The sequence below is a fragment of the Nelumbo nucifera genome, chromosome 1 (assembly GCF_055504915.1).
Source record: "Nelumbo nucifera cultivar China Antique chromosome 1, China Antique-T2T, whole genome shotgun sequence".
Taxonomy (NCBI): Eukaryota; Viridiplantae; Streptophyta; class Magnoliopsida; order Proteales; family Nelumbonaceae; genus Nelumbo; species Nelumbo nucifera.
Genome location: NC_142649.1, coordinates 106,564,495 through 106,636,583, shown reverse-complemented (window position 1 = coordinate 106,636,583; position 72,089 = coordinate 106,564,495). Strand labels below are relative to the sequence as shown.

General features: G+C 38.8%; 2 protein-coding genes and 1 long non-coding RNA gene across 3 annotated transcripts; 2 read left to right on the top strand and 1 right to left on the bottom strand.

The window, feature by feature from the left end:
* Nucleotides 1-13,415: 13,415 nt before the first annotated feature.
* On the bottom strand, nucleotides 13,416-17,855 carry LOC148803676 (cell wall integrity protein scw1-like). Its single transcript, XM_088896601.1, has 5 exons — nucleotides 17,572-17,855; nucleotides 17,343-17,434; nucleotides 16,326-16,435; nucleotides 16,079-16,148; nucleotides 13,416-15,148 (listed from the first exon to the last, which is right to left on the bottom strand). Exons 2-5 carry the CDS (start codon nucleotides 17,364-17,366, stop codon nucleotides 15,125-15,127), a joined length of 228 nt encoding a protein of 75 aa, XP_088752727.1. The 5' UTR covers nucleotides 17,367-17,434; nucleotides 17,572-17,855; the 3' UTR covers nucleotides 13,416-15,124.
* A 12,126-nt stretch (nucleotides 17,856-29,981) lies between these two features.
* Nucleotides 29,982-33,545, top strand: LOC104606009 (uncharacterized). Its single transcript, XM_010271012.3, has 5 exons — nucleotides 29,982-30,271; nucleotides 30,533-31,009; nucleotides 31,114-32,449; nucleotides 32,572-32,718; nucleotides 32,830-33,545. Exons 2-5 carry the CDS (start codon nucleotides 30,953-30,955, stop codon nucleotides 33,327-33,329), a joined length of 2,040 nt encoding a protein of 679 aa, XP_010269314.1. The 5' UTR covers nucleotides 29,982-30,271; nucleotides 30,533-30,952; the 3' UTR covers nucleotides 33,330-33,545.
* A 28,731-nt stretch (nucleotides 33,546-62,276) lies between these two features.
* On the top strand, nucleotides 62,277-68,166 carry LOC148803675 (uncharacterized). Its single transcript, XR_016081389.1, has 8 exons — nucleotides 62,277-62,394; nucleotides 62,470-62,531; nucleotides 63,186-63,262; nucleotides 63,360-65,235; nucleotides 65,348-65,419; nucleotides 65,505-65,585; nucleotides 67,457-67,584; nucleotides 67,659-68,166. It is a non-coding gene; the product is annotated as an uncharacterized LOC148803675 (long non-coding RNA).
* The last annotated feature ends 3,923 nt before the right edge of the window (nucleotides 68,167-72,089 follow it).

Below are 72,089 nucleotides of genomic sequence, written 5' to 3'. Positions count from 1 at the left end.
ATGCTAACGATGCAATTTTTTGATAAATATTGACTCCTGGTGTCATCCATGTTGTTTCCATGCAGATTTAGAATGGAGCTTGTGTGACTTCCCAAAAAGTAAAAAGTTTTCCCTCTTGGACCTTGGTGTTGGTGGTGAGACGGATTATCATCAATTTGACTCCGTCCAATCCTAACAGTCTTAAGTTTTTATAAATATAATTGACTTAAATGTGCCTTAAGAAAGAGAGGTATATTTTGACTTAAATGTGCCTTATAAATTGACTCACATTGGTGGTGGTGAGATGGCATATTTAAGTCTAATTCAAAAACTCTTTTGTTTTTCACAAATTCAGTCATCTCGGTTTAAATCTCTGTGCAATAGATAGATTGACCATGTGCAAGGTCTATATATCAAAAGATACGGCATGTTAAGCTAAACAATAAACAATTTTATTAGTTAATCTCCGTTCTAACAGAGGCTGTGATAAGGTGAATTGTGCAAGTTGCTCTCTTCCTGTCAGGAGGGGTCTCCCTCTTGCATCGCCGAACCATGTAAGGTGGTTGGGCAAAATTTCAAAAATTTCTTTTTTCCATATGAGAATCCTATTCCTTGATTTAGAAAAGCTGCACTTTTCAAGGATCGTTCTTGAAATAAACCGGATTAAATCTGAAACCAAGATTAGGGAGAGGAATACCTGATACGAAATCCACGCAAAAAGCCCTCCCAACGTAAGTGTTCACACCCAAAGAGAGTACCAAATCCTCCCTCCACTGAAGATGACACAACCTAGGATGAGGCAAGATCAACAAGTGGTTCTTCACCAAGAACCTCAAATTCTTCAGCAAGAATCAAATGGGGTAGTGAGCATATTTTCAGAATTGTTTCTTCCACCAAAAAACAATATCAATATCGAATCTTGATCACTCTAAGAAGTGGAGATTGAATAGGATAAAGCGGCAAGAGTAGAGAGAGAGAGAACTAGAAGAAGAAAGCAATCAAACTGTGCAACATTTTTAGTTCGCCCTCCTCTTTATATATAACCCTTAAAGAGTTAATCTCCTAATCTGATTAGGAGTTTCTTGATCCAAATATTTGTTTAGATCTAAACTCTTCAAGTGATAAGGATAATCCCTTATCTTATCTGCAAATCAAGATCAACTACTCCTAATCAAATTAGAAGCTTCCTGATCCAAATCTCTATTTGGATCTGGACTCTTTAAGTGGATAAGAGTTATCGTCTTATCCTTATCTACTGATCCTTACCTAGATTCACCCCTATTTAATTAATCCAGTTAACCCAGTTCGAAATGGGCTTTAGGCCCATTAAGCTTTCAGGCTTGCTTCCTTTTAATGCTGGCTAGCTTGACTCTCTTTGTATAGCGTGGGACCCTATCATTGATCTCCACATTAGCCACATGGGTTCAACCTATCCTCTGTTACAAGACCTGGCCGAATTCACTGCTGAATACAGTGAACCCTTGAGTCCATCACTATGGGCTATATATATATATATATATATATATATATATATATATATATATATAAATATATTTTGCAAAACAGATTTCAACACTTTGAAATCAACTGCCGACAGTTTAGGTTTCCGTCAGAGAGAGTGCATTCCCCGATCATTCACTTTGTCCGGCAAAGGGGCTGATCCTGTCACTATGATCACCCACTCAGGTGAATTCTCGGGTTGCCCCAACATACCTGGTTTTGACCCCCTCTAAGGATCTCACTGATTGGCATATCAAAGATAGCCCAATCCGACACTTAGTGCAGTACCATAATCGAGTCTAGGGTCAGGTGTAACATTCAAGTTTTGCCCATCTGTCTCCAAAATCCATGACAATATTGGAATTTGGTCTGGTTCAGGGTTTCAATCAAACCCACACTACATGTACCTCAGGTCTCACCTTGGCAGCTGAGACAAGCCACCCCAACAAACTTGGCAGCACATCAGTGTCAACTTTGGCAGGATAAATCTCCCCAGATCTATACAACAATTGTGAAGATTAAGGGTATTACATAAGTGTCCAATTTAAGGGTATTACATAGAAACACACCAATATAACATGAATCAAATATGTATTTTATTCATTTACAATAAATGTCATAATGTACATCAAACTGATTGGAGCTAAAGGCATACACTGTTTAACAGCTCCCACTTGCACTTAAGTCCAATCGGGTACAAACCAAAGTCTCATACTTTCCACATGTTTCTTAAACACTTTCTGTGTCAGTTGCTTAGTTAATGGGTTTGCTACATTTTCCGCTGATGCTACATTCTGAATCTAGATGTCCCCTTTACCAACAATCTCCCCCAATACATGGTACTTCCTCTCAATGTGCTTTAACTTCGAGTGGGCTCGTGGCTCCTTAGCTTGAGCAATGGCTCCAGTGTTGTCACACAACAGTCGAATGAACTTCTTCATCCAAACGGCTTCCTTGGCAGCTTTACTTATGGTAATGTACTCGGCTTCGGTTGTGGAATTTGCTGCCAACCCTTGTTTGCTACTCTTCCAGCTAATTGCACAGGACCCCATCGTAAAGATGTAACCAGATGTAGATTTTCTATCATATGGATCTGACTGGAAATCGACATCAGTATACCCTATGATCTGTAGTGAACTACCTTCGAATACCAGACAAAACTCTTTTGTCCTTCAAAGGTATTTGATCATGTTCTTTACAACAGTTTAGTGCTATTGTCCTGGGTTAGACTGGTATCTGCTTACCACACTCATGGCCTGAGCAATGTCTGGCCAAGTGCACAACATGGCATACATGATGCTTTCTACGACTGAGGCATAGGGAACCTCTCTCATGCCCTCATTCTCCTCGGGAATCTTGTGAGACATGCCCTTGTAGAGAGTGACTTCATGCCTGAAATGAACATTTATTTTCTTCGAATTCTCCATGCTGTATCTCTTGACAATCTTATCAATGTAAACAGATTGGGATAATCCTATTATCCTCTTCGATCTATCTCTATAGAGTCGAAGACCCAAGATATAAGAGGCTTCTCCAAGATCTTTCATGGAGAATTGCTGTGAAATCCGTACCTTCACCATAGTTAACATTCCTACATCATTCATAATAAGTAGAATGTCATCTACATACAGAACCAAGAAAGTAACCTTATCTCCCACTGTCTTCCTATAAACACAAGGCTCATCCGGATTTTGCTCAATGTCAAACTGTTTAACAGTAGAGTCAAACCGGATGTTCCAGCTCCTAGAAGCTTGCTTAAGTCCATATATGGATCGATTAAGTTTACATTCCATGTATTCTTGACCTGTAGCAATGAATCCTTGTGGTAGCTACATGCGGATATCTTCAGTAAGATCTCCGTTCAGGAACGCAGTTTTGATATCCATTTGCCAAATCTTGTAGCCATGGTATGTTGCTACAACTATCAAGATCTCAATGGATTTAAGCATGGCCACGGGTGGAAAAGTTTTCCCATAGTTGATTCCCTCTTTCTGAGTGTACTCTTTCGCCACAAGACTAACCTCTTTCTGAGTGTACCATTTGTAACCAATTGCTTTCACCCCAGGGGGTGAATCTATGAGAGTTTAGATTCCATTAATCTTCATTGATTCCATCTCGACTCTCATGGCGTCTACTAACTTTAAGGAATCTATGTCCGATGTAGCTTTTGCATAAGTCATGGAATCCTCCTCACTGATTGTGGCTTACACTAAGTAACTTTCTTGATTATAGCTGTAACGAACTGGAAGCCTGAATACCTGGGTAGACCTTTTAGGTTGGTTATTATCTGGAGCTTGTGGGACATCTCCCATTATCCCTAAACTTTCCTCATCAAGAACAACTTCCTAACCTTGATTGTTCAGGATGTATTATTCCTCCAAGAAATGGGCATTTCGATTGCAGAACACTTTCTGCTCTCTTGTGTCATAGAATAAATATCTTACAGAGCCTTTGGGGTAGCCTACAAATAGGTAATGGCTGATCTTAGATTCCAATTTGTCAGCACTTATTCTTTTAACATGTGCTGGACAACCCCAAATCTTCAAGTGTCTTACACTTGGTTTCTTATTGGTCCATAGCTCACATGGAGTCTTAGGAATGGATTTGGTTGGAACCCGGTTCAACATGTATATCGTAGTTTCTAATGCGTACTCCCAAAAGGATGTAGGTAATTCCGAGTGTACGAGAAATGATTAAACCATATCCAATAAAGTCTGATTCCTCTTCTCTGACACACCATTTAATTGTGGTGTAGTAGGAGGAGCTAACTGCGAAACAATCCCATTGTCCTTGAATTCGTTGGAGAGATATTCACCTCATCAATCTAATCAAAGGGCTTTGATCCGTCTCCCCAATTGTTTCTTGACCTCTTGCCTAAACTCTTTGAACATTTCAAAGGATTCCGACTTATGTCTCATTAGGTACACGTAACCATACCGTGAGTGATCATCGATAAAAGTTATGAAATAAACGTGCTGGTTGTGTCCTAACATTCGAGGGACCACATACATTAGTATGTATTAGGTCAAGCGTGCTTGTAGATCTTTCAGACTTACCTATAAATGGTCGTTTCGTCATCTTACACTGAAGGCAAGGTTGACAGGTTGAAAGATCTTCTACAGTTAGAAAATCGAAAAGACCATCCTTTACCAACCTTGTGATACGATCTATGTTAATGTGGCCAAGTCGGTAATGCCACAGGCACGTGGGATTAACTGTTTCACATGCTCTTCTTAGGGATTATTTTTGACGTAGTTTTGGTGAAGTTTGTTTCCAGAGAAGGATGGAGAACATAGAGACTATTCTTGAGTTTTCCGTAAGTGAAGAATTTGTTATTCTGTTTGATTGTAATCACATTACTGAATAAAATAGAATAACCATTCAAACACAACTTCGAGATAGAAATCAAATTTCTTCTTAAGTTTAGTACATAAAGACAATCTTTAAGTACAATAATGCCTTCTCTGAAAACTAACTCTACTCAGCCTTCTGCTTGTCTTGAACCCCTGTAATGTGTTACATGCATGAGTTGAAGCCCTGAAGTCAATACATCAGGAAGCAAAAGTGACTAATAAGTTGGTATCTATGACAAAAGATTTGAAATTACCTTGTTTCTTAGTCTCCATGCACTGAGGACAATTCCTCTTTTAATGGTCGATCTGTTTGTAGAAGTGGCAGGCATCTGATGTTTTGTCATTCTTCTTCTTTTTAGACTTGTTACCCTTCTTCTGAGGCTTTTTCTTTGCCTTCCTCTTTTTTCTTGCCCGACTTGCCACCTTCAATAAGCATGGTTAGGGGTTATCCTTCTTTATTAGTTCTTCAGCCCTTTGCAACATATTGCTGAGTTCCTGAAGGCTAACCTTTAGTTTATTCATGTTATAACTCATGATAAACTGATTGAAGGATGGAGGCAAAGAGTTTAGGATGGCATCAACTTTAGTGACATGATCAAGCCCTGACCCAAGTTCCTCTATTTCATTAATGTAACACATCATCTTAAAACAATGGTCATGAACCATTTGGCTCTCAATCATTTTAACAGTCATAAATAATTTTAAGACCTTTCGCTGAGTAGAACGATTCTACTCTTCGTACATTGTCCTCAGACAATCCAGGATATCCTTGGACACTTCGATCTAATCGGATTGTCTCTATATCGGAATGTCGAGGGAAGCTATGATGTAGCACCGAACAAGAGAGTTCTTTCTTCCAATTCTTGATACTCTTTCCTACGTGCCTCAGAAACCCTATCACTCAGACAATCCGGAGCAGTGTTCTTAACAACTTTGTCCAATTTCTCGAACGTTAATACCATCATAAGGTTACGAAACCAATCAGGATAGTTTGAGCCCTTAAGCTTATTATCGTCCAACAACTTAGCGAATTGTCTGTTTGCCATTTTTGATAAAAGGCAAGGCAAATTATTAGTCCACAAACTGATTTGATTCATGTTATCTACATAGAAATGACTTTTAATTTATATTCAATTTCCATTTATTCATCTCTGAGATTTCCCTCCCATCTCAGTGACAGAAACTACAGTTATGTTTCTGGAAATGTAGGAAACCACAGACAGTGCATGAAACCAATTGTTTCAGTTGCATAACCTCACCACCTTCTATGAAGGATCATATCCATGAAGGGGAGAGAGATCCATTGTATGGACACCCAAATCTTGCGGAATAAAGTGGGCGAATTTCAAAAAATTTTTCTCTCCCTTTCAACTATGAATCGCATTCTCTATTTAGAAAACCATATTTTCAAGGATCAATCTTGAACCATAAACTGAACCAGATCTGAACCAAAAAGAGTAGGAGAGATGTATACCTGATATAGAGAAATATTATCTCTCAATGGAGGTGTTCACGCCCAAGGAAGGATCCAAAGACTGCTCCCACTGAAGATGGTGCAGTGTAGGATGGAGCAGAATCAACAGCGTTCTCCAAGAACCTGATCCTTCGTAAGAATAGCTGGATGGCACGTGAGCACTGCTTCCAATCAGTCATTTCACAAAGGGCTGCTATCAAGATCGAATCTTGATTTCTCCTACAAAGTTGGAGATCGAACTAGAGGTCTGGCGGCGGCAGGAAGGAGGCGGCAAGAAAGAATTTTGCAGAGAATACAAAAATCTTTCTTCTGTGATTTCAGCTCTGAAGACTAGAGAACTTGGTGATGTGTTTTCTGTTGTTGTTGTCTAAAGGTTGCTACCCCCTCTTTTTCTTGTAACCCTAAAGGATCAGCTCTTAATCCAATTAGGAGTTGCTGATCCAAATCACTTTTGGATCAGACATCTCTTTAGGTGAAAAGGATAAACCCTTATCTTATCTATGGATTAGATCAGTCCTCTCCTAATCCTATTAGGAGGCTCCTAGATCTAAATCTTATTTAGGTCTTGGACTCTTTGAGTGGATAGGGTCAAGGCCCAATCCTATTAACTGATTTAATCCCAGATCCACCCCTTATTTAAACTAATCAAATCAGCCCAGTTTGAAATTGGCTTCAGGCCCATTAAGGTTGTGTGGTCACTAAGCCTTCCAAATTGCTGCCCAGTTGGGCTTCCTTGTATGGCGTGGGACCCAAACATTGATCTACACATCAGCCACATGGGTTCGGCCCAGCCTTTGTTACAAGGCCTGGCCGAATACACTGCTATGGATAGTGCACCCCTTGAAACCCATCAGATGGGCTCTATGGGCCCAACACTTACCCTAAGTGGTCCCTGGGCCAAACCACCTTATAACACCTAGGGACTGTAGGCAGATGCAAGATTAGCCCATCAGGTATTACCCTCAATGGTCTTACACTCAACCTCTCAGTCCATAATGGTTAAACACTGCCCGACAAGAGATGATCTCTCCCTCGGCTACAAGGAACAATGCTGCACTCTCTACTTATATGGATCCCGGGAATTAAAACCTTTTACAAACATTTTAGAAACCATAATATATATACTTTTATATCTCATATAAAATATATTTTGCAAGGCAAATCTCAACGATTGAAATCGGATGCCGACAGTCTTGGTTTCCATCAGAGAGAGTGCATCTCCGATCATTACCTTTGTGCGACAAAGGGGCTGATCATGTCACTTTGATCACCCACTTAGATGAATTCTCAGACTGTCCCAACATACCTAAGTTTTGACCCCCGCTAAGGATCTCACTGATCGGTACATCAAAGACAGGCCAATCCGACACCTAGTGCAGTATCATAATCGAGTCTAGGGGTCGGGTGTAACTTTCCAGTTTTGCCCATTAATCTCCAAGGTACAGGGCAATACTGGAAATCTGGTCCGGTTCAAAGATTCAATTGATCCTACACTGCATGTGCCTAGGGTCTCACCCTGGCAGCTGAGACAGGCCACCCCAACCAACTTGGTGGCACATCAGTGTCAGCCTTATCAGGATAGGTCTCCCCAGACCGAGCCACTGGCTGTAAACATTCTAAAATAACACAAGTCTCATTATGTGTCCAATTTAAGGGTATTACAAAGAAACATACCAAGGGAACATGAATCAGATATGCAGTTTTATTCATTTACAATAAACTCATAATGTACATCATTCTGATTGAAACTAAGGGCATACAAAACTGTCCAACAGTTCCCACTTGCACTTAGGTCCAATCAGGTACAAGCCGAAGTCCCATGCTTTCTACGTGTTTTTCAAACACTTTCTGTGATAGTGGCTTTGTCAATGGGTCTGCTACATTTTCTGCTGACGCTACCTTCTGAATTAGGACGTCCCCTCTACCAACAATCTCCCGCAGTACGTGGTATTTCCTCTCGATGTGCTTCAACTTCGAGTGGACTCGTGGCTCCTTAGCCTGAGCAATGGCTCCATTGTTGTCACACAACAACGGGATGAGTGATGTGTTGGACGAAACTACTCCCAACTCGTGAACAAAATTCTTCATCCACACGACTTCTTTGGCAGCCTCGCTTACGGCAATGTACTCGGCCTCGGTCGTGGAGTCTGTAGTGGACCATTGTTTGCTGCTTTTCCAGCAAACAGCACACGATCCTATCGTGAAAACATATCCAGATGTAGACTTTCTATCATCTGGATCTGACTGGAAATCAACATCAGTATACCCTTGGATCTGTAGTGAACTACAATCAAATACTAGACAAAACTCTTTTGTCCTTCGAAGGTACTTAAGTATATTTTTCACAGCAGTCCAGTTTTCCTGCCCTGGGTTGGCCTGGAATCTGCTTACCACACTCACTGCCTGAGCAATGTCAGGGCGAGTTCACAGCATGGCATACATGATGCTCCCTATGGCAGAGGCATATGGAACGTCCTTCATGCCTTCAATCTCCTCAGAGGTCTTGGGAGACATCTTCTTGGAGAGAGTGACTCCATGCCTGAAAGAAACATTTCCTTTCTTGGAGTTCTCCATGTTGTATCTTTTGACTATTTTGTCAATGTAAGTAGATTAGGATAATCCTATTATCCGCTTCGATCTATCTCTATAGAGTCGAAGACCCAGTATATAGGAGGCTTCTCCAAGATCTTTCATGGAGGATTGCTGTGAAAAATAAAAAAATAAAAAAAATATATTTTACAGAATGGAAGGATCCAAAGACTGCTCCCACTGAAGATGGTGCAGTGCAGGATGGAGCAGAATCATCAGCGTTCTCCAAGAACCTGATCCTTCGTAAGAATAGCTGGGTGGCACATGAGCACTGCTTCCAATCAGTTCTTTCACAAAGGGTTGCTATCAAGATCGAATCTTGATTTCTCCTACAAAGTTGGAGATCGAACTAGAGGTCTGGCGGCGGCAGGAAGGAGGCGGCAAGAAAGAATTTTGCAGAGAATACAAAAATCTTTCTTTTGTGATTTCAGCTCTGAAGACTAGAGAACTTGGTGATGTGTTTTCTATTGTTGTTGTCTAATGGCTGTCGCCCCCTCTTTTTTTTATTTTTTAAATTAAATGTATAATTTTCCAGTTTTGCCCATTAAATTCCAAGGTCCAGGGCAATACTGGAAATTTGGTCCGGTTCAAAGATTCAATTGATCATACACTGCATGTGCCTAGGGTCTCACCTTGGCAGTTGAGACAGGCCACCCCAACCGACTTGGTGGTACATCAGTGTCAGCCTTATCAAGATAGGTCTCCCCAGACTGACCCACTGGCTGTAAACATTCTAAAATAACACGAGTCTCATTATGTGTCCAGTTTAAGGATATTACACAAAAACATATCAAGAGAACATGAACCAGATAAGGTTTATTGCCATTTTAGGTTAAACATTTCTGTCTAGTAAGTGTTTATCCATCATATTCGTGAAAGCCAATGTACAATGACAGAGTTTTACATTTTAAGATAGGCCCCTCCCACATCGGTCTATGACGTCCCTATCATCTTATGAAACAATCCAACAGACCCAACAGCAAATGGATAGCCCAATTTTGTGGTGCATCATTTCATTATTAAAGGACCCATCTTTATGCTATAAATGGAAGGCCTTTAGAGAATTCATCATATGAATCTCACTATTACATGTACTTATATTTTGTTAGAGGGAACGAGTAATTATGCTCTATTTCTTATTTAGGTCAAACCAAAGTGACTCCCACTGAACTCAGATTCAGATGAGCCCTAAACGAGCTAAGGTTCCACATGGTTCATCTTGGGGAGGAAGCTGATGTGGGGCCCATCAAGAAGGGAGATCATCCAATGATCTTAAGGACACCATGGCAATGATGTGCATTTAGCCATGGTCTACGAAAGAGCCACTATCGAATTAACATGGTCCAAGTGCTTATGGTCCATGTACGTAGCACATCACACATCATACATCGCATGTATGAAACAATTGATCCAATCAATTAAATCAGCTATAAAACCCTAAATTAATTAGGTTAAATCAGGATCAACCTATTAAAGCCCATAACATTATCATATAACATTATTTAGGTATATGGGCTAAACTGCAAAAAACAATTCGGCCCGTATAGCTCTTATGCTAAATTAGGGCTAATGCAGTTTCAACTAATCAAAACTGGGTTTTACAAGTGGGCTGAATTCTATCTTGTAATAGGCCATCAAACCCCTAGCCCAAATCAATATTTGGGGCTGTGAACAAACTCCTATTGAACCACATGTCCAGTCCAAACAGTTTGGACCAACCTTGGGTCAAACTAGCCTAGGGTTTAGTGTCCATTGCAAGATCTAATTAAAAAATGTGATCTTAAATTAATTTCAGCTGACTAAAGATAATCAAGAATCAGCAAGAAGAAATATTAGTGGGTTGTACGTGTGATTTCACACCTGCAAAACAAAGGGTTAATCGCAGATAATGAAATCGTCATCTGCAAATCGTAGATTGCAGTTTCTCAAATTGCAAAATATCTTCTCTTCCTCCACGTGATCCGACAAGTCTTCAGACGTAAAAAAAAAAAATAGAAAAACCTAATTTTTTATTAATTACTTCACATCAAATCCTATACATTTTGTCTAAAAAATAAAAAAAAAATATTTACAGACCAAAATGAATAGAATAAAAATTGTAGGGTGCACCAATCTTGCCACCTTTAAAAAATTCGATCTCCATCACACGACAACCCAAGAATTCAAGAAATAATCACAGAACCAATCTATAATTATTAAAGAATAATAAAGAACTAATTTTAGATCTACACACCCATTACTGAGAACCGATTTCTCAGAAAAAGAAACTTGCGCAAATCGGGTAGAACAATTTCTACCCATTTTGCGTACATTCAGATCTAGTCCAGATTTGATTCAAGCTTGAACCTGGTTCTGATACCACTGGAAGATAGGAGATATAAATGGCCGAACCATGCAGAGTGGCATGGCGAAATTTCAAAAATTTTTTTCTCCCATCCGGGAATCCTATCCCTTGATTTAGAAAAATTATATTTTTCAAAGATCATTTTTGAAACAAACTGGATCAAATCTACAACCAAGATTAGGGAGAAGAATACCTAATAAGGAATTCACGCAAAAAGCACCTCCCAACGTAGGTGTTCACGCCGAAATATAGTACCAAATCCTCCCTCTACTGAAGATGACATAACTTAGGATAAGGCATGATCAACAAGTGGTTCTTCACTAAGAACCTCAAGTTCTTCAGCAAGAATCTAATGTGGTAGTGAGCATAATTTTAGAATTGTTTCTTCCACCAAGAAACAATATCAAGATCGAATCTTGATCACTCCAAGAGGTGGAGATCAAATAGGGTAGGGCGGCAAGAGTAGAGAGAGAGAACTGGAAGCAAAATACAATCAAACTGTGTAACCATTTTAGTTCGCCCACCTCTTTATATATAACCCTTAAAGAGTTAATCTCCTAATCTGATTAGGAGTTTCTTGATCCAAATCTTTATTTGGATCTGAACTCTTTAAATGATAAGGATAATCCCTTATCTTATATGTAGATTAAGATCAGCTACTCCTAATCAAATTAGAAGTTTCCTAATCCAAATCTCTATTTGAATCTACACTCTTTAAGTGGATAAGAGTTAGTATCTTATCATTATCTGTTGATCCTTACCCAAATTCACCCATATTGAATTAATCCAGTTCAAAATGGGCTTTAGGCCCATTAAGCTTTCAGGTTCGCTTTCTTTTAATGTTGGCTAACTTGGCTCTTTTTGTATGGTGTGGGACCCTATCATTGATCTCCACATCAACCACATGGGTTCAGCTTAGCCTCTGTTACAAGGTCTGGCCAAATTCACTGTTGAATACAATGAACTCCTGAATCTATCACCCACTCAGGTGATGAACTACCCCAACATACCCAAGTGAATTCTCGGACTACCCCAACATACCCACTTAGGTGAATTTTTAGACTACACCAACATACCCATTTAAGTGAATTCTTGAACTACCCCAACATACCTACTCAGGTAAATTCTCGAACTACCCCAACATACCTAGGTTTTGACCCCTCTAAGGATCTCACTGATTGGCATATCAAAGACAACCCAATCTGACAACTAGTGTAATACCATAATCGAGTCTAGGGGTCAGATGTAACATTCCAGTTTTGCCCATCTGTCTCTAAGGTCCAGGGCAATACTGAAATTTAGTCTAGTTCAGGGTTTCAAACAAACCCACACAACATGTACCTCAGGTCTCACCCTAGCAGGTAAGACAAACCACCCCAACCAACTTGGCAGCACATAAGTGTCAATCTTGACAGGATAAATCTCCCTAGATCTATCCAACAACTGTGAAGATTCTAAACTAACACGAGTCTTATAAATGTCCAGTTTAAGGGTATTACACAAAAACACACCAATATAACATTAATCAAATATGTATTTTATTCATTTACAGTAAATGTCAGTGTACATCAAACTAATTGAAACTAAGGGCATACACTATCTAACCTAAGGTGGGCAGTCTTCAGTCCGCCCCCTAAACCTCTACATCTTAGGTCAAGATTGCCAGTTTAAACATAAAAGACTATCGCACTTAAAGGCTAGTCCAACACGGTTCAATTGTCCCCAAAGTGGCGATATATTAGAACCATCGACTCAGAGTTGATAAAGGTGGCGGTGATCCTAACCGTCGGCTTAGATTTGTTTGGACCACCACCTTAGGTCCATCGAAATGTTATTTTTGTCTTTAGGTGGCGGTCTGAACCGCTGGCTTAGATCTGTTTGGACCGCCGCCTTAGGTCTATTAAAATGTTGCTTCCATTTTCAGGTGGCAGTCTTGATCGCCGGCTTAGATCTATTTGGACCATCGCCTTAGGTCTTGTCTAACAGTCTAAGATGACAGTTGTATGACCCCCGACTTTGTTTTTTTAATTTTTATATTATTTATATTAATTTGATTTCAACATTTTTGGTATCTATTTAATACGAATCTCGTGGCTAATAATGCATAAAAATCAATTTAAATAACAAAAATGCAAAATAAAAATAAAAAACTTTTTATTAAATTATTAATTATTATAATATCCAAAACAAATTGCTTAAATACAATATCCAATTAACATAAAAAAAGTACAAGGCATTTATAAAAATCTTCTTGAATAATATAACGCATCTTTCAATGCAAATCCACTTCTTAACATAATGGTTTAACCTTCTCCGACTTTGCCTGGCTGGCTATTGAAATGTTCCACTTTAGCATCCAATGAAGAAGTTGTGCAGGAGAACTCATCCATGGGTTCAGTAGAGATGTAAGGCATGTGGGCCTCCCCATCTCCTGATAAGTGCTTTGATAAAATTAGGGTAAAACTAACAACTACATGCTTGTTTTCTTTTTTGAAAATTAACAATGACATGCTTCTCTATATTAATGGAGATTATTTCTAGATGTCACCCTGAACTTTGAGACAAAATGCACGGTGAATTTTCAGTTTCTAGAATTCACCCTAGAAAGGACAAACAAATACTGATGGAAATCAGTTATCAATTCTCAACTGAGAAAGTATGCATAGATAGGTAAATAGAATGTTCAAGGATCAAAGAGTTGGAACGCAAAGGTTTATGTTTGTCTCTATCCCTACCAATCAAAAATAATATATCCAAATTTGATTTCTTTAGTTATACCCAGAATTTCATACTAGTGCAAAAGGTGAAGGAACCAGTATAGCCAATGAGAAAATAAGTAAAAATCTAAGAATAGAGAAGTACCTTCTTATATAGTATATTATTATTATTATATATGATCCTTGAAGCTGATTATCTCTAGTAATCCTTTTGCCTGTGTCTAACAAAAAGAAAAAAGGAAAATGTAACAGAAATCACCTTAGCTTTACCACTGAGAATCACCGAGTTTTCCCTGGGCAAACCCCTAGGTTATAAAAAAAGCCTATTGGCCTCAACTTTGCTGTCAATACAAACCTCTGACAACCCATATATATCGATAATTTGAAGCCCCGAGTCAATGAGTAAAGCTCCTCTCTTACCAAGTCTCAAAATCTTAACAATCTTGATTCTTGAATATGCTAGTCTAACTACCATGGTACTGTCTATAAAGGCATCTTTATCGACAGATTAAGCAAGCCCCGAATTATCATGAAAGATTCTAGTAAAGTCTCAAATACCAATGGCTTTTATACCAATTTTTGTCCTAGAACTAATGGCTTTTATACCAATTTTTAGAAGATCATAGACATAGACATAGACATAGGCATATCCTGAACTGAAGAGCTTGGTACCAGATATCACAGACCAGGTAAGTTCCTCCAAATAATATAATGGATAAATGCGTGGCTTACTGATGGTTAAAAATTCTATTCACAAGTCAACTTCGATATGTAGCTGGGGGCATATTAGGGTGCGTTACCCATGACTATGATAACGGAAAATCATCCTAGATATTTTCTTCCCTGGTCAAACAGTCGAAGCATCTTGGCTGGCCCAGGTTTTAGAATGTTCACAAAAATCTAATACTGTTTTTTAGTCTTAAATGCAAATGACTCTAAAGTAAGTTCGTATATATATGTTTTTGAAAAGGCTGATTAATCAAGAAGGGTTGGATGATAAAGAATTTGAGGCATTGCTGACATATTAAAAGAATTTGATCTCGTCACTCTGAAATGTACCACTGCTAAGCACTTCAACAAACCTTGATAACAGAAGTGACTCCTTTATCAACACAGAAATATGTTCCTGATTTGCGAGCATACTGCTCTAAGAACTTCCTCATTATTTCTACAGATTTCTCAGAGGGATCCACTGCAAAAATAAACAGAATATCACGTTGCAACATACATATTTACACAATAACTAAGATTTGATTTCAGATTAAAAAAAGGAAAAAGCTGCAATGTGGCAAAAAGCTTAGACAGTCTTCCATGTGTCAAAGCTATAGCTTATTGTTTATCTTATGTACTGCATACGTACATGATGACTCCCCTGCTATACTCTGAATCGGTTATCAAATTTATGTGGAATGTTCTAGAATTTAGCAACAGACTTTAGAAACTTGACATGCTTACAAATTCTATACTTGAATGCCTGATAACATTCTTGTTTTTATTTTTTAACGTACGACAATAGATGATTTATTAAAATAAAAATAGATTACAAAGAGAGTGTTGAGGAAACACTCAACAATCTGAACCCAACTATCTAGCTTTATCCATTTCTGGTTGCAGCCTTGCAGGGTTTGAGATTGTACTATTATCATTTGAAAACATAAAAACATGTGTATATTTTCCTTTTCCTCCTCCAATTCATTCCACTCATCAACCCCTCCCTCAAAGGAAAAGGAAAAGGAAAAAGGTGTTTTCCCTTGCATCAGATAAGTTGTAGTTACTCTCATGTCCAGATGCACCTTGCACGTATTGAAATTAATCATAAACCCCAAAACAACATCAACAAATGAGGTTGTGTTAACTGAGAAACATAGATTCGCAGAAGAAGCCCCTTGTCAAAAACAATTGTGAACTCTACATGGGAAAGTTCAGTGCAAACTATTTAGCTAATCCTCAACATCATGGGATATATAATTCAGTTCTTCCAGGTAAGTAGGTTTCCCATAAAAGATATCATAATTTACAATTTAGGTCTTAACTAGGCTTCAAAGAGCTTATTCCCCTTAAAACAAACAGTCAATTATATAAAATCCAAACTAACAGTTGCTGAAACAGAAAGCATGTATACCTCAAAATCAGCAAAAGCAACTAGCATGCCACCCTTGGCTCTCATCTTAAGTACATAGAATCCAGGAAATCTACCATGACAAAGATAAGTTATCATAGTCTGTGCTACTAAAATCTAAGATGTGCAAAACGGAAAAAATAAACATGTAAAAAGTTTGGCTTGCTAGAATAAAGCATTTGATGAGACCAAAATGCATGCAATCATAGCAGAAATGAAGGTGTGGAGTGTGGACATGTCTGAAACTTACTGAGACAATGCTTGCTTCAGTTCTTCTTCAGTGCAATTTGGACCCAGATTTGCAATTAACAAAGTAGAACATGATTGTACTTCCCCTGCTGGAGAATTTTCTGTTAGCTCCTGCAATAGTCAAATCACAACAATTAGCCTGAACCAAGGAATATAAGTGGAGTATCCAATCAATAGAAATACATATCTTTTATCTAACTCTTTTAGAGAAGCTTCGAATCCTACTAAATGCAAGACTAGATCATTTTTAGAATAATCCATACAATAGAATAGGTAACCATTATATAGTTCAACAAAGCACTAAAGGAACAAGCAAAATTGGTAGTTTAATTTTATTTTGAATTAAAGTTCAAATAAATGATTAAGATTCATAATTATAATCGTCTAGTTCAGCAAAGAACTAAAGCAGGTCTAATCATTTTTGAACTTCAACACTAAATTCACAACTAAAAAAAAAACAAATAAGAAGCAATCACCAAATATATATATTTTGTCTATTGCATTTTGTGGAATATGTCATTCACAAAATGTAAATATTTATTTTAATCAACTATTTTTATCTCTTAGGTTATGATGCATATTGGTGTTATTGATGTGATTGGCTTCTGAGAAAATTTTGGATAGGAAAAGAAGATAGTATTCTATAGAACAAATTCTCAAGCCAGCGCAGGAATACGAGGGACATCTACATATAACATAACATAGATATCCTAGTGAATGAAAACATGAAGCATGATGGTAGACTTATTAAAGCAGAAATATATCAGCTTGGCAAAGAGGTTAAAGGAGCATAATTAAGTCATCAAAAACATATAAGAGCTCCAGACTTCTTTAGCCATGTGTTGCAAACCATCACACACAACAAGCATCAAAACAAAAATACATGGAAGTCTCATACTTGCCATTTACAAGACAAGTGGCACAAGGGGCAGAATGAATCTAATGAAGATAATCCAATCAAGTATAAATTGCTGCTTGGAATTAATAGGATAAACAGGGAGGGATCGCCTTGGCTTACTAGAGGGGCTTGAAGGGATACCATGAAGACGGCCGACGGCCGACGGCCAACAACTCCCTTGATTAATCGACATTAGGCATACAAGTATATCCCTAAACAAAACAAACCAAACAAAAACATTGTGAAATGGATTAAAAATTCAAGTTTTTAAGCAAGATAAAAATATAAATGGCGTTGAGATCCTAGGGAAGGAATTGAGAGACAAACTGCAGTTCGGCCACGGGCATACCTGAGGAATCATCCAAAAAATGCAGTGCGATGGATGAATGGATTTGATAGGGAATTTCATTCTGGAGAGTGAGAGATCATGAGGTTAGGGACTCTAAGTAGTTAGATCGAATAGAGAGTTAATGGCTAGAGGCGCACATCCGATCTCCCGCATGCTTCAGGTTTAGGGTAAAAAGAGAGAAGTGGCGAAGTTAGAGAGGAGGAGGGAGATACAAAGAGGGCGCGCGGGAAGAGGAAAATGAGAAAAGAGAAGACGAAGAGGTGTAGGGGGGAGGAAAATTTTAAAACCGGTTTAAAATTTAAAACCGCCGCGTCTGTTCCCGAAACTAATGTAAGCAATAGAGCGTTTCTTCAGATATCGTTATAGTGGCGGTCATTAAGACCGCTGACTCTAAACCGCCGGCTTAGACTGTTTTTCTTGAACGAAAGGGACGCATCGAAAAACCATCGACATGATATATATCGATTAATATGTGCCGATACTATTGATGCTTTGATCTTGTGCCTATGGTTTCATAAAGGTTGAAAATGTTGTTATTACTAACATCGATCTGTATAGTGACGTCTGTTCATGGGAGGTATATGTGGATGCTTTTAATGACGATATTAGTTTAAGGAATATCTTCTTCCACATATTCTTTGTTTTGGCATAAATTTTTCTGGTGCAGCCCAATTGTTTCCATTCAGTCTCCTATATTGTCTAGCCTACCGGTTATTGGTTATCGGTTATCAGAGGAACCCTTTTTGGCACTTTTTTCAGATCAGTGGGGGGACGTGGCACTTGTGATGATTTTTTTTTTTTTTGTAATAAGCAGTTATAAATGATTTTAAACTTTGTAAAGGATTGCCTTTTTCTCGCCTCATGGCTAGAGACGTACGGTTTGTCAACTATTTTAATAAAACTTTGCTTTTGGGATGGAGTTTACATTTGAAAGATGTACGTCCAAGCCTAGGTGAGAGAATGGTTGGCCGTCTCATTTCCACCTACGAAGTGGGGTTGGCCACAAGTCGAGTTTTCCGATCACGAGTTATTCAAGCTTGATTTGGTTTGGTTTGGTTTCAACCGAGCTTCGAACTGAGCTCAAACCAAATATATATATATATATATATATATATATATATATATATTTATATATATATATAATAAAAATATTATAATTCTTAATTTTTTAAATATCAAATAAAAAATATTTTTTATATATAAGTTTTTATTTTTATAAAACATTCTTTTTCAAATCGAGCTCGAGTCAAGCCGAGCTCAAGCTTACGAGTTTTTGAGTCGAGCCGAGCTCGAGTTTGAACCTTGTACTACCTTGGCAAGTTGAGCTCAAGCCTCGTACTATTCGACTCGGCTCGACTCGAATCCACCCCTACTACCAAGTTTGAAGTTTTTAGTTGTGATTGCCATTGAAGGGGTGACTTTGATAATCATTATGTGAGTTCCTTGCTGAGTTTTGACTCTATTAGACGTCGGTCATCCTTTATTGGCGTTTCCATCATTTTGCACCATTTACATAGTTCTTACAAGATTTTTCTCCCAGTACTCAGGGTTTGTTTTTCATAAGTAATTTGGTATGAGTTTATCTTTTTATTTTTTATTTTTGACTTATATTGCTGATTGTACTCTCATGAATTGTATTTGAGATTATGAGCATTCTTAATGAAATTAGCCATTGCCTTCAAAAATAATTATTAGTTAATCTTTTTACATTGATACTAAGATGCGACTATTGAAAGGAAATATAATAAACTTGTGCAATCTACAAACAATGTTTGAATGCGCCACAGTGGTTCATTATCCACCAATTAAGGGTGCAAACACATTGGATCGGATTCGAATTCAATTCAAAAAAAAATTATATGGTTTGAATTCGAATTTGAATCCGTCGGATTCTATATTTCTCTGTTCGAATTCAACTCAGATCATTTCATCGGATATCCAATACAGATTTGATTCGATTCATTTGAATTCTCAGATCTCAGTTGTGTCTCTGTCATTTGGACCACTTACCTAACCTTCAACTTGAACAATTGATTTGAGGAATGGGGGGGCGGCAACATTGTGATTACTAGCGTTTGGCGGAACTGGAAATGAAGAACAAAAAAATGTGAGGTGTGAGGTGATCTCGCTCTACGTAGAAATGAAAAGGGAAAATGGGAGAAAAAAGTAGGAGAGCTGAAGAGAGACGAACGATTACCGGCGTTGAGACGGTTGAGTGATGTGAGACTGTGAGTGCACGGCGACCAGCGATCGGCAAATGGCGACGGTGAAGATTGAACGACGCTTGTGGTGGCAAGTAGCAACACTGCAACATCGGCTAGGGTTCACTTCTCACTTCTCCTCTCAAGTTCAGACTTCAGAGCATCGAAGATAAGGCTGATGGGTTTCACTTCTCACCTTTGTTCGGTCATTTTTTATGTTAAACTAGGAATGACCCCTGTACTAAGTACGAGATTATAAATCTGAATTATTTTAATTTTTTAAATTATTTATATTCGACATTTAGGTTAGGTTTTTTATTTGATTTAATTAATTTACCATTTTTATCTAGAAAATGACTTCATACTAAGGGGTAATTACATTATCCTTTAATTTAAAATTTATTATTTAATTATAAAAAAGTTAAATTAGAAAAATTAACATGAATCTTACATCTTTATAATTGACAATCCATTCTAACCTACTTTGTTTGAAATCATTATTAATTTATGTTGTTTTAATATGATTTAAGAAATTAAATGAGATCTTATTTGTAATAGTAACCCACTTTAATTGGTATTTACTATTTATTTTTAAGTGATTGACGATCTTTGACGATTTGTAAGCGTGATCAATTAACAATTCTACCCCCAAGCTTATTGCCACTTGATTATTTTTGACTGGTGGTTGGTTTTGACTAGGGCATTTACGTAGATGAGGACCAAGCCACAACCTCAACCAGATCAATGATGTGGAGCATCGCTACTCATGGGGACAATGGCTATTGTACATGACTACATGTTGTGAACCTTAGACGTAAAGAGATACATATGGAAGATGTTAGGCTTGTCTTAGTTTTTTACGACAAGGAACACGGATAGAAATGACAATTTTTCTCATTTCCCCGATCTCCATGGGGATCCGCCCCGAATGGGGCGGGGATGGGGATTATTTCCCCCTCTCCCCCCGCGGGATGGGGATGGGGAAATTTTCATCCCCGTTAGCGGGGACGAGATGGGGACGGGGAGAGCACTCTCCACCCCGTGGGGACCCCGATCTCCGCCTGTGGGATCCCCACTAATATATGTATATGTTATATATATACATATACGTCTATATATTAACGTTTTAAAAATATAGTTGAATATATTTGATTTTTTTTAATAGATTGTAAATTTTAATTACTTTATTTTTAATTTTTAAATAAAATAAAAAATAAAAACAAAATTATTAACATTATAAAAAATTACGAGGAATGAGAATAACCTTATCCCCGTTAGCGGGGATGGGGATGGGGACGAGACGGAACCGTCCTAGAACCTTGGTCAAAGATCACCTTGGTGACAGTGGACACCACATATCCCGAAAAGTGAGGAACACAATGGCGCCCCTTCATAGGTATTTAAGGGCATGCCACTCGCGGTATTCTAGCTAGCTCTTCTACTCTATTAAGTTCTTCAGCGCTATTTGGCTACAATTATTTTGTCCTCTACAAATAGGCCTAGCCGACTTCTTCTTCTCTTTATTGAGTTGAGTATTGAAGTGCTCTTTCCCAAGGAATCACCTTTCGGTCTATGACTTGTTTCTAAGTCATCGGATCTAGCTTTCCAAGGAATCACCTTTCGGTCTATGACTTGTTTCTAAGTCATCGGATCTAGCTTTCCAAGGAATCACCTTTCGGTCTATGACTTGTTTCTAAGTCATCGGATCTAGCTTCCCAAGGAATCACCTTTATCTATTGTTCATCCACTTCAGTTCCAATAGCATCAATTGGGTTTGTAAAAATATTAAATTCAGTCTTTATTCAATTTTTATTGTAAAATAACAATGTGAGATATTAATTTTATCTCTCCCCTACTCCATGTAAAAATAAATGAACGATACAAACACCACAAGGCAATTTTCTATGATGCTGCAAAGGGTAGGACAACTAAATTTAAGGTATCAAAGATCCCTATACCAATCACTAAATAAATTATTAAATACTGGTTGATTGGTTATAAGGTTTTTAGTTATATATCATAGGGGGAGGTCAACCCTTATCGTACAATGAGAGATGTCTTACCAATAAGAAGAATTTGTGTCCCTCATGAAAAATTATAAAAATAAAAAATTACGAGAGTATATAGTTGCTAGTGTAGAAAGTTGATGCTCGACCAAACTAGGAATGAAAACTCACTAGTGAAGATTGGACCATCTTCACATGTCATATATCTATATGAGTGCTTTTTGTATTGGGCATACAGGGCAAGGCGGACTATGTCCTCTTCTATATATTCTGTTTTTTTCATTTCATACTGGTTAATAAAATTTTATCTGACTGTCCCTCCATTTGGAGTAAAGTTTAGGGATAAAAAAAAAGTGGCATCAGAGGCCTACGTAAAAACATCCTCTTTTGCTGGCAAACAATAAATAAAAAATCAATCTCCACCGGGGCCGGGCCGGGTTTTGCACTTACGGTAAGGGCTAGAGCTTAGGCCTGGGCCCGGCCCGGCCAAGGGTTTCAGGCCTAAAACATAAGCCCTAGCCCAGGTCTATATGGGCCTGGGTGGGGCCGGGCCTGATTTTGAACCAATGTCTTTTATATATAAAGCATTACATATCTATAATATTTTATATTAAATGACAAACATGCGTATAAATTTATTTTATACATTATATAATATAAAATATTACATACAATATAAAATATACATATTATATTATAATATTTATAATATAAAATATATAATATAATGTAAAATAACTTATATACATATGTATACATAAGTTTAAATATATGGGCTTGAAGTACTAAGCCCAACCCTAGCCCTAAAATTTGCAGGTATGATGTAGACTCGGGCCTAGGCCGAAAATGAACACAAAACCCAGACCCAAGCCCAAAATTTCTGGGCCAGGTCGGGCTGGACTGAAATGATCACCCCTAGTCCAAACCCATTGACAATCGTCTTATGGGCCAGGGGGCCCATTCTAGTCGGAACCCTGAACATGGACCTACGACATGCTCTTGTATGGATGGATAAGCTGAGAGATCCATTAACCAATGGGTGGCTTTTGGCATATGCCACACCATCCACTAAAATATATTTTGAATGGATCATAATATCAAAATCATATTTAATCTCTAATTAATGCATGCATGGTTATAAATTAATATAGATGGGTAATGGGTTACTGGGAATCGCATGGCTTGTATTTCATATAATGAAATTTAGGCTGCATTTTCTTTTTCTATAAAATGGACATTAATTTTTTTCTTTTTTCATTTTGAAATATTTCAGCAATTATTATTTCCACCCCTTTTACAGCAAAAGTTTTGTTTTTCATCCTTTTTAATTGATTTTGATAAATAACAAGAAAACAAATTAAGTTTATTTCAAATAAACAGATAATTAATACCTAGTTGAAATACTATTTCAGCCTGAAAATATTTCCCAATTAAATAGTAGGAATGCACATATCCAACTAAATACAATGTACTGTAAACTTAGCTAAAGAAAGCAAATTAAACAATCTACATACAAATTAATAAAGTAAAATATGTCTTTATGTCAACAATGCAGAGAAAGTTATTTGTATTTTAACTGTATAAGTTAGGAAAATACCTAATTAAGCCGCTACCTACCACACCATCACCAAGCATCAATATCAACTTATATATCTTTGTTATGTTCTTATAACTAGTCGTCATTCCCATTAATTTGCTCCGCCAGTGGTGCACTCCATTTTTGGGTCGACCTTTGGATGAATAGATAGGATTCCATGCAACATCATCATTCTTCGAAATCCAACGGTTCACTGTTTGGATATTAATTAAACCTATCTGCTCAATTATATAAAGAAATAAAAGATTGATTGGAGAATAAAGGGAGTTATGTGCAACGTACGATTACAACTGAAACCAGCTCCTCTGTTCCACCACCCACTATTATTTGTATCAAAGCAACCACGTCAATACAAGATCCAGTACAGTTTATACATGGGTGTTAACTCCATTAATCCAAATATAATGTTAAAAAAGCTTTATAAAGCTCCATGATCATTGATATGGAGTCCTTATATATACTCTCTATAAAAGGTTTCATCTGCATTTTTTAAGGAAAGGAGCATTATATATAGCTATTTATATCTCAAATTCTCAATTGATCTGCTAGATATCCCAAATCCTTGAAAGAAGACAGTCCACTTAAGTCCCTCGGATGCACGTATATACCCAAATAGCTAATAATTTTACTTGTAACCCTGGTTCAGCCCTAAACCTTAATTAATTCATCACGTTTGGTTGCGCCCTTTTAATTAAAAATCTCTTAGATGGGACCCAACAGATTGATGGGTTCATAGCCATAATTTGATATAAGCCACAAAGTGAAATATTTTGAGACAAAGAAAATGACGTTGCCAGAGTTTTGTGGGATGTGGCTCCATCCAGAACCAGCGTATTGCATCAGTACTAAAGCCTTAGAGACTTGGAGTGGAATGAGGATGATACATAAATGATATCAATAACGTAAGAGAACCTAGCAATAGTGGTTTATTCGCTCAACTACAAAGTTAATTGAATATATTATATATATGTGGTTGAAAATCAAAACTTGATTTGCCTTAGTGGAATAATTAGTTAAATAATTGCAAGAATATGACAGAGACGGAGAAATGGCTCCAGGATGTTCACATAACCAACCACTCCTTTGACTTTAGAATATAGGAACAGAATAGATTTTCCTTCTGGGGACAGGTCATTCTAGTGCCAATAACCACGCTAGGAGTTATTCCAGCAGTTTCCAGAGGTGTCAAACCCTCACTGCATGCGTCCTAATAATGGTCCCATTTCGTGCATTAAATTAATAAAGATTTTTTGATAATATATATATTCTTTGAAAATAGTGCATTAAATGAAGATGGAGAACCATTTAGTGTGATAAGGACAATTCTGCTAATTTTTGAAACTTCGTTCAATTGGAGACCTTGTCAATTCTTTCATTTCTTCCGCCATGAGAATCAAAATACTAAAACGTTTGGTTTAGCTGATGTAAGAGACTGACGAGACGACCACTTGGGGGAGTTTTACAGTGTGATTTGTTTTTCTTTTTGTTAGTATCATAAATAAATCAATAACTTTCTTGTTTGAAAATAGATTTTTTCTTCGAATAAAAATACAAAAATATGTTCTTGGTCGTGTGTTTTTGTTTTTGTTTCTAAAACTGAAATCAAAATTTGCTTTTATTTTGTGCTGATGATGTGATACTTCTAAAAATAAATTAAATGAAAACAAAGATATTCATGTTCTTAATTAGGTGGAAGCTGGTCTTTTGTGGAAGTTTTTGATGTGTTTGACAATATACGAGGGTGCTGTTAATTAATCCAAAATTCTCTGCGTGGTTTTAGGTCGGATGACTGGATTAATTTTCTCTCGGTTTATTGTTTTCTTTGACTAGCTTTAACCTAATGCAAACATCTGATTCAATGATTTGGATGCGATGAGTGATGAACTAGTAGGGCTATAAGAAATAAGTAACGAAGTTTAGGGTAAAATTGAGAGCCCAGCAAGAAGTTAGTAGTGATTGAAGTTTTGATACCAACTTCGCCGGAGCCCACGGTAATCTTCCCAGATTTCTCAGGAGCTGTGTTGTGACAACACCACCAACTTCTCAAATGACACAGCTTGTGGTGAGAGGCTGAGAGCGAGGCTCGGAAAGAAAGAGGGGCCCATACTCGAATAGGCATATGTAGAGGACAGACTGAAACTTTGGCTTATAATAAGAGAGGACGTTGTCTCCATCGTGTTCTTGCATTTGTTATTCATAATAATAATTAGTAATATACTAATATAAAAAATTAGTAGAAGATTCTATTTTGGCGATGGAAAATTGGAAAGAGGAGTTTCGTAATCAACACTGTAAAACGGTTAAGTCCACATACGGTAAGAAGATGATGAGTGAACCAAACAACCGGAAGGAGTTTAGCGAGTGAGCTGAACCGAGAAAGGAGCTCATCAAGTTATCGACTTATCGTCAGAATTCACATTAGAGAGAGAAAGAGAGGGACGCGTCATGGGTGACTTCATATCAAATTGACGTATCGGATAACGAGTCCGTACATAATAACAATAACTGACTTGCACTGAATGCCACTTCCATCCTCCCTCCGAATGTCCTCCCAACAGCCGTTCCAACAGTCTCTATATGATATGATCCGCACATCTCCCAAAAACCTTCTCTGATCTGATTCTGTTCTACATCTCTACTCACGATACATTAGAGCTGTGCATTAGAAATGTTTTTACACGTGGTGATGCTCGGATGTGAGAAAAAAATTGGGGGCAGCAGACCTGAAGTGGGCAAGTGGCCAATTTTTTATTATGATGCGTCCCAATTTTATGGTGAGATGTGCCGTGTGCAGATGGAGGTATAGAAGTATGTGGGACAGTTTTTGTTGGAAGGAGATCTCAAACAGCCTTTACCGGCGAATGCCACTTCCTTCCTCGATGTGATTCTCCGAAAAAGAAAGAGCATACAAGTGTCCCAACGTTAGATATATAGAGCAAGAGACGTAAGACGATCATCCTTTAATTTAGATGTTGAGGAAGAGGAAGAAAGGAATTCGGAGCGTTGGATGGATAAAGCCATAAAGGTCACAGACAACCGCTAGCTACACTAACGTGAGATACTGGTATTTCATGTTCCTCCGGCGAGGCATCTCTTTTGGAGTTCGCAATCTCTTGCCCACAAGAATTCTGTTCACGCTACCCACATAACATAACATCGTAGTCACATACATAGAGAACATTTCCTCCTCCTATATATTATTATACACTGGAAGATATAGTATATTATGGGTAGCACGGGATAGTATATTGTGGGTAAATGTGGGTAGAATTCTTATAAGCAGAATTCTACCCACGTTACAAGTAGCCACGAATGCATCTGATTCGAATTTGGGTTTTCAATAACCTGATCGCATTTGTTCTACATTAATCCGAGTCCAATAAGCAACCTCTTTTTACCTTCAACTTCACCTGGAATTTTGTTGCCAGATTCTTCTCTCAGTCCGTATCGTTACTTAGAATTCAAATCGGCCCCTACAATGTCCCACAGTACATCCCTATCGCATATTGTGAATATCTCTTAATTATGGCATTATCATCTCTAATATTATTATTATTGGGAGATGTTTTTAATACACGGTGGAAATGTGCTTAGAACGTTACAGCACATTCCTGCCGCGTATTATGAACATCTCCCAATTATGACATTATCATCTCTAATATTATTATTGGGAGATGTTTCTAATATACACATCTGTACGACGTTGTGGGGGACAATCTTATAGGGGTTGATTTGATCTCCGTTACTTTGGGCCTGGGGGACCCATCCGTCAGCCATAACAATTGTCTAACTTTAATTATGTAATTAAGGAAATGTTTCTCATAAATAAATTAAGGAAAACCTATGCTTCCGGAGCTTTGACCAATCAAAACACTATATGACTTTTGATAGCCGTTGATTGATTACAAGTTTTTTTACTATCTTAATAGTCAAACCCAGTTAATTAAGTTGTGTTTGATTGCAATGCAAATAAATTTGTATTGATACAAACCATAGTAGTGCAAATAATTTGAATGTAAATTTTGATCATTTTTATTTCAAAATTTAGTTTTGTTTGTCTGATTGCAGTATAAACAAAGTAAATTAAAACATAAAGCAGAATAAAATTAAACAAGAATTTATATTTTTTACATTTGCACTGCAACCAAACACAAACACAAACACAACCTTAGGGTCTGTTTGATTGCTGAGAAAATTGGACTGAGAAAGGATGGGATGAGGAAAGGAAAATTTATTTTCTCAGTTAGTTATAATGTGTTTGTTTGCTTAGAAAATTTTTGTGAGAAAATCCACTTTCTAGTGTTTGTTTTGCAAGGAATAGAATCTGGTAAAAAATATCTCACAATTGTTCGATGGAAATCAAAACAACCAACTTTGATAAAATTTCCACTCGGATCACTCCATTTATCCTTTGCAATTGCTTCCGCACTAGAAATGTTGCTCAAAATCACCCAAATCCTTCATCCATGTTTCATCTACTCCATCTAACTTAGCACAGAAGAACTCCTTGAGTCTTTCAAGTTTCAGTCAGCAACGAACATGTTTTCAAAGAAAATCACTGAAAAGTACACAAAAACTCCACTGTTCTCAATGATTTTTGACTCTTTGAGATCGAGATTCTTGTCCAAGACACAAAATTGAAGTTAGTAAAAAGGAAAAATGAGATGAAACCTAGGAAAAGCTGATTAGAAGATTAGTTGCATAAAGCTTCACAGAGAAAGAATAACAGGACTTTGAGAACGGTTGAAGCATTGATTCCTATGGAGAGTCTGATTTTGGTCAATAGGGTCGTTTCATGATGTTGTGAACCTTGTTCCAACAATCTTCTTTGTTTTGATAAATGGGAACTCGGTCGTCAAAAACAAGGTTTGCCCAATCACAGACCAAGTTGTCATGGACCAACAATCTGTCTCTTTTTCTTCTACTTGAATAACAATCCCTCCAGCAATGAAACCTCTTCAAAATGCCTTTACACCCGCTGAGGATTGGTCGTGGTTGCATGGGCCACGACAACCACGACAACCAAGTTCCCGTGGTTGCTCGAAGCTTTGTTTACTTACTTGAAGCTTTTGATTTATTTACTGATGAGAATGGAATCACGACAACCAAGTTCCCATATGCAATTAGGTTCAGCTGAGTGCCATAGTTATTCACGGCCATGGCAAACGCAAAAACTGAGTTCCCACCTTAGGCACTTTAAGGGCATTTATTGAGGACGAATTGGAGGCATTGGAGACATTCTGACATTGGCAGATGAGGTGAAGAGAAGAAGAGGACGCATTGGAGACATTCTGGCATCGGTAGACGAGGTGAAGAGAAGAAGAGGAAGGGTTCGTTCACGTCATGAGTTGCAGGGTCTGATGCAGTTCAAGGTAATTTTGGTTTGGTTGCAGAGATCCCTCCTTCTCTCCGTCTCCCTCTTTCCATCGCTGACGACCTTTAGCGTGAGAATGAGGATGAGCTTTCCGTTGCTGATGACAATTTTGTCCGCTGCGAGTCATCGATTTCTATCGACGACAACGTTTAGCGCAAAAGTGAAGAGGAGCTTTTTGTCGCCAACGACAATTTTGTCCGCTGCGAGTTCTCGATTTCTACCGATGACGACCTTTAGCGCGAGAGTGAAGAGGAGCTTTCTGTCGCCGACAAAGATTTTGGCCGCCGCTACGAGTCCTCAATTTCTACCGTCGATGAGGAGTAGGCGAATGAGCGAACAGAGAGGAGGTTATGGTTGGGATGCTGGAGGAGGATGTGGTGATGATTGGCGACGGTGGTGGAGGTGCTGATAACAGGAAGAAGATGGTTAGTGGTGGAGAGAGAGAGAGAGGAGATGATCGACTTCTTGCTCTGACAAAGCCCGAACAATTTTCTTAGCGTTTTCTTTTCTCACCGGGGTCGCACTGTTTTGGTGCGACCCCGCTCACTTAATTTTGGGATCCCGCATCCCTCTTTTTTCTCATCTCAAAACACTGTTTACCAGTAAACAAACACAAGAAAGAGAAAATAATTCGAAAATATTCCTTTTTCTCATCCCTTTCTCAGCAATCAAACAGACCCTTAAAGAAAAAGAGAGTGAAAAATCTGGATCTACACAAAGTATTCTTGACATCAACGTCACATCTCATCCCACCGTGGATTGAGAACATCTCCTTATGTTTTCGATATGCATGGAAAATATAAAGAGCATCTTGCGAGGAGCAGATCGGACTGCACAAAAACACAATATGTAATGCAATTAATCTTTCTTAGTTTTTTTTGGTTGTTTTACAAATACCAGAAAATTTATAATCAATCAACCGCTGCCATTAAAGGGAATAACCAATGAGTTGGTATTAATAGAAGTGCCTCCGGTATCATATCTTTCCGGCGCCTTAGATTTATCCCTAAAGTCAATGTTAGGCAGCGGCAGTTATGTCTTAGCTTAATTAAGAAATAGAGCAAAAACCGTCAAAATGAGTCACATAGTACGAGTGTACGACACTCATTTAGCATCACGTGTTCCAATAATTTCTATAAATTTAATATTATTTTCTTTTTAATAAAACAAAAAAATAAAATATAAATGATAAAGGCTGGTATATTATTGAGCATACCGTGTTTCCAGCGCGTGGGTCATTCATTCATTTTCCTCTAAAATTCTATTTTCTAGTTCCTTCCAAAGAGACTCTCTAATCCAACCACCCGAACATCCCCTCTTCTCTCGCGTGTATATATATAATTCCCGTTTTCCGCCGTGAGTCGCTGACCACCAACTATATCTTCTACATCTCTCCGTCAACCCGAGTTTTGTTCGAAAACCTGAAGAATTTTTTGAAGAATAATAAAAGAGCAGGAGCTTCTTCTCTTCCTCCCTCGCGCTTTTCTTTCATTCTGGAGTAAATTTTGCACAGCTTCGACAGGTAGTTCCCTATTCTTTATTTCTTTTTTGGGTTCTTTCTTGCTTTATCCATTGTTTGCTTGGTTTCTCTGTTTATCCGCCTTGCATTCTTTTTTTTTTGTTAGAACCGAGAAACCTCCGAATTTCCTTATGTGTTTGTGTTTCTTGGATTCTTCTGAATCGTAGCTTCTCGTAATGGAAATGGAGGTTCTCTTATATATTTGTCTTATTAAGGGCATTGGATTTTCATGTTACCAAAACATTTCATTGTTCGTCGTTGCAGGAGAGATTTTGAAAACGGATTCAAGCGAGCTTCCTGTGAGAAGCTGTTGCTTTCATCACTCTGGCCGACACTCGAGTGATATCTTCTCGCACCTTAAGGGAGGTGTGGGTTTTTCTGGGAGGATTCATCCTTGCTCCCCTCGTCGCTTCTCCTCTCCTTTTCAGTTTGTCTCGTTCTCTGGTTTGGCGCCTCCCCGTTGATTATGGCTAATCTTCTTTGAATCTATTCTTTCCCAATGTGATCACTGCTTCTCTTTTGTTCTTAGCCTGTAAGAATTTCGGTTTTCAGCTATTTGGGATGTGAGTATCAATAGGTGAGGGGGAAAGGACATAAAAAATATATATATATCTGTTTGTGTTGTTGTCTCTGTGGAGAAATTCTTTTTCTCGAAGTAAGCCCGCCCATTCATCATCTAAACTGATGGCCATGTTCAACTGCTTCTGTGTGTTGGGCGGTGGAAGGAAGAAGAAGTACAAGGTAAGAAGAAGTTCCCTTTTTTGAATCAATGGATTCTCTGTTTCTTTTTGCTGCTTGCAAAATTCCTCCTCATATAACATTTTCTTCCACCTGTTTGCCATCAGGTTTATGAAGAAACTCCAGACCTTGTCCATTACGACAAGGGGCATGGAACTGTAGAGGTAAAGCTGGAACATCCTGTAAAAAATCCCCATGCCAAGGAACTAAATTCGACATCTTTCAGTGTCTCGGTACCCTTTGGCATCCAGGAAAACTCCACCTGCAAGGTGAAGGTGGTTAGCGAGGAAAGTCCTCTAGGAGCTGAAGCGACAGAGGCCTCTTATGAAGGGGAAGATGAGCGTGATGACATCTTGTCAATGAAGCGGGATTTCTCTGATTTTAATCTCCAAGCTCAAGTAGCTAACGGAGAGGATACGGACCAATCGATGAACAAAGAGATGAATTCTTACCATTCAATGGATAATGAAACGAGTAATCAGTCTGAGAGAAAATCATATAAGGATGCCATAGTGGGAACCGAGGTGATCGAAAGCGGACATGTTAGTGATCCAGGGATCGTGAAGGCAGAATTCTGGGCACCGCCAGAGCTTAAGCGCTCGTGCTCCAACCTTGAAACAAGCGACGTCCTGAGGAGGATGGCTGATCAATTGCCAACATTAAGGACTCATTCTTTTGATAACTTAAAGTATTTAAGTAAGGGGACGGGGGTGGAAATCATTCCAGAAATTCACGGCAGCCCGGTATCAGTTAGAACCTCTTGCAGTGCGGACAGGGTAATTCTGAAAAAACATTCTTCTAGCCAAATTCTGCCTTCGAGGAGTAGAAGGTTGTGGTGGAAGTTGTTCCTCTGGAGCCACCGGAACCTGCACAAACCATTGGATGTAAAACCAAAGCTGCTCCCCGTTGGCCATGATTCGAACCAGAAAGGTGGGTATTACTCAGATACGCTGGAGCTGAACTGTGCTAGCAAGGAATTGAGCAAGTTGAATTCCCCAGAATCATTCACTGAACAACCCAGAAATAGTGGCAGCGTTGACAAAAATTATAGTAACAATCAGATCTGGGGTACCCGTTCATGGCCTCAGAACCAATGGGTAGCATTCTGTACAGAATCGTCCTCCTTGACCAGAGTTGACGAATGGGTAAACAGTCTTGATGCCCAGTCCTCTCTTCCGGTTACAGATGAAGACACTGGTGATGAGTCTATTGTCTTTCCTCCTTCTCCTGAACATAGTGTGTCCCCAGCAAGAAGCACGACATATATGAGCAGACACCCTAATGCTAATGTCTCAGAGGAGGTTTTCTATGCCAACAGTGTCATCCAGTCTCTGAATTCTTCCTCAACCGTGGCTCATATTGCTGGAATGGGCCTGAAAGTCATACCCACAATCTCTGGATTCTCTAGTCTTCGATCTGTCAACTTATCAGGCAACTTCATAGGTAATACAACACATGAAAAAAGAAAGAGTTAATGAAAAATGGATAATAGTTGCTTTTATTTAAACACTAAATAAAAGTAGAGAATGATAACCTGTTAACTTTTGTTTCTCCTCTATTTGCAGTTCACATTGCTCCAGGTTCGCTGCCCAAGGGACTCCACACCCTCAATTTGTCAAGAAACAAGATTGCAGCTATTGAGGGCCTCAGGGAGCTGACGCGCTTAAGGGTACTCGATCTCAGTTACAACAGGATTTCCCGGATTGGCCATGGTAACCATGCTTGTAACCTGCTATCTTTTTTGGGTTCTCCTATTGCATGTATTTATGGCTGAAATAGCACAAAAGCCTAACTAAAGAATGTCTTGCTTGCACTGTTTTTAGGGTTGTCTAACTGTACACTCATCAAAGAGCTCTATCTGGCGGGAAACAAGATTAGTGATGTAGAGGGGCTACACAGACTTTTGAAGCTAACAGTTCTGGATCTAAGCTTCAACAAGATCACAACGGCCAAAGCACTTGGCCAACTAGTTGCTAATTATAATTCCCTGCTAGCACTGAATTTGCTGGGGAATCCAATTCAGAGCAATATTGGCGATGACCAGCTGCGGAAGACAGTTTCTGGGCTCCTTCCACAGCTAACTTACCTGAACAAGCAGCCCATCAAACCACAGAGGGCACGAGAGGTGGCCATAGATAGTGTTGCAAAAGCTGCTCTTGGGAACAATGGTTGGTCACGCAGAAAGCCACTGAAGCGGGTAAGCCCAGGTGGATCATCTTCTTCCAATGGACATTTGAGCAGCATTGGTGGTGGTAGTCAGAAGAGTCGGCAGAGGTCAAGGAGCAGAGTTCAGCATCATTCCCCCATCAGACGGAGGTCTTAAATTGTTTGGTTACCAATTGGATTGAATAACTACTTTTGGGGAGCCATTTTACCTCATAATTGGATTGAAAATTATTTTTGTTTGTTAATTTCATAAGTTAATAAAGATTTGTTTAATTTGTATATTTATATTTTTGTTAGTCAGTTTGGATGATTATTTGTAAGCAACCTAATGGATTTGATGATATTTTGAGTTCAATTCTATGTGATATTTCAATCTGTTAGTGTTATATATTTTAGGTGGAATAATTGTTGCATACAAGCCTCAGGATAGTTCATGGTACCCTTGTGGCTTCCTCCTTTTTTATTCCTATTATTGTAGCAATTCTTCAAGGATCCAGGGAGAGGTTTTGCACAAGAGTGATACTTCTCTTGGGGCATCCGTACTGGATTAACTGTGTTCATCACTCATTAGCCAATGAATGGTATCAGATTTGTGGTTGGATCACAACTTTTTCCACAATTAGCAAAACCATCCTCCCTGGAAGGTAGAACTCAAGCATCTGTACCAAGTTTTTGACTCAAACAACTCATAATTATCTTCTGGAGGGATGGATCATTGGTTTCTTCTTAGAGTTAATTACTAAGAAGTTATTCGTTGAAGAAGACAGTTACGCATCTGTACCAAGCTTTCTTTCAGATCCCTGCTGCATGTGCAGAGGCTACATAGATACAAGGTTATGATAATTCTGTTGAAATTTACAGAATTTTATCTTTTGATGGTGACTGAAAGCTGGTCACCTTGCCTGATCTTCTTTCTTCCACACCAGTAAATTTGAGAATGGTTTGAAGAAATTCAATGATTTTGCATCAGTCGATTGTAGACTAATGTTTCAAGTAACATTAGTTACAGAACCTGAACATGGAATCAGATGGCTTAGACATGATTCACAATCAAATTACTCCCTTGCTCTCAACTGTACATTCGGTACCTTCCGGCACAAATTACCTTTATTAGAAGAGGTTTTCTTCTTTTACTCTTAACACTAGACATGGATGGCTATCTGATGGTGTTTATTCAGGACTAAAATGCCAGACCAGCAGAATCAGTTATTGGCGTTTGCAAGAAAGAAGTATACTTTGTAGTTGAGTAGGAAAAAATTGCTTTGTTTATTTTCCCCCTATTTTTACTCCATTATTGAAACAAATATTATAAAGAAGTAAAGAAGACAGTATTCAACCATGTTGCGTACTAGGTCAAGCCGCATAGTAGTATCACAGGAGGATCATGACTTGTGTTTTTCAGAAATGGACGAAACTGATATGAAATCATACATTCACCTAGAGCAAGAACTTTTCACAAGATTTAAAATTTCAAACTCATAGAAGAAGCCTCAGACGTTAGACGAAATTGTTGACCGACAACAAACCACCAGCAGCTCCTCAACCCCACCCCGGAAAAAGCTTGTCTGTTTTGAAAAAAAAAAAAAACAGCCTCGGCTGTTTTGAAGCTTCCTGCACATGATATGCACAAAATATGTTATAGTTATCTTCTAATTTCTTTGCACTTCCTAAAGCATAAGTAGGAAATGGGTCTAGATAGATTCAAGCTTACCACTGTTGTCAAAGTCTGCTAAGACACAAACAGGGAGACAAGTGTATAAGAAAAGGCCATGTCAGCCTTTAAACAATTCAACTGAAAGCCAACCACTCGAACAGAATACATAACAGAACTGTACAAGTGGATAGGCGGGTTTAACTGATTGTATCACAGTTACAAGAAATATCAGAAGGGAACATGATTGATTCTCTGAATTCTCTCTCTCTCTTTCTCTCTCTCTCTCTCTCTCTCTCTCGCTTCAGGAGGTAGGCTCCCTCGAAGAGCCCTACGTTAGGCAGTTACCTAACAAGTTGGTATCAGAACTAAGCTGTCGAGCACAAGGTCATCATCGATGGAGAACAGGTTCGAAAACATGGAAGGGGAGATGCAGCGAATGTCGGCAGACATTAAAGAAATGAAGAAGAGCTTTGCATCCTTGCTCGGACAATCGGAGCAGATACCGCTGGGTTCAAATTGAGAAGGGCAAGAAGGACGTAGTGATACTAGTCAATGGAGCAGATCAAGAACCAACAGAACAACAAGAATCGAGTTCCCCATCTTTGCAGGGGGTGATCCAACATCTTGGCTTCTTCGAACAGAAAGGTATTTCGATTATCATAACACGCCTGGACCTGATCGTGTTTCCCTGGCTTCTGTGCACCTGGAAGGAGAAGCAATCGTTTGGTACTAGTGGTACTGGCGATGACATCCAAGAGCCACATGGGCAAACTTCACAGATGCCTTAACAATGATATTTGGAGCATCGGCCTTTGAAAACTATGATGAAAGCCTTGCCAAATTACGACAGACCGGCTCCGTCTAAGATTATCAGATGGCATTCGAAAGATTGGCTGTGTGCGTGCAAGGGTGGGCGGAAAATGCATTTGTTAGCAGTTTTGTCGGCAGACTAAAGGAAGAACTGCGACTAGAGGTTAAAGCCATGCAACGTACCACCGTTCTTGATGCAGCAACCTTAGTTCGACTCCATGAGGATAAACTGAATCGAGCAAGAAGAATTAATCGACCTCTGGGAGACGCAATTAGACCAGGTATACCGAATCCGGAACCTGGTATCTTGGGCAAACTGGATTCAAGACCAAGAGTGGGAATCATGGGCAAGGAAGCCAACTCCAGTTCAGGCCCACTCGCCCCAGCCAAGAGGTTAACTTGGGCCGAGATGCAAGCCCGTCGAGAAAGGAGCCTTTGTTACGCTTGTGGAGACAAATTTGGCCATCGTTGCAAGATTAAGCAGGTATTCTTCCTTCAGCCTGAAACTGAGAACACAAAGGAACCAACTGACATCGGCAAGCTAGTGAATAACCAAGAATGGGAGAAGTGGACAAAAGAATATCCAGAAGTATCCTTGCAAGTTTTAATCGGTCTTGCATCCTCTCAAACTATGAGAGTAACGACACCAATACAATTGTGCCATGTGTCGGTTCTCATAGATACAATTGTACCATGTGTCGGTTCTCATAGATACAATTGTACCATGTGTTGGTTCTCATATGTGACTGGGCCTGCCTCACAATGGACTTTTAGGTGGAAAAATCATAGGTGCATATTCAAGGTTAGATATCCAAGGATCCAGGGCACATTAGTCTCGCCACTCTAAGAAAACAAGCAGTAGTTCCAGCCCACATCATTCTAATGCAGATAGACTTCCACTGGAATGACCCAATTCTAGCCAAAGGAAGTAATTCCAGCAGATCTGAGGAATTCCGCATACAACTACAATAGGTACTTCAACAGTTTTCGGTGGTCTTCGAAGAGCCTAAAGAACTTCCACCGGAACGTGCCCATGATCATTGCATTCCCTTTCTGCCCAAAGTTGCACCCACGAATGTAAGGCCCTATCGTTACCCTTATTTTCAGAAACTAGAGATTGAGAGACAAGTGCAAGATATGCTTGATAGAAAAATTATACAACCCAGGCATAGCCCATTCTCCTCACTGGTATTACTCGTCAAGAAGAAGGATGGGACATGGCAGTTTTGTATAGACTGTAGGGCCCTGAACAACATTACTGTGAAAGATCGATTTCCCATACCAGTGATTGATGAACTACTAGATGAACTCGGTCGGGCCACAATATTCTCCAAACTAGACTTGAGATCAAGATATCATCAAATTCGGGTCCATGATGGCGACATCCACAAGACTGCCTTCCGTACAAATGATGGGCATTATGAGTTCTTGGTCTTGCCATTTGGATTGACCAACGTGCCAACTACTTTCCAAGCACTCATGAATATGTATTTCGACCCCATTTGCACAAATTTATACTAGCTTTATTTTTATGATATACTAGTACGTCCACATGGGACGAGCACCTAGTGGATTTACAAATTACCTTGGAATTATTAAGGACTTATAAACTCTTTGCAAAGGAGTCAAAGTGCGCATTCGGACAGACTCAAGTACACTACCTTGGGCACATAGTTGAAAATGGCATTGTAGCGGCAAACCTAGAAAAAAATTGCAAGCATGATAAATTGGCCCCAACATCAAAATGTCAAGGAGTTACGGGCCTTCTTGGGCCTAATAGGGTACTATCGTCGATTCATCAGAGGGTATGGACTGATTGCTACACCTTTGATAGGTTTACTTAGGAAGAATGGATTTTGCTGGAATATGGAGGCCTAGTAGACCTTTGAGATGCTAAAAACAACTGTTTCGTCTCCATTGACACTCGCACTTCCAAATTTCAAAAAGGACTTCATCATTGAATGTAATGCGTCAAGCCAGGGAGTGGGTGCAGTTCTCATGTAAGAAGGGAGGCCACTAGCTTTTTTCAGCAAAGCATTGACATCACAGTACGAATGAGAATTGATAGTAGTTGTTCTTGTAGTTCAGTGATGGTGACCCTACCTTCTAAGGAGGAGGTTTATCTTACGAACTAACCATCAGAGCTTGAAATTTCTGTTGTAACAGTGAGTGTTATCCCCGGAACAGCAGCGGTGGGTAGCCAAATTACTTTGTTATGATTATGTCATTGAATACAAGGCGAGGCACACTAACAAAGTGGCAGATGCACTGTCACACCAATCACAACTATTCCCACTACTACTCATGTCCTCAAAATGTTCTTTCATGGATCAATTACGGGTGTGGCTACCCGACCCGGAGGGAGGAACGGATAAAATGGATTATGGATTCAATGGAGTTTGGAGTCGCCACCTAAATTTTTGGAATTGGGAATTTAGGAAAACCCAGGATTTTTCAAGAAAAACATTTTGTTTTCTTGGTGACTTGTTGCCCAATGGGGATGGGATTCTTAGGGTCTGGAGACCAAGGTACGGTGCGGGATGGTGTTAGGCACCCCACACACGCCCGGTTAAACCGACCTCTACTTCACCAATTTTCCAAGGAAATTTATTTTTTTTGGCTTTTGAAATTACTAAAACTGCACAAATAAAAAAAAGTAAACTAAAAATTAAAGAGTTATGCTAAGGTAGACGAATAATTAAATGAATGGGCTAAATTAAATTAGATCTTAAAAAAAAACCATTCAGCTAAACTCAAAATATGCAAATGATCTAATCTACCGTAACATGCTCTACGTACCTATAGTTTTGGATTTGGATTTGGGTGATCTTGGTGCCGTTGGATTTGGATTTTCATGCTCTACGTACCTATAGTTTTGGATTTCCGATTTGGTGTGAAATGTGGTTTTGGGTCAAAATGACTCCGAACGGACGACCATAATCAGTTCTGGCTTTAGGTCTAAAGATGAAGGGGTAAATAATGTCAGATTTGGGTGATATTAGTGTCATTGGGTTTGGTTTTTTGGGCTCTACGTACCTATGGTTTTGGATTTCTGATTTGGTGTGAAATGTGGTTTTGGGTCAAAATGACTCCGATTGGATGATCGGAATCAGTTCCGGCTTTGGGTCTAAAGATGAAGGGGTAAATAGTGTCGGATTTGGGTGATATTGGTGTCATTGGGTTTGGTTTTCTGGTCTCTACATACCTATGGTTTTGGATCCTTGAGGCCTCAACTTTTGTAAAATTCCAAAAATACCCCCAAGTCGATCACGAGGTTAGCTGAAGCATGCTTGAAGCTCAAAGTTCTGTAGACAGACTGAAGAGCGCAAAAATTTGGTGTCTACAGATTGCCCCTCTTTGTTGGAGGATGATAATCCGAACAACAAAACTTGAGGAGACAACCCATTTTTGCATAGAAATGCGATGGAATGACTGTCTTGTTCAAAAGAATGCTGCTCGAAAAACTTTTTTCATGAAAAAAGTGTTGATGATTGAAAGAAGATAATTGTTTTTTATTGAAAATGATGCCTCTGGAATCTCCTCCTATGGCATGCTCTCATAGTTGTCTAGCACTCGTTTGTTTGTTGACAGAAGGATTATCGTACGCAGGCCAATCCCTGGATCTTCCCGAAGGGGTTTCTGAAATGAAATCTCTCACCCACAACATTTGTGTGGCTGTCTAGGACTATGGTTACCCCTGCAACAGAGGAATTGCGGAATCTCTCGTTGGCCAATTCCTTGAGATTTTTTGGGATGCATGATTTGATAAATAGAAAGGAGAGATGATTTTTGTCAATGAGAAAATCTTTTTTGCAGAAAATTGTTGAGGGTAGGAATGTCATTCCAACATATTTCCTTGTTAAGCATAAATGAAAGACATGAGCCATGCACATTTGACATGGGCAAGTCAATATACATGGCTGTTTGGGCATTTGGCTTTGAAGTCCAAAATATGCTTTGATGTTGGGAGTTGGGTCATCCACCTAATATAAAGATTAGGGGCGTATGGAACTCAGGGCTCCTGTAATGGATGCAATGAAATGATTGTGGTACTATTGATGTTGATGTGAAGATGAGATAATGCAAGTGAGAAGATGCTTGAGTTGATGATTGCATACCTGGTGCTTACCTATGTTGGCGCTCGATGGTTGATGTTGTTGATTATAGCTGATATGCCTTGGAGATGCACGATGGAGTAAATGGTGGTGATGGACTATATGATATGCTAAGAACACTTTTTTTTGTTTTGATAAATGTGAATGCATGGCTTGGTGGAAACACTTTTTTTTTTGTTGCTTATTAGTATGTTTCAAATAAAGAATTGATCCGAACCACTGGTTTAGAAGTTTATGCATTTCCTCAAGATATACATGTCACTCAGATCTGCCTAGGTCTAGGCCTTGTCATTAGACTAGTCATTCATGATTTTCTCAATTTTGGATCATTTAGCAAAGCTCAACACAATTCATGCCATTGGCTTCAATTTCCTTCATCTTTATCTATGTGTAGTTTGCGCCATATATTTTTTGTAAGCTCACCTTGAAGGGATATGGACTTCATTACTCATGCCATTTATTATTTGTTTTGTGCCTTGTCTTTTTCCTAGATGCCCTTTCAGGTTTTCATCTAGAGGCTTATTTTTTTTTCCTTTTTTTGCTCATTGTTTTTTTTTGTGCCCTATCTTTTGCCTAACTTACCCTTTCGGGTTTTCAACTCAGCGGGCTAGGGAGATGTCCTTCCTTTGGAATGGCTGCATCTAGAATAAGGGTCTAGACTGTCTACGTACCCAATGTGGGGTCAAGCCAACATAGTTCTGGGGAAGTTGATTATGATAATAGGTGCTTGGCAGTTTCTTTAGATTCAGAGAGGACTTTGTTTGGGACATAAGGTGGTTTTGCATTTAGGTTAGGAAAGGGAGGGATAAAAAGACTTAAATATGGAGGTATAAGGTTGCTTTGATGGTTTGTAGGCTAGTGAAAAGGGCAATGAGGTGTAAGTGTTCAAGGGTCACCTTCTTACTGAGAGTTGTAGGGAATTTTTTTTTTCTTTGAGCAAGGGAATGTCTCAGAGTTGTACCACCTATCTCCTTTGACTCGAGGCTTTCATTGCCCAGGGGATCGAGGAGGACTTTTCCTTATGACAAAATGTGGCTCAGGGCTTGGGTGATGAAAGGAAGGGATAAAAGGATCAAACTGAAAGTGGCACCTAGGGGCCTATTGAGGGGTTATGAGTGCACTGTAACACCTCACTTAAGTAATTAGATAGTTGGAGACATGATAGATTACATCTTTGACTTAACTTGTCTTGGGATTTCCCTTCTCTTTCTTTGATTTTTTTTGCTTTCTTCATGGAATTTTTGTCAAAACTAAACTTTTGTTCTCATTACCATGTTGCCCCAACTTTGGATGGAGGTGGGCGAATATTCCTTAAAAGGATCATAGGGAAGGTAAAAAGGAAATTCTTTTTTGAATTTTTTTTGGGTTTTCCTCTTTTTTTTTTTGAAAAAGGTTGAGGTTTTCAAAAGGAAAGGCTAGGTCCAAAGTGGTTTGCAAGGGATTATGATGTGATCATGGGTGGCTCAGGATAAGTGTTGGGCTAAAGATGGCCTCCTCTTTTGTGGATCCCACAGGGCTTCCATTGCCCCTTGCCTAAGACATAGGAGGTTAACTCAAAGAATCCTTGTCTCACTTAAATTTTTTATTTTTTTTCCATGCTACTTAAAGAGATTGATATGGCGAGCTATCCACTTTAGGAAAGGGTTTAGGGGTCAGATTTCATGGTTCAAGAAGGAAGGGCTTAGGTCCATTCATGGGTCGCAAGTGGTGAATGTTTGAACATAAATGGCTTGGTGGGGTGATAATCGGCCCAAGGTGGCCTCTCTTTTGGTGAACCTTAATCGGCTACTTTGCCCCTAGTCTCAAAAGAGTTGGGAAGGGATGAAAAGGACATATTCTGTTTTTTTTTTCGCTTTTTTCTGTTTTTTTTTTTCATTTTTTCTAGAAACTTTGAGCTTAGGAAGTCCATTCATACCTGAATTGATGACACACTTAGCACTTGCTGGATATGACTATCTTGATATGTCATGTTGAGGAGTTGCACCGAGAGTTGATAGGCTGACTTGTCACGTTGAGGATCTCATGGTGTTGATTTGTCATTCTGATCAGATGTCCTAGCATGATGTGGATCATGGTGCCTTGTCATGCTAGTGACTTGCCACATTGCGGACTAGGACTGATAATTGATGATATGCCAAGTGTTGATGAATGTGTTGACGATGATCAATGATGTTGCGCTTTTATTCATGCTATGATTCCAACACTTGGCCAACTTTCCTTGGTAGGTAGCCGTAGCCTTCAACATTTCTTGGATCCATTTGATCTTGAGTATGCAGTTTAGCTTTGCATGTCAGTAGGTCAAATCCTTCTCAATGTGCTTGGTTGCCGATGAATTCTTTTGCTGAAACCTTGCTTCTAGAGACAATAAAATCCCAACTTCTTTTTTGGAAATAAATGAATGAAAACTCTTTTGGATTTTTGAAGTTTTTGATTTTTTTGGTTTTTGAGATTTTTTTTTGGATTTTGAAAATTTTGGTTTTTTTTTGTATTATGAAACTTTTTGATTTTTTTTTGGTTTTTAAGAAAATATTTGATTTTTTTGTTTTCTTTTTGAAAAACGATGCTAAGAAAAGCTATTTCTTTTTGAAAGATGGTAATCACTTGGATCAAATGTTAAGATAAAGAACCCCAAAGAGGGATGCTTGAGGAAATTCATGCACTTTAAATCGAGAAATGAGTCTCTAAGGTTGAAGATGAATGTACTTGGAGGAATAGTTGACTCATTATATCTAATTGGGGATCCTTGTTGAATTAAATGCATAGGTGATGGGGAAAAGCAGTGAAGAAATGCAAAAACAATTTGAATATGAAAATTGTTGACCAGGCCACATAAAAGGATGATAGTAAAGATAAGAAACAACCACCAGAAAAAGGGGATCATGCATGACTTAGTATTTTGCTTGATTAAGAATGTTGATGTATTGGGTGACGCTGATCTAGTTGGATCATGATGTTTTCTTTGACTGGTAATATTTTCACCCTACAAAACATGTGAAGGCTCCAGACATGGGCCGAAGTCAGTAACGGGTCCTTGGTCGGACCGCTTCATGCTTGAACAAAGGAAGTTTTGCTTAAAGTTTTGATGTACCTAGAAGCTGTGTGGCCCTAGATTTGGGCCTATGCTTGAGATGGGTTGAAGGTTAGCCCATGGTGGGTCAAGTAGTTCTGAAAAATTGTGAGGCCCTAATGTGGGCTTAAGTCCAGCCCATGGTGGATCCAGTGAATCAAGTTGTTGCGATAAATTGTGAGGCCTTTGGCTCAGGCCAAAGTCAAATGTGGGCCTAAGACTAGCCCATGGTGCGTCAACGTTCAGATTACCCGTAGTTGGGTCTGGAAGCAAGCAACCTTGCTCAGGTAGTTGTAGGGAGTCTTGAGGCCTAAGACTCAGGCATTGATCAAAGATGGACTTGGGTGTTATCCATGGTGGGTCAGGAGGTTTGAGAGGCATATCTTGTTGGTGATCCAAGAGTTCTATCTTGATGTCTGGGTTAATGACAAGATTTGAATCAATGCAGCCTAGGAGAAACTTGATTTTCTTAATTTCTTGTAGGAGATCCAGGGTCATTTCTTCCGCATTTGAGTCATAGATGGGCTTAAGATCAAACTGATCCAGGTCATGGCTAGCCCATTCTGCATGATGGGTTCCATGTTGCATCTCTAGACTCAAGTTGTCAGTGACCCCCAAGTTAGGCTGATTAGGGTCATGGTTGACCCGCTCTTGATGTCTCTTGCCTTCTGGTTCTCTCCCAGTGGTAGGGTCTTGGTCAACACAATTTTGGCTTCTCTTTCCTTGCCTTTTGCTTTGCCAATCTTTTATTTCCATGATGAGGATAGGCTCTAGATTGTTCTGTTGAGGCTCTTGGTTTACTTTCCCTATGTCATGCCAGTCTTCTGTCTTTGTGTTTGAGATGGGCTCTAGGTTAGCTTGCTTCAATTCTAGCTTTCTTTCCATGCATCATGATGACCTTCTGATTTAGTGATGAGGTCCTGATCGACCCAATTTGAGTCTTGCTCCAATTTTCATCTACCATGCCATATGTCTATGTCTTGCTTCATACCATGTTGATTTCCTATACCAAATTCAGAGGTGGCCTATTGAGATTTTAGGGCAGAACTTTGCCCCTGGTCTAGACTTGTACTAAGATTTTCTTGCCTCCGATTTGTGAGAATCACTTGAATTGAGGCAATAGAACCTTGTTCTAAGTCTAGTTGGTCAGATTGCACATTATGTTCTTTTTGAACTGGTTCGTCGATGTCTATATGCTTTATGGGCTTGATGAATTGAGTTGGATCAAACCGTTGATCTTCTTTAGTTTTCTGATGCAATACAGTGATAATGTGCATTACCATTTTGAGGGGTTCTTCTCCTGACCTTTGAATCGGTTTGATGAGTTTTGTCGGATCAAAATCCTCATCTTCCTTAGCTATCGGTAACATCTTCATAGACTGGATAGGCCTAATGTACTTGGTGGGATCAAATGATTGACTCTTTTGTTGCATGGCGCTGACCTGATGACTCGGTAGGGCTTGTTACAGCTTTGTTGGGCCTTGAGGATCAATTTGATGTTGATCTTCTAGAACTTGGATTAGCTTATTTTCACAAATTGCTTATTGAGGTTGAATGTTAGGAGGTGATGTATTGCTACTTGAGGTTGAAGCTCACTCCCTAGTTGGTCCACCTCGATTTCTAATGACTCAACATCTGTGATCTGCTCATTGTCAGATGAGATGTCAATTGCTGGTGATACCCCGATGGTGGATGCATTACCGACTATTAGGAGTCTTCCAATTGGCAACATACACAAACTAGGGCTTGAAAAGTATGATGATAAGTCAAAGTCAATCTGCTAGTATATTCTTTATTCAAGCTCTTTAAGATCATTGAAATTTGGTCATCCTCACTAGGCCTCTTAAGGACTTGGGCTGCCTGGGCCCTCCACCTAGCAATTGACATCCTGTCCCATCATATTTGTCCATGTTAGGCCACTTAAATCCTAGAAGAAGCGTATGCTCAGTAGTCAAGTCAAGGTCTGCTAAGTCAAAGTTGTTGCCTTACAACTTGCTTAGCCTTTGCTCTATGCGGTCTAACCGTTGGTCCAACCCTGGGTCGATTGGGGTCACGGGCAAGAAGGTTGCCCCTTGCATGGAATTTTGGGTTGAGGGATGTGTTGGAGTAGAGGACCAGGGTGTTTGGGTCTGGATCAGTTGGGCTATTGTTGCCCCTTGTATTGGGACTTGGACTTGATTGAACTGGGCTTGGCTTGACTGGACTGGCACTGGTGAGGGATGGGTTGGACAAGAATACCCTTGGATGGGTTGCATTGGAATTGTGGCATGTGATGGCTGGGCTTGCCTTGGATGGCCTTGAATGGGCTGAATTGGCACTGATGGGGCTTGGGAAAGTTGAGTGTGACTGTATTGCCCCTGATTGGGCTGAGTTGGGTCCATGATGGTTAAGCCTGTGTATTTTGCCCCTGCTTGGGCTGAACTGGCATAGATGTGGCCTACAATAGTTGGCTTTGATTGTATTGCCCTTGGTTGAACTGGACTGGCATAAATGTGGCCCATGATGGTTGGGCTTGAGTGATTTGGCCCTGGTTTGGCTGAATTGGCAGGGATAAGGTCCATGATGGTTCGGATTGAGTGATTTGCCCTTGGTTAGGATGAATTGGAAAGCACGAGGACCATGAAGTGTGGGCTTGGTTGTATAGCCCTTGGTTGGGCTGAACTGGCATAGATGTGACCTACAATAGTTGGCTTTGATTGTACTGCCCTTGGTTGAACTGGACTGGCATAAATGTGGCCCATGATGGTTGGGCTTGAGTGATTTGGCCCTGGTTTGGCTGAATTGGTAGGGATAAGGTCCATGATGGTTGGGATTGAGTGATTTGCCCTTGGTTAGGCTGAATTGGAAAGCACGAGGACCATGAAGTGTGGGCTTGGTTGTATAGCCCTTGGTTAGGTTGGACTGGCATAGATGTGGCCCACAATGGTTGGGCCTGACTGCTTTGCCCTTGGTTGGGCTGGGCCTGATCATTGGGCCAGAGTTGTTTGACTTCACTGTTGAACAAATCTATTTGAGTTTGCAATTTTTCTATATGGTTCCAGTACATCTATTCAATAGCCCTTAGGTATTGTGAGAAGTCCATACTTGGGTTAGGTTGACCTTGGGTTGTAATCATGGTTTTGGGTTGTGCAATCTTTTATTTGAACGAAAAAGAAGAATTGTACCTGAGTGGGCCCGCAACTGCTCCTACCTGCTTGCTTAAGCAATGACAAAAAAAAGAATACAAACGCAACAAAAAGAAAGATGCCAGACAACAAGAACTAAGTGCAAGTAAAACGGCAAATGCAAATATGTACCAATGCGCTAAAATGCCTAGTTGGGACACCTAAGGGTAGTTGCTAGGGCTCTACATGCAAGGACTTGGGTTTGCTTCTATCGGCTCCTAAGGGGTGTAGGGGAACCTCAATCGGATTGGGCTGCCCATATACCTCAAGACAAGTCTTGGGTACGTTGTTGAGGCCTCACCTTGTTTATCAAGAGCCACCAACCTTATTCAAGTGGTGATTGGATATGTCAAGGGTAGATAGAAGGGTCCTCCTCTTTCTAGGATAGTTGTCCCTAAGCAAGTCATGCCAGGGGCTGCCTATAGTCGAGTTGGAAGGACAAGATGCAATGTAATATGCGTGAAGTGTGTGCATCATGTGTGTAGGCCCAAAAGTAATTAAATATCCTTGGAACTCGGTTTTTGAGTTTGGTCCTCTTAGAAAATCCCTAGTGGAGTCGCCATCTGTGGCTACCTGACCCGGAGGGAGGGACAGATAAAATGGATTATGGATTCAATGGAGTTTGGAGTCGCTACCTAAATTTTTGGAATTGAGAATTTAGGAAAACCTAGGATATTTCAAGAAAAACATTTTGTTTTCTTGGTGACTCGTTGCCTAATGGGGATGAGATTCTTAGGGTCCGGAGACCAAGGTATAGTGCAGGAAGGTGTTAGGCACCCCACACACGCCCGGTTAAACCGGCCTCTACTTCCCCAATTTTCCAAGGAAATTTAATTTTTTTGGCTTTTGAAATTATTGGAATTGCACAAATAAAAAAAGTAAACTAACAATTAAAGAGTCATGCTAAGATAGACGAATAATTAAATGAATGGTATAAATTAAATTAGATCTTAAAAAGAAACCATTCAGGTTAAATGATCTAATCTATCACAACATGCCAAAAGAAAAAAACCAATTAAGAAAATGAGTGAGAGATAAAAGGACTATATTAATGAACAAACTAAAGAAATGATAGGTCACAAAGACTATAATAACAAATGAATAAGAAAAAATAGTTGAATAGCTAATGCAAATTAGATGACTAGTAAGGAATGGTAGGAAAACATGTGAAATGGCTAAATGTGCAACTAGTAACATGGTCATATCGTGGACATCAGGCTACGATCATGTAATTTAACAAAACTGAACTAAAGAAAAAAACAAAACAAACAGCCACGACACTAGATGAGAGCATTGTCCAAATACTAATAGAGAAAGGTGGAGAGGGAGAGCAACGGAGCTAAATAAGTTTAAACATGATGCATGCAAATTATCTAACTAAGTACGATGCCACTTAAAATGCTTCATGCTTCTTTTCTTGAATTGAAGCACGACCCAAGGATGTTCTTTGGCTTCAAAATGATATGGAGGAATCTAGGGACGATGGAGAGTGAGTGGGGAGGTTTTGGGACGTGGGTAATGGCCATGGGAGTTGAGCTCTCTCCCTAAGCTAGCTTGTGTAGGTTAGATTGTGTCTAGGGTGTGAGAAAGGGGTGGTATTTATAGATTTTTTGAGAGGGGGAATGGAGGACTGAGATGGAAGATAAGAGAGATTAATGGCTGATGTTTGAATGGTTTTTGGAGGGATATTGATTGAGAGATTGGGCTGTCAAGACAGCTTTGTGAGAGATTCTCTCAATCAATCAAGACAAAGAGTGAAAGATTTCACCAATTTACCTAACTTGGACATTCCAAGTTTAAGTGATTGGTTTGATTGATTGGAGGCTATAGCTGGTCAAATCTTAGATTTTTAAGATGTTTCTAGAGGTTGAGGGGAGATTTGGTTCGTGGAATGCCCTAGGTTCGAAGTTATTGTGAAGATGATTCTAAACGGAGGGCCCGGATCGAGTCTAACTTCGGGTCTCAAGATGAAGGGACTAATGATGTCGGAATTGGATGATCTTGGTACCGTTGGATTCGGAATTTCGAGATCTATCCATGTATAAGGTTGGATTTCAGATTTTATGGGGGTTATGATTTAGGATCAGAGATGATCCCGATCGAACGATCGAAATCGGTTTCGGTTTCGGGTCTTGAGATGAAGGGGTAAGCGGTGTCGGATTTGGGTGATCTTGGTTTCGTTGGATTTGGATTTTTGGGCTCTACTTACCTATAGTCTCGAATTTTGGATTTGATGTGAAATGAGGATTAGGTTTAAAATGACTTCGATCAGACGATCGAAATCGGTTTCGGCTTCGGGTCTCAAGATGAAGGGGTAAACGGTGTCGGACTTGGGTGATCTTGGTGTCGTTGGATTTGGATTTTCAGGCCCTGCATACCTATAGTTTTGGATTTCTGATTTCGTGTGAAATCTGGTTTTGGGTCAAAATGACTCCGATCGGACGATCGGAATCAATTCCGGCTTTGGGTCTAAAGGTGAAGGGGTAAATAGTGTCGGATTTGGGTGATATTGGTGCCATTGGGTTTGGTTTTTTGGGCTCTACATACCTATGGTTTTGGATTTTTGATTTGGTGTGAAATGTGGTTTTGGGTCAAAATGACTCCGATCGGACGATCGGAATTAGTTCTGGCTTTGGGTCTAAAGATGAAGGGATAAACATTGTTAGATTTGAGTGATATTGGTGTCATTGGGTTTGGTTTTTTGGGCTCTACGTACCTATGGTTTTGGATCCTTGAGGCCCAAACTTTTGTAAAATTCCAAAAATACTCCCAAGTTGACCGCAAAGTTAACTGAAGCATGCTTGAGGCTCAAAGTGCTACAAAAAGACTGAAGAGTGCAAAAATGGGGTGTCTACAACGGGAAAAGCCGGAAGACATCCAAAATTGAGCAAGCTGCGTTCACAGGTCCATGAGGACCCTACCAGCCACCCAGGGTACACAGTGGAGAATAACTTGTTTTATAAACACTGACTGGTGATACCACAAGATTCAACCCATATTCATCAGCTTCTTGAACTGTTCCACTCATCACCAGCAGGAGGCCACTCAAGAATTCTGCGCACTTACAAGAGACTAGCCACCCAATTCCATTTGAAAGGCATGCGGAATTCAGTCCAAAAATTCATAGCCGAATGTGTCATTTGCCAGAAAAATAAGGCAGATATCCAAAGCCTAGCAGGCCTGCTACAACTACTCCCAATTCCTACACAAGTGTGGGCTGATATATCCATGGACTTTGTAACGGGGCTGCCCCTTTTCTATGGAAAGTCCGTCATTCTTGTAGTTGTTGATAATTCACCAAATACTGCCACTTTCTCCCTCTCTCCCATCTCTTCATAGCTTCAATGGTGGCTGAGATTTTTACTAAGGAGGTGGCATGGCTGCATGGTGCCCCTAACCCCATTGTCTCAAATCGCAACTCAATTTTCATGAGTTGTTTCTGGGCAGAACTTTGCTGGTTACAAGGAGTGAATCTCTTCAAAACTACCAGCTACCATCCTCAAACAGACGAACAAATTGAGGTGGTTAATCGAAGTCTGGAAACCTATTTAAGGTGCTATGCTGGTGATAGGCCACGACAATGGCTCAAGTGGCTCAATTGGGCTGAATGGTGGTACAATACCACTTATCATAGTGTAGCAGGAATGACTCCATTTTGGGCTCTATATGGATGGGACCCACCTACCCTATTTCCATATGAGAAAGGTTCTACGGCAATAGCAGACTCATACAACAAGAAGCATAGGCCAGTTCAATACCAAATTGGAGATCAAGTTTTAGTAGCAGGCCGCGGGTGGAACAAATTGAGTCCCAAATACTTCGACCCATTTCAGATTGTTGATCGTATGGGGTCTGTGGCATACAAACTTGACCTTCCAATGACGTCAAAATTGCACCCTGTATTTCATGTATCCCTATTAAAAAAGATGGCCAAAAACTGGAGAAATAACGATATCAGTCCTTCCATCATTTTCGGAAGACGACCAAGTTCAAACTGAACCTACCCATATAACAGATTTCATATGGGTGCACAAAGGTCATCACATCGAACTAGAAGCATCGGTGGTGTGGTCTGGGCTCCCACTTGAAGATGCAACTTGGGAACCTTACTTTGACTTACAGAATAGATTCCCACATCTTGACCTTGAGGGCAATGTCTCTTTCAAGGGAGGAGGAACTATTAAGACACAAACAGGGAGACAAGTCTACAAGAAAAGGCCACGTTAGGCTTTAAACAATACAACCGAAAGCCAACCACTCGAATAGAATACATAACAGAACTGTACAAGTGGATAGGCAGGTGTAAATAATTGTATCATAGTAATAAATAAGGAAAGATATATCAAAAGGGAACATTATTGATTCTAGGAGTTCTCTCTCTCTCTCGCTCTCACTTCAGGTGGTAGGCTCCCTCGAAGAGCCGAACATTAGGCAGTTACCTAACAAAATCTTATGATTTAGGATATGATTCACAATTTGAATCATGAACTCCAAGGGTTTTTATAAGAATCTTATATTTGAATATTTTTGTTTGAATCCTATGATTTGATTCATAAATCTTACGATTTATATGATTTTTACGATTCACTATGATTCAAATAAGCCATCTACTTTGTTTGTTTTGTTGTTTATTGATGAGGGGTAATTTGGCCTGACCAAGAGACTGAGGTACACGTGGATGTGATCAGCCAATAGGGTGACAACTCAGCAAGGGAGCCTCACCAGCAGCTCGGGAGCTCAGGATCTTGAGCACCTCAGCACCTAATTCAGTTCGGGGCCAAAGAATCAAAGTGCCAGTTTAGAGCCAAAGAATCGAGGTTCCAATATGGGACCAAAGAATCAAAGCGCCACGTAAGCGACTTCAGAAGCTTCCCCAACGGACTCCGAATCTCCAAGGATCATGACGTCTAATAACAGGGCTCATCCTCACCCCATCTGAATTGGAAGAAAGTGATAAACCTTATCAGCTGGCGCATTTCTCTCCTTCGGAAATGGAACGGATCTTATCTATGCAGCCCAAGGATCCCGAAGCCTTTTCATAAGGCTCACGGCTACTCAACTATATAAGGACATCGATCCTCAAGGCGGAGGTACGCGTGATTACTCACATTCAAGCTCTCTAGCATTCATACTTAGCTCGCAAACACATAGAATACTGACTTAAGCATCGAAGCGACCTCACCGGGTCTTCCACCCCTGTCCCTCTGAGCGTTGTTTTGCAGATTGATCCAACTCACCACGTGAATACGTTCAAGCAGTTCTCCAGCTAGGAACTTCCAGATCACGCCTCATCATTTATGTTTAGTTTTGCCATGGGAGACATTTTTAAAGCTCTTACTAGAAATATGTACGTTATTCAAGACTAGAAATTTAGTTTATTTTTTAGTATATATTAGTTAAAGGGCCATTGTATGTAGATTTGTTTTATTAATTTTCAAGTCAAACTTGATTATATCATCTTAGGTATAGATTAAGAATGGGGCAAAGTCATGTATATTTAATCTTATGATTTACGATACAATTCACAATTCGATTTATTTTAATATTTTCTACGATTTATGATACGATTATGACTTTCAAAACATTGTTTACGACAATGGTGTTGCAGAATTATTTTACCTTTTGATGGTACAGACGAAAGAAATTAGATGAAAGATATAGAAAGGTGTCAAAAGCGTTTCTATCTATACCCATGCTCTAGGCGTATCGTGCTGATACGCGTATTGGGCTGTTGGTCCCCAACAACCAAAGTTATCCCAGTATGCATGATCATGGATACATATATGATACATAGGATCTGATCCAACTACATCTACATCCAACCTAATATTCTGTTTATCAAACCTTTGGATCAGGTTTAAATTCAAAATACAATTTATTTAGATTGTATTCGGATTTAATTGGCTTTTATGGTACTTAAAATAGAAAAATTAAAAAAATAAAGAAAAACTTATTACTTATAACTTAACATATATAATGTATATAAAATGTAAAACATTAAATAAACCCCCCCACTGAGTCCAAAACACCTGCCAACAACAATCCAAACCAACACGTTCCAACATGGTCTTGAGTCCGCACATACATGCATGGTGGTTTCCATAGATGATGTGTGGATGCAGATCATGCTGGAATGTGTTCGTTGGGATTTTTGTTGGCAAGATATCCTGACTCCCCAACATTGTTCCAACAAACCATTACAGTCCTAGGAACATCTCTCATGAATGACAAGAGAGATGTTCCCAATGTGCGGTTGCATTGGCTTGTTGGGAGTGTTGTGTTGGTAGCAGATTCCTATCTTGGCTGAGTTCAGATCTGCTCGCAACAAAGACTCCCAATAATCATCATCATCATTGTTGTCGCTGTCCATGCCTTATACCAATACTCCCGAGGTGGGTAGCAGATTCGTGGTATAAGCTAAAGGTTGGGATCATTTAGGGATGGCATTTTTTCTTGTCCCTAATGGGTATTTGGCTTCCCCAACCAGATGGGGTTAGGGGTGGAGGTTGCCTTGGTGGGAATGGGAATGGGGAGTGAAGTCCTTGCCTTGCCTCAGCCCTAATTCTATATTTTAAATATATACACATATAATGTTATTTATGAAGGGATGGGAGATCCATCATATGGATGGCCAAACCATGTAGGGTGGCTGGGCAAAATTTCAAAAATTTCATTCTTCCATCCGGGAATCCTATTCCCCGATTTAGAAAAATTGCATTTTTCAAAGTTCATTCTTGAAAGAAATCGGACCAAATCTAAAACCAAAAGGAAGCAAGTAGGGATGTTCCCGATACGGAATAACAATAACTCCCAATGTAGGTGTTCACGCCCAAAGAGGTTACCAAATCCACCTCCACTGAAGATGATACAGCGAATGCTGAGGCAGGATCAACAAGAAGGGTTCTTCAGCAAGAACCTGTGATTCTTTAGCAAGAATCGTGTTGGGTTGTGTGAGCACGACTTCAGATTGTTTATTCACCGAGAAACAATATCAAGAACAGTTCTTGATCACTCCAAGAGGTGGAGATCGAACTGGGTAGGGCAGCAAGAGTAGAGGGAGAACAATATTGCAGAAAAGAAGTGATATTTTTGTAGAATTCACCCCCTTATTTATAACCTTCCCTGGATCAACTTCCTAATCCAATTAAGAATGATTTTCTTGATCCAAATCTGATATTTGGATATGGACTCTCAAGTGGATAAGACTTATCTTATCCAACTTCTAATCCTAATCAGATTATAAACCCAAATTCGCCCATTTAATTAAACCACTTAGGCCTAGTTCAAAATGGACCTTAGGCCCATTAAGTCACATTGCTCACTTTACTTTTTAAATGTTGGCTAGTTTGGCTCTCTTTGTATGACGTGGGGCCTTAGCATTGATCTACACATCAGCCACATGGGTTCAGCACAACCTTTGTTACAAGGCCTGGCCGAATTCACTACAGAACATAGTGAATCCCTTAATCCATCAGTATGGGCTCTCAATGGGCCCAACATTTACACTAAATGTTCATTGGGTCCAGTCATCTTGTGAAGGCTGAAGGACTGTGGGCAGATGCAAGATTAGCCCATCAGGTATAACCCTCAATGGTCTTACACTTAACCTCTCAACCCTTAATGATCAAACACTGCCCAATAAGAGAGGACCTCTCTCTCTCGGCTACAAGGTATAGTGTTGCACTCTCTATTCACATGGATCCTAAGAATTAAAACTTTTTGCAAACATTTTATGAAACCATAATATATATGTATATTTCTATATAAATATATTTTACAAAACAAATCTCAACAATTTGAAATCAACATACCCTGATTTTGACCTATCACTATGATCACCCACTCAGGTGAATTCTCGGATTGCCCCAACATACCCAGATTGACATGGTCAGGGATCTCATTGATTGGCATATCAAAGACAACCCAATCCAACACCTAGTGCAATATCATAATCGAGTCTAGGGGTTAGGTGTAACATTCAAGTTTTGCCCATCTATCTCCAAGGTCCAGGGCAATACTGGAATTTGGTCCAGTTCAGGGTTTCAAGAAAACCCACACCGCATGTACCTCAGGTCTCACCTTGGCGGATGAGACAAACTACCCTAACCCACTTAGCGGCACATTAGTATCATCCTTGGTAGGATAAATCTCCCCAGATCTATCCAATGGCTGTAAAGATTCAAAATTAACACGAGTCTCATAAGTGTCCAGTTTAAGGGTACTACACAAAAACACACCAAAATAACATGAATCAATTGCGCATTTTATTCATTTACAATAAATGTCAATAAGTACATCAATCTAATTGAAGCTAAGGGCATAAATGTCTAACAATTTATATTAGTTCTAATATTATTTATATGTGTTAATTAATGGTTTCTAAAACTACTTAAAAATACTTTACGAGATGGCCCTACTTAACACAAATTGGCTCTCCATTAGTAAAGCATTAGGGCCATTTCTTCTAGGGGAAAGAAAAAAGTCCAGCCCAATTTGGGAAATGTTAATTATAGAAACTCTTGAGGGAAAAGGGAAAAAGAGTTGTCTGCATTACATGTAAGTGTGATTTTAGTTATAGCAAGAGTGGTATTGACCCTTTGGCTAGACATATGACCACTCATCTTAAAAAATAATGATAGTTAAAATCAATCACAAATTGGGCATGATTTTTCCTGGTAACTTTCAATATTCCCATGAAAAAATGAGACAAGACTTAGATAAATATATTATACATGTTGAACAACCATTTTTATTAGCTAAAGACCCTAGGCTATAAAGATTTTTACAACAATTAGTAAATCCCCAACTTTGAAAGCTTATAGAAATACGATTAGAGTTGGCATTTTAAAAATATTTATTCATATAAATAAAATTTAATTTTTTCTTTGTCAACTTTTAATTCTAAAATTGCACTAACAACATATATTTGTATTTCCAAATATAATATAAATTATATTTGTGCTAAAGGGCATTTTATTGATGAATTTTGACTTCTACAAAAAAATAAGTTTTACAAGCTTTGAATGACCACATGTTGACCCAACAATTGTTGCAAGTATATTAAATACTTTATATAATTATGAAATTGAAAATATAGTTTTTTTCTATTTGATGATGCGCGATTTGGTTGCTCCCTCCTGGAAGGTGACTCGGATGTCGAGCTGGCTAGTTCACCAGGTCGACTTGCAAAGAGAGAATATGAGAGTGCTTGGGCTGCTTTACCTGGGGTGGGCACTCTGATGCTTAAGTCAATGAGTTGGAGATTTAGGAGAGAGCTAAAGAGCAAGATAGCTAGAGTATCTAAGAGCTGAATCGCGCGTACCTTTTCTAAGAGAGGACATGCCTTTATATAGGCATAAGAAATCGGGAGCTTCCCGTAACACGTTCGAGATTTTTGGGAAACCGTGCCCGCCATGTTCGGAGGAGATGGATATAATCCGTTTGATTAACTCTGATGCGGACGATACGGAAAAATGGGTGTAACGGTTGAGAGTCGTGATCCCAGAGAAGTCAGAAACAATAACATGCTTAAGGAAGAGATCGACGAGCACGTCTTGCAAGTCGCCACCTGGGCCTTAGCCAGGTCGACAAGTCATCGAAGAGGTCACTACCCATGTCGAGATCATTTCGACTGGTACTGATGAGGTACCACAGGTTGGCAAGTGGTATGAGATGCCTTGGATTGATCCTAAGGTTCATCCCCTTGGACTCGGTGAGATACATATCTTTCTACATGGCATTGAGGTGTCAAGTGGTGAAGGCAGATGCCAGGTGTCGTTAGGTTAGCGGAGGGCCAAGTCTGCCCTCATCACTATTAGTTTTGATAATTCTAGTAAAATGATTTAGCAATAAATATTTTAAAATCTCAATTAAAACCATATTTAAATGGTAAATTATTTCATATTAGATGCGCATGTCACATCTTAAATTTATGTGTTCAAGATGCTTCAAATATTATTTCTCTTTATATTTCTAAAATTAGAAACAGTGCTACGTATATTAGAAGTTCAGGTACAAGAAAACAAATTTTAAATATTTATGTAAAAAATATGACTTAAAATATAGAAATTTTGTATTAGATGTTCAACATATAAAGGCATTCTTACCAATTTTTATAATGGGAAAATGCCTTATGATTTTAAAACCAGTGATGATTGAGAAATTGCAATTTGTATATAAGATTCTTTTAGAAATTTTTTATGATACAACTAACGTTTTTGGGTGTTGTCTTGTATTTAGTTAATCAATTATTTATAATTAGTGAATGCTTTTCAAAATATAGAAATAATTTAAAATTTTAAAATATTATTGATGTAATGGAAGTTAAATTAAAAAAAATATTTTTCCTTTATATTGCTTAGCTGCAACTTTAGATCCTAAGATTAGAAAAATGGTTTGGATGTTTTACTTAAATCTTATTATGAAAATATGAAAGGTGAAATTGGAACAAAAAAATAAAAGATGAAATTAATAATTTATTATTTGAAATATACAATGTATATGAATATCAATTATTAGGATGTAGGAAAACTTGTACAACCTTTACTATAGGAAATTCTTGTTCTAGTAATGGAAGAGATATGGTCCTTAAAAAATAAAAGGCAAAAGTCAGCTGCCATTACATCATCAAGTTCACTTATTGATGATGCACGTTTCAGCAGCTCCCGGTTGGCAGGTGACTTGGATGCCTAGTTGAATAGTTCCTAGCTGGAAGGTGGCTTGGACGCCTAGCTAGCTGAACAGTTCCTAGTTGGAAGGTAGCTTGGATGCCTAGCTAAACAGTTCCTAGCTGGAAGGTGGCTCGGACGCCTAGCTGAACAATTCCTAGCTGGAAGGTGGCTTGGGTGCCTAGCTGAATAATGACGAGCTGTATATTTACCTGGGCGACCTGCAAGGAAACAATGTCAAAGTACCCAGGTTGCTTTACTCGGAGTGGGCACTCCGATGCTTAAGTCAACAAGTTGGAGATTTTTGAGACAGCTAAAAGCGAGAGAGATAGAGAGCTGCGAGAGCAAAATTGTGCATACCTTATGAGGTTGGAGATAAGGCCCTTATATAGACATTGTTTGTTGTGGGCTTCATGCACCACATTCGAGATCTCCGGGAAGACGTGCCTAACAGGTCTAAAGTCCTCAGAGGTAGTCATGCACGTAGACCAGTCTTTGTGCCTTATTCGGTTTCCTCTAGAACATCCGGTGTTGGAGCCAACTTTTGAGAGACTCAGGAGTGACAGGATGCATATAGAATTGGTCGGCAGACACATCTCGCAGGTCACCACTTAGACCTCAATCAGGTCGACAAGTCTTCGAGGGAGGTTAGTTCTTACGTTGAGGTCACTTCGGCTAATACTGACGAGGTACCACAAGTCGACCCTGGATGAGGTGCTACTAGCCACCCTGAGTTGTGGACGAGGTCCTCAGACAGGTTTCCACCAGGTCGGCAGAGGTAGGTTGCTAGGTCGGCAGAGGCAGGTTTCCAGGTCGACAGAGGTAGGTCGCCAGGTCGGTGGAAGCAGGTCGCTAGGTCGGCAGAGGTATGTCACCAAGTTGACGATGAAGGCAGGTCTCTGGGGGTAGGTCACCAACTGGGACTCCACCATTTTGGCTAAGGCAAGTCATCACCTAGGTGGTGTCGGGGTGTCATCCAGTTGTTTTGAGATGCCATGTGTCATGATGTTAGTGGACGGCCAAATATGCCCTCATCACTTACTAAACTTAATTTTTATTTACATGCTAATTTTATTAATTTAACATATTCTCTTAGTTGGGCGGAATTAAATAATTTTGATATTTTATCCTAGTAGAATGAGCATGGAAAAAGTTATCCCATTCTTGTCTTCATGGCACGTGATCTATTAGCCCCTTCGTTGTCTACTGTTCCATTGTGTTTTTGACAAAAAGAGAAGCTACATGAACAATGAAAACTTGGAGATGTATATATGTTTAAAGGATTGGTTGGATGCTGAAGATAGGTTGCAACATCAGGAAGTGCATGCTACTTCACCTAATGTTTCTCTAGAAGAAGATGATCTAAATTAATTAAAATTAAAGAGATGGAACTTGAAGAGTTGAATATCAAAATAATGAAAATATTTTTGTATACTCAATAATTATACAACATTCTTAAAAATATTGTAAATTTTGTATTTTAATTTTATTGAATAGTTATTTGTGATTTTTTTTTCAATAGTCAATACCACTTTAAATATTTATTTTTGATTTCATTATAATGTTTTTATATTTTATTCCAATTCGATTATACTTTTTAAATTTATTTTTTACTTTGTATTCATTAAATATTTAAGTTCAAATGAAATAAAATTTTAAAACTTTCTTTTCAATTTATTGTCTATTTTGTATTTTTAGTGTTTTTTTTGTTAAATTTTTATTTTCCCAAACATTTTATCATTTTTACTTAGCAAAAAGATGAGAAAATAATGAAAAAAAAGGACCTGGCCTCATTCAACCTAGAGCCCAAGTAGGGACAACTCACCCAACCCCACGTGCTAGCACAGGCACAACCTGCTAAAGCATGGGTGGACCCGTAAAATCATGCGATACTTTTATGACAGTCCAATTTACACCTCTATGAATATGTTGTTTTCATTACAACTTCATATAATGAGTCCTGACTCGCCACTCATTTCTCGTATGTGCTTAAATGTTGTGTCCATTGTATCTAAGTGTTGCAATTTCATCGCATCATGGCTATTTCCTTAATTTTTGACGTTATAGTTGCTTGTTATGGGAGCCTATGTGGCATTTGGGCTGTAATTGATGGAGTTTTGACATTGACGTCCCACAGCACATCCCGACTGTATAAGGAGATGTTCCCAATGTACGCTGATAGGGCTGTTGATAAAAAGACCCAACTCGATTAATCTGGACTGACCCAACTCGAGTTGGCCGGGTTTTTTTCAGCACCGGTCGGTTTCGAGTTATAAAAAATCATAAATCGATGATTTGGTTTGGTTTTGATTTTCATGTGTGAAAATGGAAACCGATCTAAACCTAACCGACTTAGTAGTTAGTTTCTAGTTAGTAGTTACAACCTACTTAGTTCCTACTTAACTAAGTTGTCTCTATCCTAGTTATAACCTACTTAACTAAGTTGTCTCTCAAACTTTACTCCCTCTACAACTGGATCCATTGATGGACTACAAAATATTAAGGAAATGTTGGTTTCTTTTGGGAATGTAGAGCCAGAATTGAATACTTAAACAGCAATTAAGTTACCACTAAGTAGAGTCAAAACCGACCCAAACCGACCCAAACCGATCAGGTCAGTTTTGCTTAACACAAGGTCGATTTCGGTTTCGATTTTAGGTAACCCCATCAGGTCGGGTCGTTTGGAAAAACATCAGTAAACCGACCCAACCCGACTCGTGAATAGCCCTATACACTGAAATGTGTATGTGGGGCATGATTTGTGGGGTGCAGATGTAAACTCTAATCAATGATTCCAATCACCGATATGGCACATGAGAACAAGATCATTGTTTCCATTAACAATCATTTACAATGGCAGATCTATGTAGAAGCCAGCGTGGGCAATTGCCCCCTTTGAGATTTGAAATTGTTTTATATATACGAAGAAATTTAACTTTTTTTACAATTGTCCCCACTCAAATAAAATAGAAGGGGATCAAATAAAATTTGACTTCCTAAATGTGGTCTTTTTTCATGGTTTTAAAAGGTCTAAGCAGTTAGGCCACATGTGTGCCCCACTAATCAAAGGTCTTGGATTCGCCACTAACCATTTACCAAGCATTGCCCTTGTAGTTAAGCTATGCAGAGCACTTTGAAATGCCCAAAGAAAAAAGTGATGGATAGACTTCTACTTTTATACTTTAAAAAATATTAAAGTACAAAATATATAAAATACTTTGGTATTTTTGTTTTGAAAATCATTTAGGTAAAAAATCTTGAAAAGTTTATTAGGACTGAGCGTAGTTTGGTTGAAACTGAATAACCGAATCGAAATTTCGGTTTCGGTTTTGGTCGGTTTAGTTAGTTCAGGTAAACGGTTTGGTTCAGTTTTTAAGTACGATTTGTTAATTTTGGGTTCTGTTTCGGTTGTGCTATTTACATGTTCGGTTAATCGAAATAACCAAACTTTTAGGGGTAAATGAGTAATTATATAGGCCATTAGGCAAAAACCCAAAAACCTATGTCTCCCTCTCATTTTTGACCGTTTGAGTTTTGTGACTTTTGTCTTCTCTTCGTCTTCTCCTCCTCGGTCTGGTAGACTGACACCACTCACCAGCGGCAGTGGCAAGTAATACTCCAACGACGGCGATGTTAGACAGTTGCATGCCCTTAGCTTCAATCAGAAATATGTACATTATGAATTTATTGTAAATGAATAAAGTACACTTTTGATTCATGTTCCTGTGGTGTGTTTCTGTGTAATACCCTTAAACTGGACATTTAATGAGACTTGTGTTAGTTTAGAATGTTCACAGCCATTGGGTAAGTTTGGGGAGATTTATCCTGTCAAGGCTGACACTGGTGTGCTGCCAACTGTTGGGGTGGCTTGTCTCAGCTACCAAGGTGAGACCCGAAGCACATGTAGTGTAGGATTAATAGAACCTTTGAACTGGACCAGATTTCCAGTATTGCCCTGGACCTTGGAGATAGATGGGCAAAACTGGAAAGTTACACCTAACCCCTAGACTCGATTATGATACTACACTAGGTGTCGGATTGTGCTGTCTTTGATGTACCAATTAGTGAGATCCTTAGCGGGGGTCAAAACCTGGGTATGTTGGGACAGTCCAAGAATTCATCTGAGTGGGTGATCATAGTGACAGGATCAGCCCCTTTGTCGGACAAAGGTAATAATCAGGGATGCACTCTCTCTAATGCAAACCAAGACTGCCGGCAACCGATTTCAATTGTTGAGATTTTGTTTTGCAAAATATATTTATATAAAGATGATTTGCAAAAGGTTTTAATTCCCGGGATCCATGTAAGCAGAGAGTGCAACACTGTTCCTTGCAGTCGAGGGAGAGGTCCTCCCTTGTCGGGCAGTGTTTGATCATTATGGGCTGAGAGGTTAAGTGTAAGACCATTGAGGATAATACCTGATGGGCTAATCTTGCATCTGCCCACAGTCCCTGGGTGTTACAAGGTGGCTTGGCCCATGGACCACTTAGGGTAAGTGTTGGGCCCATAGAGCCTATAAGATGGGTTTCAGGGGGTGCACTGTCCATAACAGTGTATTCGGCCAGGCATTGTAACAAAGGCTGGGCTGAACCCATGTGGCTGATGTGTAGATCAATGTTTGGGTCCCACGCCATACAAGGAAGCCCAACTGGGCAACAGTTTGGAAGGCTAAGTGAGTACATAACCTTAAATGGGCCTTAAGCCCATTTCGAACTGGGCTGATTTGATCAGTCAATTAAAAGGGGCAAATTCTGAGATGGATCAGCTGATAGGATTGGGCCTAGACCCTATCCACTTAGAGAGTCCAAGATCTAAATGAGATTTAGATCTGGAAGCCTCCTAATTAGATTAGGAGATGGCTGATCTGATCTGCAGATTAGATAAGGGTTATCCCTTATCACTTAAAGGGACTTCTAATCCAAATATGATTTGGATTAGCAACTCCTAATGGGATTATGAGCTGATTCCTTTAAGATTATGAAAGGAGAAAGGGGCGACAACTGTTAGTGATTGATGTTCAATTCTCTTCAGAGCTGAAAATCACAAGAAGAGAGAATTCTGCACCCTGCGAATATTCTCTTGTCGCTTCCTTACTGCCGCCGCCATTACCTTCAGTTCGATCTCCAGTTCTTGGGAGAAATCAAGATCTGATCTTGATTCCAAATTTTTAGGAAATGATTGATTGGAGCTGTACTCACAAGCCATCCAATTGATTCTTGCGAAGGGTCAAGTTCTTTTGGAAGAACATTGCTGATTCTGTTCCATCCTGCATTGCGCCATATTCAGTGGGAGCAGATTTTGGATCATTCCTTGGGCGTGAAAACTTCCATTGGGAGATATTGTTTCTCCATATCAGGTACATCCTCCCTCCTCCTCCTTTTGGTTCAGATCTGGTTTGATTCATGATTCAAGATTGATCATTGAAAAACATGTTTTTCTAAAAATAAGGAATTCGATTCCCTACAAAGATGGGAGAAATTTTTGAAATTTACCCAGTCCATTCCGCAATACTTGGGCGTCCATGTGATGGATATCCCATCCCTTCAGACCCTGCAACTCAGGTACAATATTTTTTTCGTTTTTGTTCTTTTTCCCATTTTATTCTTCATTAACTTGATTGTTGGTTCCAAATTTCCAATCTGGTGGTTCAATTTAGTTCTTTTTTTTCTTTTTTCTTTTTTCTTTTTCGACCTCAGTTAAAGCGGTGATCGGTAAGCTAGCTATTCAATGAATCGTCCAGCACCGGTAAGTTTGAAGCAACTGAGCATTTGGGCCTGTACAACTGTACTAAATTATTTCATTCTTTTCTTGCTTTTGTAGGTTTGGAGCAACTGTTGGGTATTGGGTTTTGTCTCTGATTCTGATTTACAATTGGTTCTGTGGTGAGATTTCCATTTCCTTGTTTTTTCTCTTAATCTTTTATGTTAAGAATGTGCTAATAGTAATAGTCTAAGATAGTAGATTACTGATTAGTGATTGGCTTATTGCAGTCATGTATTTAATTTATAATACATAGGTTATCTTATTTCAAACGTAGCTAAATTATCTGGTTTTGGTTCTAAGAGGTGGCAAATTTTTTCTTTTTTATTTTACTTTTATTTCTAATCTGTTGGTGATAGGTTTGTACTGAACAAATTCTAATATTGCTTGATATTATTCAAATATTTTAATTCTAATATGGTATTTTTTGTTTTATATCTAACTTTATAAAATTATGCTATTTTTTATAATTTTTATGATATGTTCGTCAAATTGGATTAGAATTGGATATTTGAATAAGTAGATAAATCGGATTTGCGTATATGTTAAATATATCTTGCATATTGACATTCATTAGATAGCAAAAGTTAGGATTTGAATGTATGTTTTGGAGAATATGAGTATATGATTGTCTGATTGGTATTTTTTTTAGTTCAGGTTTTTGACCGAATTTTTTTCACCTCCACTTACAACTTTTGCTTCTCTTCATTAAACCTTCAACTTATCATGCTAATAAACATTGTGTCTCTTATACATTGTTATTTTTATTTTAATAGGGGGTTTGGACTTAACTTACTTGGTCTGGGGTTTGTTTTTACTTTTAACCATGGCTTCAATAGTTGCATCCTGCAATGTAAGCTAATTCATTCCCTTCTTGACTTTTAAGTGTGATATTATGTGATTAGTTTCATTTGTTTTTTTAATTTTAATTTATATTTCTTTGTTTATAGATGTCATATCAAACAGGAGATACACCGACTAGTATAGAGGATGCAAGTTCACATCCCAAACCCTTAAGTCAAATGGATTCGACAAATACTACAAGTACAATCACTAAAGGAAAGAGAAAAGCCATACAACCAATGCCAGAAGTATGGAAACACTTTTTTAAGTTTGTTTTAGATAATGGTGAACCGAAGGCTAAGTGTAACTATTGTAATAGGGAATTTTGTTGTGGCCCTAAAAGAATAGAACTAGCTCATTAAGGAATCACATGAATATATACAAGAAGAACCCTTATAACTTAGACACGAAACAAGCATAGTTGAATTTGCACCCAAACTCAAAGGAGGTAGGTGGTGAGAATATGAATCCCCTTGGCCTTAGTTGTTGAAAATTTGACCAAGAGGCTATTAGGTACGGGTTAACCCATATGGTCATTATTGATGAGCTCCCATTCAAGTTTGTAGATGGTGAGAGCTTTAAGAAATTTATGATACTTTATTGTCCAAGGTTTTGTATTCCATCTTGATGGTCTGTTGCTCGGGATTGTTATCAATTGCACTTGGATGAAAAGTTGAAGTTGAAGAGTTTCTTAAAAAATTCGCGCCAAAGGGTATGCCTTACAACTAACACATTGGTCTTCCTTGCAAAGGATTAATTACATGTGTTTTAACAACCCACTTTATTGACAATGACTGAAAATTGAATAAAAAGATTCCTAATTTTTACTTGAATGGGGAATTGATAATTTTTTCCATCACAGTTGATAATGCTATTTCAAATGATGTTGCAGATGCATTTTTAAAGAAGAAAATTGCTAATTGGGGAACTAGTATTTTAGATAGGAAATTGCTTCACATGAGATGTATTGCACGTATTATAAATTTGGTTGTGAACAATGGTTTGAAAGAGATGAGTGAATCTGTTAATCGTGTTCAGGGAACAGTGAAATTGGGCCTATTTAATGTTGGAGGCGGCTCAAAAGTTTGAAAAAGCCTTTGAGAGGTTTGAGGATCATGATCCTTACTTTAGAAGTGAACTTGAGACGGGGGGTGGTGTTCCTACTGATTTCGATTGGGCCTGTGTTAGGAGGCTAGTACTATTTCTACAACATTTTTATGATCTCACATTGCGGGTTTCAGGCTCCTTGTATGTTATAGCTAATAAAAATTTCAAGAAATTTATTCAGTTGATTGCCTTTTACAACAATGGAGAGGTAGTGAGGACAAAGAATTGAAGGGGATGACAGAGAGGATGAGAGGAAAGTATGACAAGTAATAGGAAAACATTGACAAGATGAATAAGTTGATTTATGTTGCAACTATTCTAGACTTTCGTCAGAAACTAGAATATGTGGAGTTTGTGAAAAAAAGTTAAGGATGTTGTGTATGATTTGTACAATGAATACAAGAATATGATTGCACTTCAAAATAGGCATATTAGTGACAAAACCCAAATTCAACTTCAAGCGAGACAGAGGGTGAGCAACCATCACAATAAGGAAGAAATTAGCAATGTCTCAGTTTAAAAAGTATAAGTCAAAAAAAATGGAGGGGGCAGATAGCAAATCAGAGTTGGATAGGTACTTAAATGAAGATACTGAAGAGGGAAATGATGCCTTTGATATCCTAGGATGGTGGAAGGTTAATTGTCCCAAATTTCCCATCCTTTAACAAATGGCTTGGGATGTGTTGTCAGTTCCTATCTCTACAGTTGCTTCAGAATTTGCTTTTAGCACTGGAGGACGACTACTTGATGCATTTAAGAGTTCTTTGACTCCTAAAATACTAGAAGCACTTGTATGTGCTCAAGATTGGATCCGATCATCATAATATGCCATTAATGTTGAAGAAGACCTAAAGGAGTTCGATAAACTTGAGAATGGTAACAATCTTTTTTATTTAAGTTTTAGTTCATTTGTCATTTTTCTCTTGATAATTTCTTAACCTTTGTAATTTTTAAATGAGGTTTTCTAATTTTCTTCCTCAATTTTCAGATTTACCAAAGGTTGTGGTTACATCAGAACAAATAGTGATTGATATTTTATCCCTTTTTGTGCTTGTACTTGGTAGGTTTCTTAAATTTTCATACTTGCATTGCATAATATACTAGATTTGTATTATAATTTTTACATTTCATATATTCTCTTCTAGGTTGAAGATGGAGAACATGGAAAGGAAAAATGGAGAATATGATTCAAGACATGTTATTGGGTTTATGATGTTTGATTTTTGGTTTGTATTTGGATGTTGGACCTACTCATTGTATTATTGGGTTTATGATGCAAGACATGCTATATTTATGCCTTTTAGTTTTAGATGTCAATTGTCAATATAGTTCACTAATATTTTGCTCTTCTCTCTTTCTTTTCTCCCTTGCATAGGTGAGGCGTAGACCTGATTGTGTAACTTGTGTTAATTAGTTCTATTCTCTAAATGCTAATTTTTTCTATTCTATAAATGTTAATTTGTTCAATCCATATTTTCCATGATATGCAAGTTGTACCTTTGAGACATGCTTTTCCGTTTTGGTCATTCATTGCAGTTGGAAACATGAAGGGTTTCAAGAAAAGCTTCTTGAAACTCCAGTAGCATTTTTATTTATTATATCATGCTTATAAAGAAACTCCAGTAGCATTTTTATACATATCTAGCCATTTCTACTAGTCGAAATTGCATTTCATGCTTATAAAGAAATTTCTTTGTTATTCCTAGAGTTTTATCATTTTCAAATCATCGCATTTTCTGTTGGTTTAGTTAAAGATCCAAATTATCCTTGTTTATATGAACCATTCATGTGGAGGATATTTCATAGGCAAGAACTAGCTCCGATGTTTATGCTTTATATTATTTGTTAGAGAATATCAACGTATTCAAGGACCTCACCTAACAGCTTAAGCTTTTAGGTTGAATGGTTCTTTGAAATTGTATCAGAGTCACTTCGACCAAAAACAATTTAGATGGATTGGATGGACCAAAAAGACATAGTGGATTGGACCAATCCGGCCAAAATATTTATTAGATTGGACTGGACTTTGTCCATCCGTAATAAATTTATATTGGATTTGGTTGGATTAAGCCAATATCCGGGTCCATTGATATAAGATAAGAATATAGGTGTCAATGGACTGGGTTTGGGTTGAAACCAATCTAAATTAAAATGAATTTGAACAAATTGGATGGTCCGAACATTGAATTGGACCAGTCCAAAATGGTCCAAATTATTTATTAGATTGGATTGGACCTGGTCCATTTGTAATGGACTCACATTGGACTGGATCAGATTGGACCAAATCCAGTCCAATCGACAGCCCTAGGTGGGCCTGTGCTTGTTCACACTTCAAGCCCAATGGGCTTTCGTGTGAAGGGGCATATTAGATAATATCAACCTATTCAAAGAACTCACTTAATAGCTTAAGCTTTTAGGTTGAATGGTTATTTGAGATTGTTTTATAATGGCTACTCTATATATACACTTATTTTTACTTCAAACCTTTATTTTCAATTACTTTTTACTCATTAATTCTAACAAGTTAAGGGAGACATTTCTTCCTTTGACAATGATCTTTATTTTCTTGTCTTACTCTCAAGGAAGTATACAAGGTATCCACCATGCAAACTTTTCTGAAACCTCTTGCTTTCGTGTTCTACAATGTATGTACCTTGCCTTTCCTTTTGTCATGCACCATGCTGTTGATATTTTCATGACTATTCATATGAAAATTTAGCAGTCTTTACTCCAAACTTTATTTTTCTATTTCAGCCGATAACTACCACTTCTTTACCTAAGTTTAACCAAACTTGTAATGCTAGCACATCAGTTAATCTAGTTATGCATTGAGCCACATCTTTGAACTTTAATGGAATCTGGACAAATCATTATTGTAAATTATGAAGTTAATCAGAGTTTTATGATTATGGTAATGAAATCTAATGTTCCTGATGTTCTAAAGGACAAGCATATTGCTTCCAAATTTTATTGGAGGAATAATGTTTTCTTTCTCTTTGTTTTTAGTTTAATTTTCCTTTCCTCAGTTTAGCTTGGTCTTTACAATTTCCAACTGATTATCAGCATTCTAATAGTTGTTGGATGCTCCAATTTTCAGGAGAGATGTTGGTTGGACCAGCAAAAGCTGTTTTCGTGGATGAGATATCAACCGAACTTGACTGTTCCACAACTTCTCAAATTGTCAAGTTCATGAGACAGATGGTTCATATTATGGAAGTAACCATGGTAATATCTCTTCTGACTTCTACAGCTTGTACCTGAGACTTACAACCTTTCCGATGACATTATCTTACTTTCAGAGGGTCAGATTGTCTACCAAGGTCCACGTGAGAATGTCCTTGAATTCTTTGAACTCATGGGTTTCAAATGTCCCGAAAGGAAAGGAGTTGCAGATTTTTTGCAAGAAGTAACTTCAAAGGACCAAGAGCAGTACCGGTTTAGAAAGAATCAACAATACAGATGTGTTTCAGTCTGAATTTGCACAAGCCTTCGACTCTTTCCTAATTGACAACAATTGTCATTAGACCTCCGAGTTCCTTATGATAAAGCCAAAGCTCATCCTGCTGCATTGGTAAAAGAAAAATACTGCATCCAACTGGGAACTTTTCAGGGCCTGTTTCTCAAAGGAGTTACTGGTTACTGATGAAGCGCAATTCCTTTGTATACATTTTCAAAACTAATCAGATAACAAATTAATAATCATGTCAATAATCGCCTTGACTGTGTTCCTGAGGACAGAAATGAAGCATGGTCAAATAAAAGACAGGAAAATATTACGGGGCACTATTTTTCAGTTTGATTAATGTGAAACTGAATTGTTTTTGCAGGAAGTCATAGCACAATCAATGGATTTCGGTTTTAACCAATCCAACCGAAATAACTGAAAAAAAATTGGTTCAGTTTGTTCGGTTTTTTATAAGTTTAGTTTTCAAAAATGTTAATCGGATTTTATTAAAGCCTATCACACACAGGCTTAACTTTGGCTGTTGGGGCCCCTACAGCATAGGCTGTTGAGACAGTTTCTGGGCTGGGCAGATTCTAGGCAGTTCACCTATTCACGCCCACGCTTTGGTATTTAATAAAAATAAATTGAGATGTAATTACTAATTTACCTATTTACCACGGAAACTGTCTCAACAGTTGGCCCCCAACAGTTAAAGTTTTTCCCCACACAACACCTTTAAATAACAGCCAAGGATAATTTTTTTTTTTTAATGTATTTCGGTTAATTTAAATTGTTGAATATTTAACAAGGTATATTTAATTAGTTTAAGTCATAAGATATATTTAAATTTAATGAAAAGAAATTACATGGTATATTTAATTTTTAGTTTTATTTATATTTAAAAAGGTTTCTTTTATTTATATAAACATATTTTTTTATAAAAACTTGTAATTTGAAAATACCGAAAATTTAATAAAAAGTCACTTTTTATTCCAGCTGATATCGGCGTTAGGAATGGGAAATTATTTCAAAGGTCAAGGATGAGGAGTATGAATGTATGATTCCCGCCCTAAGGATTAATCCACAGACGACAGAAGGATAAAAGGTATCCGCCTAGCCAGATTCGAACCAGCGACCAAAGGATGGCTACAAGGGAATTCCCACTACAGTCCTCCGCTCTATCAACTGAGCTAGGGTTGGTCTTTTGACAACTTTCTTTTCCTACGATAGTAGTCTGGCATGCGCCGTGGGAATTGTGTATTTGGGCTTTCCCCGGGAGTCTGACATGCACCTTGGGAATTGTATCCGGGTCTCCTATTTACAAAAACTCCACGGACGCTTACCAACAAAACACCAACCGAATATCTCCTCGTACATAATAACATATAAGGATGAAATGTTCCTCATATGTGGCTGCGCTTGTTATGTGGGTAGGTGTGGATAGGAAATCCGGATAAATGCTGAGCTACTTAAACAATGTAAATGGGATGATCGTAATGATGGTACGTGCAGTCTATTCTAGGGGTGATCATTCTTGGTCCGACCTAGCTCGTAAATTTCTGGGCTTAGGCCCAGGTTTTTGTGTGTAAATCCAGCCTGGCCCGAATCTACATCAAGTCCATAAAATTTTGGGCCAAGTTTGGGCCCATCAGCTCAAGCCTGGCCCGACCCACAATATAATATAATATATATTATAACATTATATTATATATGTTATATATATATCCAAGTATATTTTATACTTGCATATATACTAAATGTTTATTATTTTATATAAGATATAAAACTTTTAAGTTATAGCACTAAATACAAAAAAAGAAAACAATGAAGTCCATGTCCTTTTTTGTGTATAGGCCCAAAAATTAGCCAAGCCCAATTTACCTTGGACTTGTGCCATATATTACATTTAATTTAATTAAAATAATTAATTTTTATTATTAGATGTCATAAGCCCAAAACAAAACCAGCTTGAGCTTGCAAATTAGGCTGGGATGCAGGCCAGACCAAGCCCAACCCTAGATTAAAACACTTATCATTAGTGTTGAACCTGACATGGGCCTGGCCTGGCCCAATCCATGATCACCCCTAGTCTATGCCCTCTAGATGCGGAGACCGGAGACATTACAACACCTTCTTGATCGTCGGGAGAGAGGGAAGTGGTGCCGAGAACGCGGGCATGGAGAGAAGGGGAATTGGGGGGATGGGAGATGTAGATGAGGATGGAAATGGTTTCACCAGAAAGTCTCAATGGGCGCTGGAAGATAGGTCTTAGTCAGGGGTCGCACTGGTTCAGCGCCACCATGAACAGTTCATGGCTGCAGACGAAGGTTGAAACCGACTCCCCAAGCGGCAGAGTGAGAAAACACGAGACAACGACGATGACACCTCCACTTCTTCTTGTTTCCAGTGGCTGTCTCTTCTTTCATTGGACTCTTTTGTCCCTATGATCCTCCATTCTTGCTTGTTCAACAAGGGTAGGCGAATCTAAATGATTACCGTTGACAGGAATCCGGCTTCTATCAGTCGCCGGTGATAACAGTCCGACTTCTATCAGGGCAGAATCCAAAATACCTTAGGGGGTCGCCGGTGATGGCGATTAATCACCGCCGGTTGGAAAGGGAGAGAGCGAGAGTGACTGGCGATGGCAGAATCCGGTGATTCTCGAGCAGGAAGTGGAATGGAAGTAATGAGAAGCTAACGGCATGAAGGATAGACTCCGTTGAATTCATCTCGCACGCATTAAACCAACGCACGAATTAAAAGATGCATGGCACGTCCTCATGCTGCGCGAAAGGTGCACGTATATAGCGTGCTGGACTGAAGCCGAGCTCGTAGTAGGGTATATATTTGGAAGGTTAGATGCAAAGAGGTAATGTGTAGGGTGTTGATTTCGGACCCATTTGGGTTATCTTCAATGCCTCCCATTTATCCATGTGATTGATGAGTGCGGGAACAACTCTTAGACTTCACCCCATCTGTCAATGCTAAAAATTAATGTTGGGCCAGTTGGGGTGGAGCATCTAATCGAAATGGCTGTGGCATTGGCATCATTGTCAAGAACAGGTGAGTTCTACGTTGTAGAAGCTATGGTGTTTACGGAAGGCATTGTATTTGCAAAGGAGTTAGCGGTAACGTGGTTTTGCTTATAGGGATGCAAACGGATGGGATTAGATTCGTATATTCAAATCCCATATGATAATAAATATTTGTGATCTGATTTGAAGATTCAATTGAATCTCATAAATGGTGATTTGAATCTGAATCTATTAAGAATGTCTAATATCCGAATATGATCTGATTCGATTTAAATTTTGAAACATTTTAATAAATTATTAAAAGAAAAATATAACAGTTTATATAAAAACAAGAAATATAAATATTTTTCGATTATTTTCATCATAGATACTAATATATATACATGCCTTTTTATAAAAAGTTTACAAAAAAAATGCAATATAAATATATATTTGTAAATAAATATATTAATATATACATGTATTTTTATAAATATATAAATAAATAAATAAATAAATATATATATATATATATATATATAAATCAGATCAGATCGCATCGACCCCTATTTGCTTACAAGGAGTTGCGTAGAAGATTGTGAATATCCTGTTAAATCACTCTCTTGTGGTTCTTTGGCAGTTGCATCACATAATTGTCGATTACAGAGCTACTGCATGAAGTTGAGCATTATTCCATCTCATTTGTTCCACGTACAGTTAATACTGTAGCCGATTGTATTGTTAGATGTACAACCACTTGATCGATAGGATATCGGATCTGCTCCTTTCAGAGCGCACCTCACACCGACCCCACAGGCACATCCTACTATGCATTGGGAACATCTCTAATGAATAATAATATATAAATATGGAAGATGATGATGTACAATTCGGCCGGTCTTAGCTGTCAACGATCTTGCCTCTGAACTGAGTGGTAGGGGACCTGAAACGGAGGGAGTGAAGAAGCTCCGGGGAGAACCCGGCGTAAGGGCTCCGAAGCTCAAGTTAGAGTCTTTTCAAAGGTAAGATAAGCTAGATAGCGCAAAAGTTCGCATACCTCGTTCTTGTGGGGTAGGAGCCTTTTATAACCACCTCGCGCACTCACTTCCAGGCTTCTATCAGATCGGGCATGATTATTTCTGAGCTCCTGCCAGTTCGGACGTCATTTCCTCTGGCCGGACAGAACCGCCACTGCTCCTTTTGTTGGAGCTGTCTCTGCGGCTAGTAATGACGGTGGCAGGTGGCGGTAGCAGGAGGCCGTTTGAAGTGCG

What these genes read in the sequence shown, in the direction of transcription:
- LOC148803676 (XM_088896601.1), bottom strand. Translation starts at nt 17,366, where the DNA reads ATGGTATCCCTTCAAGCCCCTCTA. An exon ending in TATCCCTTCAAGCCCCTCTA is followed by an intron (nt 16,436 to 17,342) that starts GTAAGCCAAGGC and finishes TGACTATTGCAG; the next exon opens with GAGCTAACAGAAAATTCTCC. An exon ending in TTGCTTTTGCTGATTTTGAG is followed by an intron (nt 15,149 to 16,078) that starts GTATACATGCTT and finishes TTATTTTTGCAG; the next exon opens with TGGATCCCTCTGAGAAATCT.
- LOC104606009 (XM_010271012.3), top strand. Translation starts at nt 30,953, where the DNA reads ATGGCCATGTTCAACTGCTTCTGTGTGTTGGGCGGTGGAAGGAAGAAG. An exon ending in GAAGGAAGAAGAAGTACAAG is followed by an intron (nt 31,010 to 31,113) that starts GTAAGAAGAAGT and finishes GTTTGCCATCAG; the next exon opens with GTTTATGAAGAAACTCCAGA. An exon ending in CTTATCAGGCAACTTCATAG is followed by an intron (nt 32,450 to 32,571) that starts GTAATACAACAC and finishes CTCTATTTGCAG; the next exon opens with TTCACATTGCTCCAGGTTCG.